The 72089-nt window shown below is 37.6% G+C and overlaps 4 protein-coding genes and 2 long non-coding RNA genes across 9 annotated transcripts; 2 read left to right on the forward strand and 4 right to left on the reverse strand.

The window, feature by feature from the left end:
- Positions 1 to 5605: 5605 nt before the first annotated feature.
- LOC103444734 (probable inorganic phosphate transporter 1-3) lies at positions 5606 to 11102 on the forward strand. The gene is made up of 2 exons (XM_008383685.4): positions 5606 to 5807; positions 9217 to 11102. The coding sequence occupies exon 2, from the start codon at positions 9301 to 9303 to the stop codon at positions 10912 to 10914; it is 1614 nt and encodes a 537-aa protein (XP_008381907.3). The 5' UTR covers positions 5606 to 5807; positions 9217 to 9300; the 3' UTR covers positions 10915 to 11102.
- A 5031-nt stretch (positions 11103 to 16133) lies between these two features.
- On the reverse strand, positions 16134 to 17091 carry LOC139190352 (uncharacterized). The gene is made up of 3 exons (XR_011574528.1): positions 16977 to 17091; positions 16640 to 16802; positions 16134 to 16332 (listed from the first exon to the last, which is right to left on the reverse strand). It is a non-coding gene; the product is annotated as an uncharacterized lncRNA (long non-coding RNA).
- Positions 17092 to 26733: 9642 nt separating this feature from the next.
- On the reverse strand, positions 26734 to 34046 carry LOC139190295 (uncharacterized). Its single transcript, XR_011574413.1, has 3 exons — positions 33931 to 34046; positions 28692 to 28851; positions 26734 to 26995 (listed from the first exon to the last, which is right to left on the reverse strand). It is a non-coding gene; the product is annotated as an uncharacterized lncRNA (long non-coding RNA).
- An 11174-nt stretch (positions 34047 to 45220) lies between these two features.
- On the reverse strand, positions 45221 to 46551 carry LOC139190852 (beta-1,4-xylosyltransferase IRX14-like). The gene is made up of 2 exons (XM_070811340.1): positions 46307 to 46551; positions 45221 to 46268 (listed from the first exon to the last, which is right to left on the reverse strand). The coding sequence occupies exons 1-2, from the start codon at positions 46549 to 46551 to the stop codon at positions 45221 to 45223; spliced, it is 1293 nt and encodes a 430-aa protein (XP_070667441.1).
- An 11729-nt stretch (positions 46552 to 58280) lies between these two features.
- LOC103453429 (probable inorganic phosphate transporter 1-7) lies at positions 58281 to 63370 on the forward strand. The gene is made up of 2 exons (XM_070810824.1): positions 58281 to 58575; positions 61539 to 63370. The coding sequence occupies exon 2, from the start codon at positions 61595 to 61597 to the stop codon at positions 63158 to 63160; it is 1566 nt and encodes a 521-aa protein (XP_070666925.1). The 5' UTR covers positions 58281 to 58575; positions 61539 to 61594; the 3' UTR covers positions 63161 to 63370.
- A 1255-nt stretch (positions 63371 to 64625) lies between these two features.
- Positions 64626 to 68784, reverse strand: LOC103453448 (cryptochrome-1-like). Of its 4 annotated transcripts, none has more exons than XM_070810826.1 (8): positions 68494 to 68784; positions 68253 to 68317; positions 67573 to 68150; positions 66738 to 66959; positions 65923 to 66629; positions 65170 to 65842; positions 65001 to 65024; positions 64626 to 64819 (listed from the first exon to the last, which is right to left on the reverse strand). In XM_070810826.1, exons 3-8 carry the CDS (start codon positions 67880 to 67882, stop codon positions 64794 to 64796), a joined length of 1962 nt encoding a protein of 653 aa, XP_070666927.1. In that variant the 5' UTR covers positions 67883 to 68150; positions 68253 to 68317; positions 68494 to 68784; the 3' UTR covers positions 64626 to 64793. The 4 variants fall into 4 exon arrangements, with proteins under 4 accessions (XP_070666927.1, XP_070666926.1, XP_008391195.3 ...); XM_070810825.1 differs by having other exon boundaries at positions 65923 to 66635; positions 68494 to 68743; XM_008392973.4 differs by lacking the exon at positions 65001 to 65024 and having other exon boundaries at positions 65923 to 66635; positions 68494 to 68743.
- Positions 68785 to 72089: the final 3305 nt, after the last annotated feature.

Consider the following 72089-nt stretch of genomic DNA (forward strand, 5'->3'; position numbering starts at 1 on the left):
GGAGACTGGATAATGTTGGAGAGTTTATATCGACAGTTTTCGATAAAATATTGCATGCCTTTTGGGTTTCTAATTGAATATCGAATTCTCATGTTCACCCCAAACCTCGCCTAGCGATCATAAAGCGCAATTTAAATGATCACTCGGATTTTGGTAAACGTACCAAGTTTTCAGTTTTTTCCTAGGGCTATGCAATATTGTACACATCTATATTGGTCCACCTTGAGGCCCATTGCCACCCAACCTATTTGACGTTACAATTGGTTACTGGGTACGAATTTGACGTTTTTCGTATTTACGCATTTGGGTGTGCATTCCATGTGCCAAGTTGCGCCGCTGCAATGTACCAATATGGGTCCTCAACGAAGGATGTGAATCTTTGTTTATTATGATTCTCCTTCACATTAGCTCTCTTAAAGCCCTTGCACGTGATCTCTTTACTGCTCATTTGCGGGTTGTCACTTTAATGAGACAGTTTTCCCATCGTTAGGGAGAGATAAGAATGTCAACACTCCTAGAAAATGACGCGAATTTGCTTGGACGTTACCCGCTATGTCTCATCTCGATCCCCAAACCGCATAAGTGTGATAAGCTAGTGCGATAAATTCTCACTTACAGAATGTTGCTCTAGACGCATTCCTCTGATCTAGCTAAAGTGACGAGATCATATACCAGCTGTAAACATGGCTGCAAGGATAGACGTACTTAGCGGACGTCGAGTCAACATCCCTGAAGGGTGTACCGCCCCTGTTGGATGGTTTGGACGCCCCTGTTGGACGGTCCAGTACACCAGTGGATAGCCAATCAATCTATCTTAGCTTAGAGCATGGCATATCACTCGGTGCGTATGATTCATTTCCCTAGAAGAGGAAGACATGGCACAATAATGAGTCCATACTTGATCGCTGTCTCAAATCATTTCCATCTCATAAGATTAATCTGGATTACTCCCGAGACTTGAAGTTTTTGGTCTAGTATACTAGTTTGGATGAGCTAAATGGAATTGAAATGAGATTACCATCGATGATGTTTTCACTTATATGGTAGCTACAAACATAAATGAAAAACGACAACATCGAATCGTGTTCCGTTGATTAAGTGACAACATAGAAACTGATTGGACAACTGAAATTACAATCCAGGTCAAATTCCTTACCAAAGTGTGTTTGGACCTGTCGTTCCTACACCGCCCAAGGTAACCCTATTGTTACAAGTGGGAAAGGAAGCGTTATGAGATGAATGAAATAATGCAATATGATGCACGCTTTACGATGTAAGATTTCTCTCAAACGTCCTATGATTGATAGCAGCATTATGAAATGTGATTAGTGTTTTCTCCATTGGGATATTGATACGGAGATTTACATGTAAGTTCCCAAAGAATTACATAAACTGGTTCAAATAGTTCCAAACCACGGAACACCCTCTTAAATTGTTTAAGGCATTCACTTACAATCCGACGGATGTGGTATACCTGTCTAAGTGATTATTTGATCAGTCATGGATGAATTATGCCCTTGCGTGTTAAACCATAAAGTCTTATTCGAATTGCTAGAGTTACAGTTTATGTCGTTAACACGATTCTCACAAAGACTTTGGAAGAGCTTGAGAAAACTGCTTCGCACCTAAAGATGGAATTTGAGATGAAGGATCTTGGGAAAACTCATCTATGCCTTGACCTAAAGATTGAAGCATTGTTCTGACATTATTTTGGTCTACTAGTCAAACTATACTCTGAAGGTGTTACCTTTGAATATACTTGTGATCGTCCATACGTTATATGCAAATGAGACCCTTGAAGAGGTTATGGAATCCGAAATTCCATATCTAAGTTCAACTTTGTGCTTCATTATACTTAACTCATTGTATTAAGACATGACATCTCATTCGCTATTGATCTTGGTAAAGATGCAGCCAACGCATCTCCAATAGATCCAACCCCCCTGATCCTCAAAATGATGCTTGCCTTCTTTGTTATGTTGACGCCGGTTACTTATCAAACCTGCACAAGGAAAATCTCCGAATGGTTTTGTCTTTACCATTAGGGATATCGCAATATCTTGAAAATCCATGATATGACCTTAGTTGCGAAATATTCAAATCATTCCAAGACTCACCTTGCTTCACTATGCCATAAGTGAGACATGGTTAGGAGTTATTGTTGAGCATATTTGAAGTACTTGATACGTTTTCATCCATCGTTGAGTACCAACGACGATCCATGAAGATTATGCAGTATGTATCCACCCGACCAAGACATGATACATTAACGAAGTCAATGCCAAGACATATTGCGTCTACATCTACATCAACAAAGCATCAGAGATTGAAGTCATGCAAGCTGATCCCAGACAACCTTACCGACCTCTACACGACATCACTACTAAAGTCAACCTTCCAGAAGCTTGTCCGAGGAATTGCTATGCCTAACTATCATATGCAATGCTTGTAGTTCTCATTTGAAAGTTATGTCAAACTCAGGGGGAGTATCCAGAAGTATACTCACTTGATCTTAATGTACTCTTTTTCCCTATGATTAGAAGCATTTTTCCCACTGGGTTTTTACTACCTAACTAAGTTTTAACGAGGCACTCATCCTAGGCTGATTATACCCTTGTGAGCTCTTTTACTTGCGTCCAAAAGACATATAGTTTTGAGTTAATGCAACTTCTCACTTTTCTCCTTAGACTATGGGTTTTTCCCCCACCTTAGGTTTTACCATAGCAAGGTTTTACCATAGCAAAGTTTTATGAGTTTTACCTTTTTATGCATTCTTCTATTGATCTGAGACTCACATTTGCTCATTGTGCTGACGACTTCATCAACTTTACTTCATCGCTGAAGACATGATGCGCCATTTACTTGAGTATTTACACACTCAAGGGGAAGTGTTGCGGTCCTATTATATTAGGAATGTGATTGTGTAAATCTTAGTAAATATAGGAATATCTTTTTATATTCCTATAAGGAGTTGATTACCTATTAAGAGTTGTAATCCTAAAAGGGTAAGGAATTAACCTTTCCTACTACTATAAATAAAGGCACAATGAGGTGGAATAGAACACACCTCACAATTACACATCTCTCTCTTCTCTCTACTAATGCCACACCCCTCTCTCTATGGCCTCCATAATTGTTCAGTAAATTATACCCACAACACTTTTTATTTTATTATTTCTTATTCTTCTTCCTACTCCAAAATCCATTTATAGATTATTTATTTAATTTTTATAATCAACCTATATTATATATTTATTGTATTGATTTACCCATATGACATATTCATTTTTATAATCAACCTGTATTACAAATTAATATGTCTTGCTTGTAAGTATATTATATTTGTATACCTTTTAGCTAGGTTTCTCTCTTATAGGTGAAGTATGCATTCATATATTTGTTACTTGACTTAGGGTCGTATGTTCTGCAGATGGATTTGTGTTCATATATTAATTTTTCTTTTTTTTTTGTTAGAAGATATGCATGAAATTAGAACATTTTAATTTATCTATAATATTTTTAAATATTAAATGCCTGTAATGGAAATAAAAGTGGATAAAAGATAATATACTGGACTTAACCTAATAACATGTTGATTTTATGAACACAAATCTAAACGCCCCCAAAAAAACTTGACAGTAAGACAGAGTTTTATAAAGTGAAAAAAAAAAAGTAACATTTTGTCAGAGATATAAACCTTACCGGTCGTAGTAAACAATAAATAGAAATTGAAATACAAAAGATACAAGAAGAAGAGGGTACTTCTCACTTTGCCAAACTCTTGCATTTATAGGAACAGATTACTTGATGTTCAAGTTGTAGAGTTTGATAGTATTCTCAAAATATAATCTTAGACATACTTGGAATTATCCTTAATATTCTTACAAATCATTCTCCCACCGAAACTCAATTACCACCGAGTCTCGCCTACTTCGACTCAAATTAGGAATTCCAACCTAGACTTATTATGTGATCAAGTCATACTATATCCATAAATTAATCTATTGATCGTCCCCAATCTTTCCAAAAAACCCAACTCTGATCCTCAAATAGTCTTACTTCGACTAGACTCAGCCACGCCAGAAACCAATCTTGATCTCTAAGCGATTCTACTTCACATAGGATTCGGCCATGCAATACATTACTGAGCCGAGACTCAGATCTTTCTTTCTGGTCTGTCAACCAACTAGTCCAAAACCAGGAACGCAGGCTGAAAATCATCTTGATCTTTTAATTTTACCGCTCCAAACATATGGGTTGATAGTGCAAAATTGGGTATAAATTGTAACAACCAACCGAGCTGGTCAGGTGATGTGTCTTACCATTGTATGTCGGCACGATTAAAATTCACAAACAGAAGTCACTTCATGTTGCACTCCTAAAGACAAACACAAAACTAAAAATGCAAGTGGAACTCTTGAAGTGTAAAAAGCAATTTAGACGAGAAAAATGATAAAAACTCTTTTTTGTTTTGTTTTTTGTTTTATTTTCCTTTAGACATCTATGTTTAATTATTTTGTTGTTTTGTAGATGACATTTTACCACAATAACGAAAAATAATTATATCTATGCACCATAATGTGGATTCGATCATCTCCCCCACCCCCACAACAACTAACAAATTAATGCACCGACGCTATAGTTTGTAAAAAAAAATATAATTTTTGTTGTTTTAATTTAATTTATTCTCTGATTGCAAAAATAAAAAATAGTGTACGAAAGGCAAAAAACGATTGATGAACATTTTGCTTGCATCACTGCTACTTTAGTGGCACACAACGTCCTTCTCGTGTTATCCATTTTCTTTCACATGATTGATGAATATTAGACCATGACTTCCAACTTCCAAAATAGCATTAAAAAAATATATAACATCAAATCCGCAATAGAAAATTAAACTAACAGAACATAATAATTAAGATGTTGATGATGATGGAATTTATTAATATTATGAATTGGAATAAAAAAAATTCTTTCACTCTTCATTGTTTACACGCAATATGATAAGCGCAAGAAACCCAATTTAAAATAGAAAAACTAATAAAAATGGTTTAAAAACTTTAAGTTTTAACGATAAGGATAAAATAAAGGATAAAGTGAATAATATCATAATTAACTTTTTAATGTAAAAATGTGATTTTTCGTTAAAATAAACAATACCGAAAACTTTCTGTTAAAGTTCCTATTTAAAATATATAACGGAATGGCATGACACTACCTTCATGGTTGCTACGTATCGTCTTATCTGGTTCTGTATTTATTTTTCTGCATCTCTTTAATAAAATTACAACGTGACTGGTGCTCCAATGATTGATTTACACTCTGGAATTTCCAACAGATACTTTTTTGCCTTTACCACAACCATGTTTACTCTATTTTTGTTTCTTCAATGTATACTATTAACAATTTAAAATGGACTTGTATCTTAAATAGTGGTTAAGATCATTCATCTCTGTAAGTTCATACAAAAGTGGTGTTATTTAACAAGCTTTGGAAGCTAGTAAATCAGAATAAAATAACCGATCGAGGAAATGCCAAGAAGAAACTGTGAGTTAATCGGAGAGAGAATTTAATCGTTAATAAATTGAAGGAAATTGGAGCGAGGGAGACTTTGTCCAAGAGTTGACTTTCAAGCAGGCAAGGTTGAAGTTCAAGGCAGGAATATTCTAATAGATGCTAGAATTGATTCTTGCCGTTGAAGGCTCAGTAACCCTTTAAATAGCTACTTTCTTCATTGACATCCACGCCATCAACCAACTACACATCCTCATCTCCCTCCTCAAAATGTTAAGTTCAACAAGCAGCAGGTAATTAGTCCCTGCAAACTCAGTTTTTCTTTGAACCTGCGAAATATGTGTGTGTATATATATATATATATATATATATTCAGACTTTTATGCATGAAAAAACTTTCACTTTTTTGGAGCTGGTTTTCTTAATTTGGGAACTTGATAGGGCTACTTAAAGTAGAGATAGACTTTACCTTTTTAAAAGGTAACGGTTGTTACCAGGCAAATAGGGTAGCACTTGATCTTCCTTGGAAGTTGAGGGGTCTACTAACTTTGTGCTGCTGAATTTTATTTCTTTTCTTATCTTACGAACTTTTATACTTGTTCATGAGTCAAAGCTTTTTTATGCGCGCAATTGGGCTCTTCGTTGAAAGTTTGAAACTTTCCCAGTTCTTATATTTCAATTTGTTTTGCGTATTCAAATAAATAATCTAAATTTCAGTTTATGAAATAGATACATAATTTTCTATTTCATCATAAACAGTAAGAGTTTCACGCAGAGTATAGGGTCCCACTAACTTCAAAAACTTATAGCTAAGATTCATATGTGGAATAGAAAATACGTAGTGTTTGTTGATTCGACTTGTTTAGGTATGTTAGTTTTTTTTAGGTCAATGTTTAAGTATCTTAGCATTCACATATGAGATAATTTGATATTTTTTCTTTTCTTCAATCAAAGCAACTTGCAAGTCATCCCCATGCAGGCCTTTTGTTCCACCTTTCTGTCTTTAATTCCTTCAATAGAAAATATTTTAGCCCAAATTTTCTGGAGTATTTTAGAAAAACCCAGAAAACTTTCGTTTTTGATTTAAACTACTATATCGCTTAGCATAACTTTCCGTTTTCGTGTGATAGATAAGAGAAAACTTGATATAAGTCATTTTTTTTAGTGAATATTAGAATAGTCAACTTTATTAAAATTAGTCAGATGCTTCATTCTCAATCTGTCCCTAAATTTAAAAATGGATAGAAACAAAAATTTATTGCTTATTGTCAATTCCATGCTAAGTTCTTCAACTTTTTTTCTTTTTGTCCGTATTATTCTACCTTATATGGAGGAATAATTTATATTGGAGTTTGTCATGGTGATAACAATAACTAAAGATAATATATATTTCTTTTGCTTCTACATGTCTTAAAATTTGCTAAATGCTTATAAATCTTTGACTTAAGTATATAATTGTCTTGGTATCTTTGGTATGAAGTAATATTTTCATTTGTATAATTGTTTTGTATCCCTTTTATAGGTAAATGAAAATGTTAATTACATATTTTTCATAGATATAAAATTGTATTATATATTATTTCAACAACAAAAAAAAAGTGTTTTGAGTAGAAAAAAAAAAGTATTTTAGATATTTAATTATCATAGCTAAATAAATAAATATAATTATGAATTTTTTAATTTAATTCTATATTTACTATCAAGGTCAAAATAAATGCACAAATTTGGTGTATTTTGAAACCACTTAAATGTTGGGTTAAACCAAAAAGTTACTATATCGGTTGGGCAATGGAAGAGATGATTTTTTTCTTTGGCCAATGGAAGAGATGATTCAAATGACAAATTCAGGATAGCTGCGTGAATAGAGTTTTTTGAGTTTTCGGTGTCCAATTTGGACTTCTGATATCTTTCCAGAACTCATAGCTTTGCCAAGATATGAGATGAATTTTGATATTTTAATTACGGTTTGAACTGAAGGGTTAACAAGGGTGCTTAAGTTTTTAAACGATGTTTTTGGTATTTTTGTTTTTTTCCTGTTTTGTTTACTTTTGCTTCTAGTTTTTTCCCAAGACTGTAGAAACATCTTTAGGGTTGTATTTTATTTGTCTATTATTCAATTGAAATTTGAGAGTTTCTCTCAAATCCCTGGAGCTCCAAAGCTACAAAGATGCCCGTTCGTGATCTCGTTATCATATAACTTCTGCTATGTCAAAACCAAAAGACTCATTTCCTACAAACAAAAAGTTACTATGGGTTAATTGTATTATATATATACAGTGATGCCATCTTGGAACGAGGGATTTTTTTACTACATAATTGAGAAGTTAGGGGGAGAGATACTTAAATATAGTTTGCTGTATCTTTGGTAATTTGCAGCCATCTATAGGAGACGAGACTTGAGACTTTGATTTTAAAAGAGAGATGCCACTATTGACAGCTCTGACAAGAGGGATTCTCATTTTTTTTTTAAATAGAGACACCATCTTGATCGTTGGATTATCTTTAATGAAATTGTGTGGTTGAGATTAAATCACAGACCATACAATCTCAACTACACAATTTCTTTAAAGCCAAATCCAACAGTCAAGAGAGTGTCCCCATTTTTTTTTTAAAAATGAAGATTCCTCTTGTTAAAGAATTCCCTAAGTGACGTTTTAAAACAATATTTGAAAAACAAAAATATCCCTATTGAGTGACGTTTTAGAACAAATTTACTGTTAGTGTGTGAAAGTCAGTTATTAACCACAGTTAATTTCCCAAAATTATTGCTTTAAACACAAGTATGTACATGCGTTAGGCTTTAGCCAAGTAGTTGATCCATCAATTTCATCGATGCAGGCCTGCAGTGAATAAAATTCCCATTAATTTAATTTATGCGGGCCTGTAGTGAGTAAAAGACAAGAATTTGAAAATTCAATATCGTACGCTCCCTTTTGTCTCCACTCCACGGACTATATGATTCAATACTAGAAAAACAAAGGGGCTTTTGAACATTAAATATAAAAAAGATCGAAATTAAAAAAAAAAGTGTTAGATTACATATTGATTTTAATTCTTTGAAGTTTCTTTTTACTAAAATTATATTCTATTTTTGTTATTTAATGTGTTTTATTTCATGCCACCACATAAGTGTAGAGAAATGTTTGCATAAGTGTCCTGAAATTATAGTAGTGAATATATTAAATTGATTTTTTTATATTGAAATGTCTGTACTTAAATATTATCGAATTATATTATAATAAATTAGTGTATCTAGATGTTTGTATTGAAATATAATTATAATAAATTACTTTACTAAATATCTGTACCGAAATATATTTTAATGAATTAGTGCAAACTTAGGAAAAGAAAAATCCGGAAATTACAAATAAATAAATAAATAACATGACATGGTATATAAATGTTGGCATTTAAATAAAATCAAAGGACTCAACTCAATTTTAAATCTTGTACCAGGTATTAATCTAGACTTCATCTTATTAAAGGATTAAAAAGAAGTTTCTTCTCCATTAGTTCAAATAGTCATGAGCGAATTTTTCTTTTAACTGATATGCTTCTACAAAGGTTGTGGATTTTAATTTGTGACAATAAAGATGGGATTTTTTTTATTTATTTATCATATGCTCAATTAAGTTGCACATGTAGTTTATTTTCTTTCTATTTTCTTGCTTCAGTTGATCATTACTCCTTTTTCTTATGCAGATGAACTTAATTTACAGTGAACTAGTGGAGAGGAAGATTAACATTGTTATAAGTTGTGACAATTACTAAGCCTTGTAGCAAGCAATGGCTAGAGAGCAATTGGGAGTGCTTAATGCACTAGATGTGGCCAAGACTCAATTGTACCACTTCACAGCAATTGTGATTGCTGGAATGGGATTTTTCACTGATGCTTACGATCTCTTCTGCATTTCCTTGGTGTCCAAGTTACTCGGTCGTATTTACTACACCGACCTAACTCACCCAAAACCCGGCACATTGCCTCCCAATGTGGCTGCTGCTGTTAACGGTGTGGCTCTATGTGGCACCTTAGCCGGCCAGCTCTTCTTTGGTTGGCTCGGAGACAAAATGGGTCGAAAAAAGGTCTATGGTATGACCCTTATTCTCATGGTTTTATGCTCCGTTGCGTCAGGCCTTTCGTTTTCGGATCACCCAAAAAGTGTGATCTCCACACTTTGTTTCTTCCGGTTCTGGCTTGGGTTTGGCATTGGTGGTGACTATCCCCTCTCAGCCACAATCATGTCCGAGTATGCCAATAAAAAGACTCGTGGGGCATTTATTGCCGCGGTGTTTGCCATGCAAGGATTTGGGATTTTGACTGGTGGGATTGTGGCTTTGATTGTGTCATCCGCGTTTGATCACGCTTTCAAGGCTCCTGCATACTCTGTGGACAGAGGTGCTTCTCTTGCACCTCAAGCCGACTTTGTCTGGCGTATCATTCTAATGGTTGGCGCCCTTCCTGCTCTTTTAACTTACTACTGGCGTATGAAAATGCCTGAGACAGCTCGTTACACAGCCCTCGTAGCGAAAAATGCTAAGCAGGCTGCCAAAGACATGTCTAAGGTTCTCCAAGTTCAGCTTGAAGCTGAAGATGAGAAACTAGAGAAGATTACTGAAGAGAAGTCCAATAGCTTTGGCTTGTTCACCAAGCAATTCGCTGCTCGCCACGGTCTTCACTTGCTTGGCACCACTTCTACTTGGTTCTTGCTAGACATTGCCTTCTACAGCCAAAATCTGTTCCAAAAAGACATCTTTAGCGCAATTGGGTGGATCCCGAAAGCAGAGAGCATGAATGCAATCCATGAGGTGTACAGAATTGCAAGAGCACAAACCCTAATAGCTATGTGCAGCACTGTCCCTGGATACTGGTTCACTGTTGCATTCATTGATTACATGGGCAGATTTGCAATCCAACTGATGGGATTCTTCTTCATGACTGTGTTCATGTTTGCTTTGGCAATTCCTTACCACCACTGGACCCTAAAGGCCAACAATATTGGGTTCGTTGTGATTTACTCATTCACCTTTTTCTTTGCCAATTTCGGACCCAATGCCACCACATTTGTTGTACCCGCTGAGATTTTCCCTGCGCGTTTGAGGTCTACATGTCATGGAATATCAGCTGCAGCCGGAAAGGCTGGAGCAATCGTTGGGGCATTTGGGTTTTTGTATGCAGCACAAGACAAGAATCCTACAAAGACTGATGCAGGCTACCCACCTGGCATTGGTGTGAAGAATTCTCTAATTATGCTTGGTGTGATCAACTTTTTCGGCATGGTTTTTACATTCTTGGTGCCGGAATCCAAGGGAAAATCACTTGAGGAGTTGACAGGTGAGAATGAAGAAGAAGAAGAGGCCCCACAGCAGCAGGCAGCTTCTGCTAGAACCGTTCCAGTTTGATGTAATTTTACAATGGGCTTTATTTCATTTGCGAAGCAATAATAAAAATGAAGTTGATATATGTTTGCTTTTGGTTTGTGTAATTGAAGTAGAAGCAATTACAACTTGTTTTGAAATCCTTTTGGTTGTGCATGTAATATACCATTTTTCTTCGTCTTTGTTTTGAAATATATTTCCACCCTTCTTAATTTTAATGGCTATATATGGCTTGAAAGTCATTGTAATTGTTACTTATGTTTATTGTAGAGGCATTTTCTAAAATTTTGTTAACTTTTGTTATATGATGGACATGTAATAAGAGATATCACGCTTGACTTCTTACTCCTAAGGATGAAAGAGATGCCAAAATGAAGGATTTTTCTCTAAAACCTTTGGTGTTATTATCGACAAATATATATAAAAATGTATGGTACTCCTCCTTATACAAGTTCTTTCTGGTAATATAAAAATTATTAAGGGTACAAGTCAGCAATACAATTAGGAATATAGTTAGCGAATTTGTTAGTATTTGATTAGAGTTGTTAGGCTTACTAGTATAAAAACAAAGTGCGTAATATTCATTCTTTCAATCAATGCAAATCATATTTCTCTCTCTAAACTCTCTCTCCCTAGATCTATGTGTTCATCCTTCTGTTCATAATTTCTTCTTGATTTTCTCTTCAATTCCCAAACATTTTAATGTAGTTAACATAGTATCATAGCCACCAGCCTCACGCAATGGATTTTGGTGGTTCCGTTTTTTCCTTTTTATTAGATTTCATCTTCTAGTTTTATTTTCTCTTCAGATTTTCTTCAGAAATTCCGTCAAGTTCTTTGGTGCTTCCGCGATCATCCTGTCACTTCTAGGTTGATTTTCAGTCCTTGAATTCAGGAATTTTTCAGTTTTTCATCAAGTTTTTCATATTTCAGTCGATCGAGTTTTGAGAAAGAAAATATTATGGGAAAATGTCGGATTCCGAGAAAGGAAAAGCATCAGCTTCTGGGCAAGTGTCCGATTCCGTTGAAGGAAAGTATGATGGTTATGTTCCTGAGTTGATTGATAACACTCAAGTTCAACAGGCAAAGCTTAAAGATATGGCAATTGGGGATCCTTCTTTGCTCACTTCCTCTAACAAGAACGTTGTTCTTCCTCCTGTCGCCGCCTTGATAGAACTCGATTTGCAGCCGAGTGAAAGAGCCACTAAGAATGTGGAGCTGGGGAAAAGAAAGATAGATAAGAAGGGTTCGGTTAAGAAACAAAATCAACTGCTTACTTGGGACTCAATTTCCTTCCTTCTTCTCTCCTATCCCTGAATCGAATTCCGCAACCGTGAAACCACAACTGAATGTGTGTTGGTTGGCACCACGTGGAAAAAAGAAAAGAAAAGAAGAGATCGAGGCAGGGGTTGTCGGTGGAGAGGTAGGTGGCAAGTTGTTCTCTGTCAGGCCTATCGGGGGGCTTCTTTTTATCGATATGTTGAAACTCGAGACCATCAGGTCAATGAAGAGTTCGCCCGTTGCGGGTTCGCTGGACTCTGGAGGGCCGAGAAGAGTTGGAGGAGCCATGGCTGCGAGCTCTGTGAAAAATCGCCGATCAACCGAGTCACTGAGACTTTTGTGTAGTCCAAGTGTTTGCCGAAATGCCCAACTCAAAATTTTCATGTGAAGGTTAAGTTTCAGTATTATGTGAATCAATTAGTTTGTTGTTATGGGCATGAAGTCATTCAGTTGATATGTTGAGTATTAAATAGCTCAAAGTCTTCTTTCTTGTGAATCTTTTCTGGGTTCTTCTAGTTGTTTGTGACATTTGTGTCAAGATTAGTGTTTGTGATGGCCTCTATTTGATTTGCTAAGTTTTTCATAATCATGTATTGTGCAATATGTATGATGTCCAATTTTTGTCTTTCTGCTTCACTGGTATTCTGCAACTCTTGATATATTTGGAGAAGTGAGTGTGAATTCTTGCATTCTGGCATGTACAAGTTTATGGTTGTTTAGATTATGGTTTATGCCAAAATGAGAAGTGTAATGTCTAAGAAGCTTGTTCAAGTGCTTATTGAGGAGTTTGTGTTGTATATTTCCTTATCATAGCCTATAATGTCGAGTCTAACCAGCTTGATTTTTAGCATGTATCTACTTTAAGTCCGATTATACGATGAAGTGTTTGAAGAAGTTGTTAACGGTAAATCCCACGAAGGGTAATTCCATGATGTGAATAGGTAAAACCCAAGAAAGGTAAAAGAAGTTTTTAACGGTAAATCCCACGAAGGGTAATTCCGTGATGTGAGTAGGTAAATCCCACGAAGGGTAATCCTACATAGATGTTGATTTTCTGTTGTTGAAATTGTGAAGGCCAATGTCATTGTTCAAAGAAGTTTTTTAATAAAATCCACAAAGGGTGATCCCGTGGTGCTATAGTTAAGGTCGATGCCACACCATAGTTTGTTAATTTTCTGTTTTTGTAAATATTAAAGGTCGAAGCCAAGTTGAATGAGATTGTTGACGATAAATCCCACAAAGGGTAATCCTGCAAGAAATTGTGATAACCGGCCTGAGGGTGTGTTACAACTTTATAAGAGGTTGTTCTTTGATTGAAGCTCCTGCAAGAGGCAGAGGAATATTGGATTTTTTGGATGGGAAGATTGTATATGCAACGGGTGTAATTTGGTTTGCAGTAGCTACAGAGGTGTAGACATCAGTGTCTTTTGCAATCAACTACAATGTTTGGTCCCAAACAGGATTCATATTGTTATCTATAACCTTGAACAGTGGACGAGTGTAGACAACAACTTCACTTGTATCAACAGGCACACCACCATTTGGAACAACAATCCTGTGTGGCCACTGGAGCATGTCTATGACAATGGATTCCACGGTATCATCAATCATATCTGAAATTCCAGGGAGGGCTGTTAAGCTTCCACCAACAGCCGTCAGAGTGTAATCAATTCTTGGCTTTGGCTTCAACTGAATGGGAATAGAAGCAACTAGTGTTATTAGTGAGCAGAACTTCCAGTCATGATTCTCAGCTTTGTTTCCCATATTCAAGATAGCAATTTAGCTCTGCAATTATTTCAGCAACTTTCAGTCACTAGTCTTTATGTGCATCATAATCAAGTTGGAAGGTGTTTACAACAGTAAGATCACTTGCTCAATAACTGGGATGAAAATGGTTTTGATATGAAACAAGGTGATATAGATGAAGATATTATGACATGGAATGATTTTGAGGTGGATGAATAGGGATTGCAAGATTGCAGATGGTTCAATTATGTGTTATGTTTTCTGGTTTCATAGCAGTGATTGCAGATATGTTCTTCCAATCTCAAACTGGGTTTCCCCAGTTGAGATTGAGGGGGAGTATTAAGGGTACAAGTCAGCAATACAATTAGAAAGATATTTAGCAAATTTGTTAGTATTGGTTAGAGTTGTTAGGTTTACTAGTATAAAAACAAAGTGTGTAATCTTCATTCTTTCAGTCAATACAAATCATATTTCTCTCTCTAAGACCTCTGTGTTCATCCTTCTGTTCATTGTTTCTTCTTGATTTTCTCCTCAATTCCCAAACATTTCAATGTAGTTAACAAAAATGTATTGTACTCCTTGTACAAATTTTTTCTGGTAATATTTTGGGTGCTATTATTGGCACTCTAAAATTGTCATTCTACACTATGACAAAAAAAATTTAATGTCTAAATAAATTAGAAGTCCAAGATGATCTTCATGGAGTGTTCATAACAACTCACAAACAAATGTCTACTTAAAAACGATGTTAGGCAAGTGGTCGATTGTCATGGTGAGGTTAGGGTTTTTCTCTTCAACCCACTATGTCCCAAGTTTGACCATCCCCCTCCCCCTTCACCTTGGTCAGCTTAGAGTAGAAATATCGTTTATATTAAAAAATGATGTTATTAGTTGGAACATGGTTATATTTATTATTATAGTATCAAAGAAATGCTAAAGAAATATCATTTATATTAAAAAATGATGTTATTAGTTGGAACATGGTTATATTTATTATTATTGTATCAAAGAAATGCTAAGGGACTCTCTCAAAAGTCATACTCTTTGCCACCTCATGTTTTTGGCACAATGTTTTATTATGTTTGCATGAAAAGTACCGTTAAATTGTAAGGTTGCAGAGAGTCTATGGAGAGTTTCACTTTTAAAAGAGCCCCCTTAGCATTTCTCTTATTATTATAGTTAAGCTTAGGTCCAATCCTTATATAGCTTAAGGTTCATCCAATCCAATTTGTTAAGTTTTGGTTGATTCAGTATATTGACAAAATGAATGCTACATAATTATCTAACACTTCTTAAGACGTACTAATTGGGGTGACATGACTTAATAGTTGTTTAATTGTTAGAGATAAATAACATTTAGATTGAGTTCACTAAAATCAAAATAGAAAATACTGCTACCCTGGTTTAGATTTAAAAGTTCGGATTATGATTCAAAAGTTCGGAATATGAGTTGGTGCTCCAAAAAGATTATTGATTTTGAAGTTCATAACTAACATGTTTGCTTGATTGGGTTTGTTTTTGCCATAAATAAAAGAAAAGTCTGATTGATGTCAATACGTGATTTGCATGGAGTGTTTATTTCCGTATTAGGAAGCTTGAGATAAAGTATGAGTACAGGTGTCCCATTATTGGAGGTTGCTGACATACAATGTTTGTCACTAAATTTGATTTTTTAACTAAACGATTGAATACAGAATGAAATGCTAGTTCGGTTAGATTTCTTTTTATGCCTCGAAGAGCGAGGACTTTGGATACTCTGTGTTGTGCTTGCCTAAAACTGAAGTAAAGAGAAAGAACTGAAAAAAAAAAAAAAAAAAAAGAAGCTGATTTTCATCATTTCATAACTGAATACCATTACGATACTTAGGAAGAAATACGAAAGCTATAGGCCAAATTACATAACTAAATGAATTTAAAGGAAATACACATGAAAATACGAAGACATTGGGCCTCTAAGAGCAGAAATTTAGTGGGAATTAGCTAGTAATGCCCGCATGTTGCTGCGGGATTACAAATTGCATGAATAATTATTTATCATTCTCTTCAAACAGTTTCTCTAATTATGAGTTTTATTAAACAGAAAATAAGATTATTTTCTTGTCACATAATTAGCATTTTCTACGCATCAAAGCAAGTGGTAATTATTAAAATAAATATGTTAACATATAGTAAATAAAATCTAATAACCTGAATAATTGTATTTTAATTGACATCAACAATTAGAAACACAGTTGTCAATATAAAGTTGGGTGACTTAATGGTTGCAAACCTTGTAAATCACCTAGACATAGAGAAATAAAAAGTAGATGAAAATTAAGGATTGACTTGAGCTTGGAGTTCACAAAATGCTTTTAAGAGTAGTAAATGTTCTGTTGGATTGAGTTCCTTGTAATGAGATACTCTTCTCTGCACAAACTGCATGAATAAAATTCCAACTTTCAACCACCCCTAATTTAAAATAATTAAGCTAAAGCAAATACACAGTAAGAAATGCACAATCACAGTAATAAAAATTTTCTAATAGCATTACGTTTACCAATTATTGTGCACAATAATTTCAAAAATGGATAATTAAGCTGTAATTTAAGATCTTTGAAATTGCAATTTTATAAGTCACTAAGCCCAAATTACAAATTATGCAGTCAATCTCACAACCCTCCTTATTACACATAGAAAGTTAAAAAAATAATATAGTTTCTTTGAGATTTGTAAGTGGAAGTACCTCATTGAAAGCCTTTAGGAAGCACTGCAACACCTTTTGGAACCTTTGCCTCATTCTAGTCCGAGTGCAAAATGAGCAAGCAGTTTAAGCATTTCCCAGCATCACAGAGCATCATATTTCCTATTATTAATCCACAATGCCTCCTCCAGCTTGGAAATAGCAGCTGGGCAAACAAACACAAATCTACATTTATAAATTCAAACTCCCAAATAACTAAATGGAAGAAGTCCAAAATTTATATTTTCAACTACTAGATAAAACATGGAGATTTCCTACGTCTAAAATAATTAATAAAAAAAAAGAGAGGAGATATTTCAGGAAAATTCAAAGTTAGCACCTTGAGTTAGCTTCTTTGATTCCAGTACATTCCAAAACTGAGACAGATTGCTCTCTGCTTCCTCTCATAATACACACATGCAGTTTCTGTTTTTTGATCAGGTAAAGCATAGTCTATTTTTTAATCACAATTAACATTAATTAATAGAATTTTTAAATCATATATCCAATCTCACAGAGAGATCAATCAAACAGTTGGTATTTGGCGGTGAAACTTGAAAACCAAAACTGCACTTTAATGTCCTAGAGAGAACAAAATTGCAAGCAAAAGTAGAATATTGAAACAATATCGTGATAGTCACGAAATAAGTTTATGGTTTGCTAATATTGATTATTAGGTTCCAAGTTTGTCTCAATTTATCATTTTCTATTAAGCTAAAAGTGTAAACATTTTGGTACTTACCAAGAAAAAAGCAATTAATTATTTGATGCTAATGCTACTTACAAAACCTATTGGCATATATAGGCTTTGATTAAAAGGTTAAGTATTTACCAAAAGATTCCAACTGCAAAATGCATGGAAGATCTACAAAGTGTTTGATAAATCCAGAATTTGATTCTTTCTATTCCTCCGTTTCCTTGCACCCCAAGAAAAGAAAAGCAATTTAGTGCCAAACTTTAAAAAGAACCTATAAATCCAGAGCAAGCTTTAAAGAAAGTTAATAGTGTAGGACATAACACTACAAAAAAGGGCCTTTTGCGACGGTCAAAACGTGTCGCAAAAGTAGCTAAAAGCGTCGCAATAGCCCTTTTACAACGAGCATGCAACGGAAAATAACGCGTAGCAACAACTAGGCGTCGTAAATGTTGGTCATTTATATGCGACGCTTTGAGCACGTCGCAAATATTATTTACTACAGACTTGCGACGGCAAACTAAACATCGCAAATAATTGGCAACAGGTTTAAAAAAAATTATTTGGGGTCAAATGAGACGCCACAATGACATTATTTTTAGTAGCTTCACCAAAATTGTTAAATGTGAAATTTACTACAGGTTTCCAAACTAAAATAAAATCCAATATCATTGATACAATTCATAATTCACAAAATGAAACACACTTATTTGGAATCTTTGATATCAAATAATGTATTAAACTTAGAGTAATTAGACATAAATACATGATCTAAACATTTATATAGTCTATAATCCTATGTCAGACCTGTGCTTCTATGTCGAACCTAGCAAGAGATCCCCTTGAGTGTTTTTCCTTCTAAACTTTATGCCTCTCCCCTTCATATTAGAATACTACAAACCTCATCAACATTTAGTTCAGATTGAAATCGAAGCTTGGGTCGTGAATGAAAGTAGAAGGCGCCAAAGGCTAGGTAAGAGTACGAGACGCCGTTTATTTGGTTAGCAAGATGGAAGAATCTAATGAATTTGTTTCTTCACTTTGTTCCTCCCGTTGATCCAACTAGGCAAGATGTACCAACCAGGCCACACCAGGCCCTTTGAATTGTAAACATCAAGTTCAATAGGGGAATCTCCTGCTGGGACTGAACATCACAAACAGATAAATGTCAAGCAGAAAACAGCCATTGTTTCCGGATTTCATCTCACGCATGTAAACCACTAATGACAACACAAGACCCTGGTCATGAAATACATTTTGACCTACTTGGCTCTTGTTGTACTCAAACTCAATAATATGCAGACAATCTTCGATTCCGACTTCCATCTACAAAGGCAATAAAATTATAGGAAGATCCATTGAGGGAGGACTAACAATGGGGTGGCTGTTAGATAATAAAAAGTGTGCATGATGCTCAAAAGATCCTGGTATTCCAAGAGAGAGAGATTACCACAAAATCCTGGTATTCCACTATGCTACTACCATAACCACAACTACACTAGTGTAGCAAAATCTAAAAGCTGCCTATAGATATTCACTTCAAGTCGTCGATAAACAATTCAACAACAACAACAACAAAAACTTTTCCCACTAAGTGGGGTCGGCTATATGAATCCTAGAACGCCATTGCTCTCGGTTTTGTGTCATGTCCTCCGTTAGATCCAAGTACTCTAAGTCTTTTCTTAGGGTCTCTTCCAAAGTTTTCCTAGGTCTTCCTCTACCCCTTCGGCCCCGAACCTCTGTCCCGTGGTCACATCTTCGAACCGGAGCGTCAGTAGGCCTTCTTTGCACATGTCCAAACCACCGTAACCGATTTTCTCTCCAATTTCCTTCAATTTCGGCTACTCCTACTTTACCTCGGATTACCTCATTCCTAATCTTATCCTTTCTCGTGTGCCCACACATTCAACGAAGCATCCTCATCTCCACTACACCTACGTGTTGATGCTTCACCGCCCAACATTCTATGCCATACAGCATTGCCGGCCTTATTGTCGTCCTATAAAATTTTCCCTTGAGCTTCAGTGGCCTACGACGTTCACACAACACGCCGGATGCACTCTTCCACTTCATCCATCCAGCTTGTACTCTATGGGTGAGATCTCCATCAAATTCTCCGTTCTTTTGCAAGATAGATCCTAGGTAGCGAAAACGGTCGCTCTTTGGTATTTCCTGATCTCCGATCCTCACCCCTAACTCATTTTGGCCTCCGTTTGCACTGAACTTGCACTCCATATATTCTGTCTTTGATCGGCATAGGCGAAGACCTTTAGATTCCAACACTTCTCTCCAAAGGTTAAGCTTCGCGTTTACACCTTCCTGCGTTTCATCTATCAACACTATATCGTTTGCGAAAAGCATACACCAAAGAATATCATCTTAAATATTAAGTTTGTGATCTTCGCTAGATTGCTCCGGTCATTAGTGTGGATAAGTATGTAAATGGATAGAGACAGGAAGCAAACACAAGATGTACGTGGTTCACCCAGATTGGCTACGTCCATGGAGTAAAGGAGTTCTCATTAATTGTGAAGGGTTTACACAGTATATAGGTTCAAGCTCTCCTTTAGTGAGTACAAGTGAATGATTTAGTACAAATGACATTAGGAAATATTGGGGAAGAATGATCTCGTAATCACGAAACTTTTAAGTACCGAAGTGTGGTATCGTCTTCACTTGCGTTATCTGTCTCATAGGTAGATGTGACATCTTCTTTGGAAGTACTCTTCCTCCCTCCAGGGGTGGTATCTTTAACTAGTGGAGATGCACAAGGTAATGTATCAATTTCACTTGACGCTTACTTGTAGTTTCAGGCTTGGTCAAGCGCGATACAAACCATGTAGTAGGAGTCCCCCAAGTCGCCGAGCTAGGGGATCTGCTGAAAGAGGTGACAGACAAGGTAAGCAATCAGAGCTCCAAGCAATCAGTCCCAGATCAGAAGTTTGATTTCGAGTTCCGACTGATTGTTATCCTTCTCCTTATCTTGCAGGTAGCATGAAGGATAAAGAGAAGAAAATGAGAAAAGGTGATATGAGATACTTTTGTTTTTGAAGAAGTAACTTTCCACAGGCTTATTCTTGAACTGGGCTGGAGGGTTTTCTTGTTTCCGCCAGAGTATAAGGCCGACTGAAGAATTTGAGGGTCAAAACAAGTCCATCAAATCTAGAGTACGTTCGACCCTGCTGATATGGGATACTTTTGCTGTTGACAAAGTAGTGGATGTATCGGCACGTGTTCTGTTGCGCTTGTCTGCACATGCTTCCTTGTATCCTTCTCACTTGCCCTATTTGTTCCTCAGGCATATGTGGTATCTTCTCGGGAAGCATAAGATGTTGAAGATGAGTACTCGAGAGCAATGGGGTTCCAGGCAGTCAGTTCCGGACTGGAAGCTTGATTCCAAGTGCTGACTGATTGCTCTCTTTCTCCTTGTCTTGCAGGTAAGAACAAGGCCAAAGGAAAAGACAGGGAAAAAGCATGATATGGGATACTCTTGCTTTTAACCCTGATGATATGAGATATTCTTGCTCTGGTGTAGCTTGTTTGCAGAGGTATTCTCGGGGGGAAAGAAAGCTGAGTATTTCGTGAGGCTTCGTTAGGAGTGCCCTATCAGATATGAGGAAGGGTTGAGCATTTTTTTAGCTCTGCCTGTCCGTTGAGGATGGAGGTCGACATATATAGGAGTCTCCCTAACAAGAATGAGTAATACTATTCTTTTACCCTGCTTGGTCATAGCACGGTAGTGGGAGCTGCCAGCTTCACGTGTTTTAACTCTGTCAGAGCACTTTGAAAAAGTGGTCTGTGGTATCTGGAAAGCTGATATTACGTGTGAAGATTACAGACAAGCTTTATCCAAGGAGATCTGGCTCTCGAAGTTGAGAAAGCGGTGTGAGGATTACAGACAAGCTTTATCTAAGTGGCTCTCGAAGTTGAGAAAGCGGTGCCTCTTCGGTTTTCGAACAAGTAATCATGTCGGGGATCTGTCTCTCGAGATTCGGAGAACGGTGCCTCTTCGATTTTTGAGAAAGCAATCCTGCTAAGAGTCTGGCTCTCGAGATTCGGAGAGCGGTGTTTCGTCGCTTTTTGAGAAAGTAATCATGTTGGGAGTCTGGCTCTCGAGATTCGGAGGACGGTGCCTCTTCGATCTGGAAGCAAGCAATCTTGTTGGGAGTGTTTTCTCGAATGTGAGTAAAGGTTAGGCCTGTTTGATAGTCTACCTTGCCACGGAGCATAGAGGTTGACACACATGGACTTTCCAATTATCCAGCAGTGGTCCTGTTCCTTTACCCTTGTGGGTAATAATATGGTAGTTAGACCTTCAAAATTTATGTGTCTAAACTTTGTTAGTGTTGTTTCTTTGCTATTCTTTTACCCTTCTTGGTCATAGCGATATAATGGGAGCTGCAAGCTTCACGTATCTAAACTTTGTCAGAGATTTTTGGCAAAGTTATCTGTGGTACCCGTGAGCTGATGTTGCGTGTGGAAAGTGGATGATTGAACAGTAACATTCATGTGCTTTCTACTTCACCAGAAATCTTCGACAGAATGCCCGTAATTTCCGCAAAGTTGAGTGTGCATGTGACAGGTGCTGACAAGGCTGAAAAAGCAGGTGCCTCTTCGATTTCTGAGATCGACCCTCGTGGTCTCTGAGCAGCCCAGCTTTTGAGAAAGCAAGCGCCTCTTCGATTTCTGCGATCGACCTTCGTGGTCTTTGAGCAGCCCAGCTTTTGAGAAAGCAAACGCCTCTTCAATTCCTAAGATCAACCCTCGTGGTCTCTGAGCAGCCCAACTTTTGAGAAAGCAAACGCCTTTTCGATTTCTGAGCAGGCGCCTCTTCGATTTCTGAAGCTCCATCGAGTGCAGATTTTTATAGAGGCTGGTATTAAGTTCCAAAGCACACTTGAATCTCCACCAGTAGAAGCTCCCTTCTTGTATTTCTAAGATTTTGATTTGTCCGACGTCTTTTCTCTTCAACACCTTTGAAAATGTTTGGCCCTTCCGATCGTCGTTTTGACTTGAACCTTGTTGAAGAGGCAGCCACGCCTTCTCCAGACAACATATGGCGCCCATCCTTCTTATCCCCTACTGGTCCTCTTACTGTTGGGGATTCCGTGATGAAGAATGATATGACCGCTGCGGTGGTGGCCAGGAACCTTCTCACACCCAAAGATAACAGACTACTTTCCAAACGGTCTGATGAGTTGGCTGTTAAGGATTCTCTGGCTCTCAGTGTTCAGTGTGTAGGTTATGTGTCTAATATGGCCCAACGCCTATTTGCTCGAACCCGCCAAGTTGAATCATTGGTGGCTGAAGTGATGTGTCTCAAACAGGAGATTAGAGGGCTCAAGCATGAGAATAAACAGTTGCACCGGCTCGCACATGACTATGCTACAAACATGAAGAGGAAGCTTGACCAGATGAAGGAATCTGATGGTCAGATTTTACATAATCATCAGAGGTTTGTGGGTTTGTTCCAAAGGCATTTATTGCCTTCGTCTTCTGGGGCTGTACCGCGTAATGAAGCTCCAAATAATCAACCTCCGATGCCTCCTCTTTTTAGGGTGCTGTCCAGTACGGAAGCTCCGAATGATCCCCCTCCGGTGCCTTCTCTTTCTGGGGCTCTGCCGACTGCTGAGACTTCTCCTAAGCAACCTTTGTGAAGGCTCCCTCTTGTTTGTTTATTTTGACTCGTGTATATGTACATATTTGTAATTTCTTAGAGATATCAATAACTAAGCTTTGTTTCATTTCAACGTATTGTGTTAAATACACCAAAGCCTTCTTCACTAAGTTCTTTGAATTTTTCTTTTGTTGAAGCTTGTATGTTGAAGCTTGTATGTTGAAGCTTTGTGAGTGGAGCATGTAGGTTAAGGTAGTGTTCCCTTAATTTCCCAAGTGGGGAAAACTTCTCGATTAGAGACTTGAAAAATCCAAGTCACTGAGTCGGGTCGGCTATATGAATCTTAGAACGCCATTGTGCTCGATCTTGTGTCATGTCCTCCGTTAGATCCAAGTACTCTAAGTCTTTTCTTAGAGTCTCTTCCAAAGTTTTCCTAGGTCTTCCTCTACCCCTTCGGCCCTGAACCTCTGTCCCGTAGTCGCATCTTCTAACCGAAGCGTCAGTAGGCTTTCTTTGCACATGTCCAAACCACCGTAACCGATTTTCTCTCAGTTTTCCTTCAATTTCGGCTACTCCTACTTTACCTCGGATATCCTCATTCCTAATCTTATCCTTTCTCGTGTGCCCACACATCCAACGAAGCATCCTCATCTCCGCTACACCCATTTTGTGTACGTGTTGATGCTTTACCACCTAACATTCTGTGCCATACAGCATCGCCGGCCTTATTGCCGTCCTATAAAATTTTCCCTTAAGCTTCAGTGGCATACGACGATCACACAACGCGCCGGATGCACTCTTCCACTTCATCCATCCAGCTTGTATTCTATGGTTGAGATCTCCATCTAATTCTCTGTTTTTTTGCAAGATAGATCATAGGTAGCGAAAACAGTGTCTCTTTGGTATTTCCTGATCTCCGATCCTCACCCCTAACTCATTTTGGCCTCCATTTGCACTGAACTTGCACTTCATATATTCTGTCTTTGATCGGCTTAGGCGAAGACCTTTAGATTCCAACACTTCTCTCCAAAGGTTAAGCTTCGCATTTACCCATTCCTGAGTTTCATCTATCAACACTATATCGTCTGCGAAAAGCATACACCAAGGAATATCATCTTGAATATGTCCTGTTAACTCATCCATTACCAACGCAAAAAGGTAAGGACTTAAGGATGAGCCTTGATGTAATCCTACAGTTATGGGGAAGCTTTCGGTTTGTCCTTCATGAGTTCTTACGGCAGTCTTTGCTCCTTCATACATATCCTTTATAGCTTGGATATATGCTACTCGTACTCCTTTCTTCTCTAAAATCCTCCAAAGAATGTCTCTTGGGACCCTATCATACACTTTTTCCAAATCTATAAAGACCATGTGTAAATCCTTTTTCCCATCTCTATATCTTTCCATCAATCTTCGTAAGAGATAGATTGCCTCCATGGTTGAGCGTCCTGGCATGAACCCGAATTGGTTGTCCGAAACCCGTGTCTTTTGCCTCAATCTATGCTCAATGACTCTCTCCCAGAGCTTCATTGTATGACTCATTAGCTTAATACCCCTATAGTTCATGCAATTTTGTACGTCGCCCTTATTCTTGTAAATAGGCACCAAGGTGCTTTTTCGCCACTCGTTTGGCATCTTCTTCGTTTTCAAAATCCTATTGAAAAGGTCAGTGAGCCATGCTATACCTGTCTCTCCCAAGGCTTTCCATACTTCAATCGGTATATCGTCTGGGCCCACTGCTTTTCTATGCTTCATCTTCTTCAAAGCTACAACCACTTCTTCCTTCCTGATTCGACGATAAAATGAGTAGTTTCTACACTCTTCTGAGTTACTCAACTCCCCTAAAGGAGTACTCCTTTCATGTCCTTCATTGAAAAGATTATGAAAATAACCTCTCTATCTGTCTTTGACCGCGTTCTCTGTAGCAAGAACCTTTCCATCCTCATCCTTGATGCACCTCACTTGGTTTAGGTCTCTTGTCTTCTTTTCCCTTGCTCTAGCTAGTTTATAGATATCCAACTCTCCTTCTTTGGTATCTAGTCGCTTATACATATCGTCATAAGCCGCTAACTTAGCTTCTCTCACAGCTTTCTTCGCCTCTTGCTTCGTTCTTCTATACCTTTCACCATTTTCATCGATCCTATCCTTGTATAAGGCTTTACAACATTCCTTCTTAGCCTTCACCTTTGTTTGTACCTCCTAATTCCACCACCAAGATTCCTTTTGGTGTGGAGCAAAACCCTTGGACTCTCCTAATACCTCTTTTGCTACTTTTCGGATATAGCTAGCCATGGAATCCCACCTTTGGCTAGCTTCCTCCTCTCTATCCCATACACACTGGGTGATTACTTGCTCTTTGAAAATGACTTGTTTTTCTCCTTTTAGATTCCACCATCTAGTCCTTGGGCACTTCCAAGTCTTGTTCTTTTTTCTCACTCTTTTGATATGTACATCCATCACCAACAAGCGATGTTGATTAGCCAAGCTCTCCCCCGGTATAACTTTGCAATCCTTACAAGTTATACGATCCCCTTTCCTCATTAGAAGAAAATCTATTTGTGTTTTTGACGACCCACTCTTGTAGGTGATCACATGTTTTTCTCTCTTCTTAAAGAAGGTGTTGGCTAAGAAGAGATCATATGCCATTGCAAAATCCAAGATAGCTTCCCCATCCTCATTTCTCTCCCCAAAACCATGGCCACCATGAAAACCTCCATAGTTGCATGTCTCCCTGCCCACGTGTCCATTTAAATCTCCTCTTATAAATAACTTCTCCGTCTGAGCAATTCCTTGCACCAAGTCTCCAAGGTCTTCCCAAAATTTCTCCTTCGAACTCATATCCAACCCTACTTGAGGTGCGTACGCACTAATCACATTGATGAGTTCTTGTCCTATTACAATCTTGATTGCCATGATTCTATCTCCTACCCTCTTGACATCTACAACATCTTGTGTCAAGGTCTTGTCCACAATGATGCCAACACCGTTTCTCGTTCTATTTGTGCCCGAATACCAAAGCTTAAACCCTGAGTTTTCTAGATCCTTTGCCTTAAGACCAACCCACTTAGTTTCTTGTAGGCACATAATATTTATCCTTCTCCTCACCATAACTTCCACTACTTCCATAGATTTTCCCGTTAATGTTCCTATATTCCACGTTCCTAAACACATTCTACTCTCTTGAACTCTACCCTTCTGTCCTAGCTTCTTCACCATCCCCCGTCTAATAGGATCAAATTACTTCTTTTGTGTGTCCTGTGTAAAGTTGATAGGAGCATATGCTCCCAAACAACTTTGAGTGGAGTCGTTCGAAAAGAAGTTTCTATGGCCCCCTTGCTCATTTAACACTGCATCTGGGTGCTGATGGAGATACAGCGACACTTGCTCACTTATCACTGTGCTCGGGCCACACAGCGCGTCACTTACGGGTGACGTCCTAGCTTTAGCACGATTTCGTTCTGGATTCATTGTCATAAGGATTCGACGTAACTGTGGAGTGCCGGCTGTCGACTACCTGACGCCCTCCCCCTCCTCCTTTATCCGGGCTTGGGACCGGCAATGTAAGATAAACTTACACAGGCGGAGTTTTGTCGATAAACAATTAAGAATGAAAATATAAGTAACTATCAATGTCATAAAAGTTGCCTCTGTCAAAGTACATCTCTGCAACATAAAGTCTATTAGAATGCTAGGGTAAGAATAAAAATCTTAAGAAATGCTATTGACCAAGAAGCAAGGAAAAATAATTACAGGCAGGAGTTGGTTGATTAGCATGTAACGAACCAAAAAACAAATCTTATGCTATTATTTTCACACTAAACAAAAAGCAAATACTTAAGAGTGGCTTCAACACTCTCTACTGTAACTCTGTCATCAGTTGAATCCAAGTCCAGATAGGGAAAACTAAGTTGCAACAGCATACGAACGAAAGACTCAGATTAAATAAAATCAAATTCTACAACAAAAGTATCAATAAACTTAAAATCACTCTGAAATGAATCTTCACACATCGTTAGCTGTTTCCATATGATCCTCGTCATTTCATCACCTAATTGACAAAATAATACCATAATTAATAGAGTACAAAATCACAACATCATCAATTACAAAAACTGGCTCCAATTACAAAAAATCCTCCAACAATATTAACAATTAGTGATGAAGTAAAACGCAGCAAAAAACTGAAAAACCCTAAACAACCAGAGAACTTATGGAGAATAGATAGGATTGAAATTTGCAGAAAAATGATGAAACAATACCCAGAAAAAAAAAATTGGAAGATAATTCCTCGAATAATCTTAGCCGAATGGGAAGAGATGACGTTGAATTCGACTTTCTAGTAGCAAAAAGAAAGAACGGATAGATGAGAAAAAAATTAGGGATAGCGAAAGGGGTATTTGAGAGAGGGAACAAGAACCATGAATTCCTACCTGGTTCAATTGCGTCTCAGCATCAGGATTATGGCGAGAGTGGCAGAGAAGGATTTAAGCTTTGAAGAGAGGCAGAGAGGCAGAGATGCAAAGAGCGAGAGGGAGACTCGAGCGTACTGAGTCTCATTTTTTAACTTTTTTCCTCTTCTCTTTTACTTATTCACGCATGCGACGGAACTCAATGGGGTCGTAAATAACAAAGCGCCAAAGTTAACCGCGCAGAAAATTAGTGAAATTCGTATTTATTACGACGGCCGCGTCATGCGTCGCAAAAGCAGTGTCGCAAATACCGTGTTTTCTTGTAGTGTAAATGTTTGCCCAAATAAAAAAGGAAAGATGTTTCCTAGCTATACTTCAGATTATTCCAAAAAAAGGAAAGATGTTTCCTTGCTATATTTTAAGCAAGCTCACATACATAGAACATATCAATTCTACCATACACGTAAGTCAAACAAAAGCATTAGAGCAAAAAATAACACGGAATTGAAAACCCATTAATCAATTTATTAACATACTACCTTTGTATTCTTAATTTATCAAATTGATTAAAATTACTAATTCTCTTATATATGACAATACCCCTCCCACTCCAAAATGATAAAAAATTAAAAATAAAAATTCTCAATTTCTTACAGCTCACAAAAAAAAAAAAAAAAAAAAAAAAAAAGCAAATGCATGTCCATTTTAGCTCTAAGACCTCTCGAATAATTCGTTATGCATATTGATGTCATTTTAATATCAAACCTTTTAGGAATCTAAGCTCATCAAAGCGTATTTCTGACAAAATATATATACCAAAGCAACACTTAATTTCACATGATACAACCAAAAAGGGTAAAAGTACAACAATGAAACGACTTGTCATTCCCAATGGCCAATTTTATAGGTTCAAGCCAAACATGGGAATCAAGAGTATTGAAGCTGTCGGCCATAAAACATAGTTACTGATTGATGGAAATGGCCAAAATATAAGATAGATAAGAAGAAAGTATACTCACTTTCTGAAAGTGACTTTCTGCGGTAAAACTTAATGAGCTTAAGGAACAATATTTCATAAGCAGGAAAGTCATTAACTTTGGAAAGATTGTTCCCTCTTGAAGATATTTCATGAGTTTTTCTTTGAATCGACACCAGATTCACTATTTTCAGCGATAGGACGTTATGGTTTGTAGTTTCAGAGTGAAAGTATTGAAGAAACAATCGTTTGCAAAAAGTGAAAAAAAGAAGTCGAGGTTTGAGAGCAAGAGAAGGGTGAGAGAGAGAGAGAGAGAGAGAGAGAGAGAGAGAGAGAGAGAGAGAGAGAGAAAGGCGAACCTCTTGCATGCTTGAGAGAAAGCTCCGCTTTTCCATCCGTCTTTCCTTCCTGATGAACAACACGTGTATCACAGTATGGAACTAAATGCAATAGCCTGACTTTTCCATAGTATTGAAGCAGACTGACGGGTGGATCTCTGGGGGCAAGTTTGCCATTTAGCTGTACAATGAGGGAAAAGAACGGGAAAAAGAGAGCTAACTGAGGGCATTTATGTAAATCTCAAAACAATTAAGCTAAGATCATCGAACTTCATGATTTTCACATACAAATAAAATGCGGAAATACATTAAACAACCAAGTTACCTTCATTCATGACAACGAACGCTATGAGATCCCAAATGGATTCTGTCAGCAGCGGAGGAAATAGGTGTTCTCTCTCTTACCTCTATTTGCACATGAAAACCCTAATCGTGTTTTTTTTCTATCAAGTGCATATTAGATGGGTATATGCAATATTTATAAGTGACGCAGAGAGAGGACCCGTTTCCATTTAAAGCCCATAATCAATTACCACCCATCACAGTAATTCGATAGGAAACATTTATCATAATTTGACCAATAGGATTATTTACAAATAATAATATCCATTAAACCCTATATATCATATAGAATGTGTTATATGGACCACTTTAGAATATTAAAATATTCTCACATTCTCCCACTTGGTCCATAGTGACACATGTTCCTTTTCAGGTTTAACAAATAAACATTAAGCGCGCAGTAAAGTTCGAAATAATCCTTACTATCAATTGGTCAACATAAATACTGATCTTAAGCAATTCACTAGTGCGAGTCATGGCGGTTGTACATCAACAAGCGACATAGTCCCTTCCATGTACCACAACATTGGCAATTACCTAAAACAGTCTGTTAGTGAGAAACACATATATAGGTCCAATAATGTCTTTGTCAGAGACATTCCTGTTATCATTCATCCAATCTCATAAATGTATACATATAATGGAAAACAGGAAACACCAGAAACATGTTCAATTATCGAGCTCAGAGTGTCAAGCACGATATTATCATTAAACAAATTCTTATAAATAAATAAAAAAGTTGACAATCATCATGGAGTGATAGACCAAGATCACTACTAGCAAGCAAAATGTCATCAACATACAGAATTAGAAAAATAAACTTGCTCTCACTAACCTTTAGATATGTACATCGATCAGCAATGTTTGCTTTAAAACCGAATGACACAATGATATTATCAAACTTAAGATACCATTGTCGTGAAGCTTGTTTAAGTCCGTATATTGACTTATTTAGTTTACAGACCATGTGTTCCTTTCCCTTTAATGCGAAGCCTTCAAGTTGATCCATGTAGACTTCTTCTTACAAACTCCCATTTAAGAATGCTGTTTTCACATCCATTTGATGTAACTCTAAATCATAATGAGCTACTAATGCCATAATGATTCTAAAAGAGTCTTTCTTAGAAACTAGTGAGAAAGTCTCTTTGTAATCAATGCCTTCTTTCTGAGTAAAACCTTTGGCCACCAATCTAGCTTTATATCGTTCTATATTGCCATTAGAGTCGCATTTGGTCTTAAAACCCCACTTACACCCATTTCTCTTACAACCTTTAGTCAATTCAACGAGATCCCAGACTTCATTTTTTTTCCATTGATTTTAACTCATCATTCATGGCATCAATCCATTTACTAGAACCAATACAGTTAACGGCTTGTGAAAACGAAACCAGATCTTTATTTATTCTTATATCAACAACAGACTCTTGTAGATATACCACATAATCATCCGAAATAGCATGTTTCCGTTCTCCTTGAGATCTCCTTAATGCTATTTCTTGTGGTTCTTCCACTACTTTTTCATTTGTGATAATCTCATTCTGGAGCGGATGATCATTAATTTGTTGTTCAACATTGTCTAACGGTTCAACATGTGTAGGAACAACAACTTGCTTAGTAATTATAGGTGTAAGGATCTGCACCCTAACTTCATTAATGACCAATTCTTTAGGTTTTTCGCTCCCACTGATTTCACCACTTTCAATGAATTTGGCATTGCCGGTTTCAACAATTCTCGTACTATGATTAGGACAGTAAAACCTATATCCTTTGGATTTTTCTGGGTAACCAATAAAGTAACCACTAATCATTCTAAAATCCAACTTATTTTCATGCGGATTATAAATTCTTATTTTTGCTGGGTAACCCCAAACATGCAGGTGCTTTAAACTAGGTTTCCTTCCTGTCCACAGTTCAAATGGTGTTTTGGAAACTGCCTTACTAGGAACCCAGTTTAACAAATATACAGTAGTCCTAAGAGCATACATCCACAATGATATAGGCAAAGATGCATTAATTAACATACTTCTAATCATGTCCATAAGAGTACGATTACGCCTTTCAGCAACACCATTCTGCTATGGCATACCTGGCATAGTGTATTGGGCACATATGCCATGCTTTTCAATGAGTTTTGCAAATAAACCAGGACATTGTACTAATTCATCATATTTTCCATAAAATTCACCACCTCTATCCGACCTGACAATCTTCACATTTTTATCTAACTGTCTCTCAACTTCAGTAATGAACACCTGAAGGGCATTCACGACTTCAGATTTTTCTTTCAATAGATAAATATAGCCGTAACGTGAAAAATCATCTATAAAGGTGATAAAATATTTTTCTCCACCAAAAGATGGAGCATCAAAAGGTCCACATATGTCTGTATGAATTATTTCAAGAAACTCTGAACTTCTTGTGGCTCCTTTCTTGGTGTATTTGGTTTGTTTGCCCTTAATACAATCCACACACATACCGAGATCAGTAAAATCTAGGTTCAGAAGAATCTCATTCTTTACTAATCTTTCTAACCTTTTTCTGGATATATAACCCAGTCGTTTATGCCACAAGAATGAAGAATTTTCATTGTTTAGGCTACGCTTAGTTCCAACATTTTGATGCAAGGTCAAAAATGTTTCAGCAAAACGATTATTGAGCTTTAAATTATACAGCTCACCTATTAGAATACCAGAACCAACAAAAGAGGTATTCTTATATAAACTGAAACATTCATTACCAAACTTTATAAAAAATCCATTACGGTCAAGTTTCGAAATGGAAACCAAATTTTTAGAACAACTAGGAACATAAAGTGTCTGAAATAAATCCAAGCAATATCCAGTATCCAAAATTAAACAAAAGGTTCCAACAGCTTCAACTAGAGCTTTGACTCGATTCCCCATGAAAATGAAATTTTCATTTGGATTTAAAGTGTGGATCGTAAGGAATCCCTGCATCGAATTAGAAATTTGATTCATAGCACCAGAGTCAACCCACCAAGTATTATAAGGAACTTCAGTTAAATATGATTCGAAACTTACATAAGCCAAAAGCTCATCTTTCTTTTTGAACCATTCTTTGAATTTTTGGCAATTCTTTTTATAATGCCCAGGCTTCTTACAGAAGCGACATAAATCACTTTTCTGTTCCTTATCATGAGCATGAGTAGCATTAGCAGGTCCATTCACCTTAGGTGGTCCTCTTTTCTTGCTCTTTCCAGGCTTTCTTCCAAATTTTCTTTCAGCTCCTTGACTTACTAAATGAATAGAATGTTCTCCTTGCTGCTTAAGCCTTCCCTCATCTTGAACGAGTTTAGTGGCCAATTCATCAACATTGCATTTGTCCTTAATAGCATTATAGTTGATTTGAAATGGCCCATACTCAGGAGGCAAGGAGTTCAAAATAAATTGAACAAGAAAGAAGTCATCCACATTCATTCCAAGAGTCTTTAGCTTTGCTGCTATATTAGTCATTTCATGCATGCTTCGCATACCATCAAATTTCTTGGTGGTAAGCTCAGCCATTAATGTCCCAGCAAGAGACTTGTCAGCAGTCTTGAAACGAGTCTCAATATTTTTCAAGTATTCCTTAGCAGTTTCAGCTTGAGGAAGGCTAGTCTTTATGTTGCTCACTATAGTCATTCGTATAAACATCGTGCTCAATCTATTCAATCTCTCACAGGCATTATAGAGAGATTTTCCTCAGTGCTGCTTATATTCATAAGAGCAGCAAGTTTGTCAGTTCGGAGTGCTAAATCAAGATCCAGGACACCAAGGTGAAACTGAACTTGCTCACTCCAATATGAGAAATTTGTTCCATTAAGTGAGGGAATAGATAGAGCAAGTGAATGAAGAGAAACAAGCACTGACACTACAATTCAAAAGTGCTCACAATATTAATGCTTTGAGTAATAAAAACACGCGTAATAACAATAGGTGTATTATCATATTCTCCTTTGGGTAGATACTACAACAATACAAACAATCATCAATGCATAATACCTTATTGATAATTGTACATCTCTAATAAGACAGGTTTCGTTATCTTTGGATATCCGAACAAATAAAAATGAAATATACAATTCTCACCACATTCATATCATCAATCATATGAGCAATTAGTCTACCTTTGGGTGACCCTTAAGAACTATGACAAATGAAAAACATATTACTCATGTACAAACCTTTAAAACATAATAAGGTTTTGTTCGTTCATATGCATCATCCTACCATGAGTAATTGATTAATCATCATTTAATTTGAATCCATGTGATCTTTCTAGTTTGGCCATTTTGGTGACTATCAAATAATTTCGTAAGACGAATTACAAATTAAATGAATGACGTTTATAATCATAATGATCAGTCATAGGTATTCAAATTACTTTAACTAATTCCAACTAAAGAATCGCCCAAATTGCATCATAATTTCCATACCCAAATATGCAATTCAGCAAAAATTGTAATAAAACTAAGATTACAATTTCTTAATCCCAACATGTATAATCGATACATGCAAATAAAATATAATCATGTCTGCCTCAAAACAGCAGACATTGCACCCTAATTAACCACCGATTCTGTTATTGCAGATTTAAAAATTATGCTGACAGTAAGCAGCAGCATCATAATTAAAATATTCTTTCCGAGTGCAATTTACAATATATAAAGAACATTCACAATTCAAAATAGTGATTAGGTTATTTCAAAATAGCACAATGGATCATAATTTATTTCGAAACAAAACCCTAATCAAGTCGATTCAGTTAAAGTTCATAATCGTAAATGGAAAATCATGAGAGGTCTCAACTAGGCTCTAATACCACATGTAAATCTTAAAACAATTAAGCCAAGATCATCGAACTTCATGATTTTCACATACAAATAAAATGCGGAAATACATTAAACAACCAAGCGTACCTTCATCCATGACAACGAACGCTATGAGATCCCAAACGGATTCTGTCAGAGGCGGAGGAAATAGGTGTTCTCTCTCTTGCCTCTATTTGCACGTGAAAACCCTAATCCTATTTTTTTCTACCAAGTGCATATTAGATGGGTATATGCAATATATATAAGTGAGGCAGAGAGAGGACTCGTTTCCATTTAAAGCCCATAATCAATTACCACCAATCACAGTAATTCGATAGGAAACATTTCTCATAATTTGGCCAATAGGATTATTTACAAATAATAATATCCATTAAACCCTACATATCATATAGACTGTGTCATATGGACCACTTTAGAATATTAAAATATTCTTACAATTTCCCCCCTTTTACTATTGTTGAACAGTGCCATCATCAACTGAGTTTTAGTATGTATAATGTTCATCAACTAAAATCGTACTACAGGATTGTATGATGATTGATTTGAAGAAAGCTTTGGATTGAGCTGACGAGCTTTGGTTCTGTGTTGAAAAGCATTTGAGGGTTGATTGAAGAATCACTTGAAGTTTGATAATCATAGGGAATGAATTTAGGAAACTTTCATGAAAATGGTTTGGATTAAGTTTATTTTTATAAAAAAACCATGTTATAACTTTATTTAATTTAACAAACTTAAATTTTAATGAAAAACCCTTAAATTTTAATAAAAAGGACAAAAGAATTTAAATTTTAATAGAAAGACATAATTTTGATATTAAAAAAAAATCTGACATGCGGAACCACGCGTCCTCACACAAACTGTTTATGAAACTTTATCCACTGTTTATTAAACTTAATGGTACTACACTGTTTATGAAACTTACTACACTATTTATGAAACTTACTACACTGTTTATGAAAACTTACGACATTGTTTATGAAACTTACTATATTGTTTATGAAACTTACTACATTATTTATGAAACTTAACGGTATTACACTGTTTATGAAACTTAACGATACTACATTCTTCTCTCTCCTCTTTTTGAATTTTCTTGGCACATCCTCACCTTCGAAACACATTTTCTTCTTCTAATTTGCTTCGATACTCATCAAATGTTTTTTGTATCTCTTCAATTTCTTAACTTTCTACACCAATTACTTAATTTTCTTCTATTGTCCGCCCATATGCAGTTTCCTCTTCTTCTCCACCTACATTCTTAACTTTCTACACCACGTGTTATTATGTAAGTGGTGGGAAAATTTATTTTTTACCACAAGAATCTCACCACTTGTTGTTGGGGAGGAAACAAAGTGGAAATGTGGGGGGGGGGGGGGGCGAGGCGGGGTGTATGCGTGCCAGCTCATGTGGTGTTTTTATGTTTTTTTATTTATTTTATCCCTTATCATTAAATAAAGTTAGTGGATGATTTTTTATTAAAATGCAAAGATTTGAAACCATTATTATTAGTTTTCCTATGAATTTAACCAAGGTCCTAAGTATAGATGTAGAGGCATAGAGGCCTCTGCCTCTATTTATAAAGCTTTGTGGAGTGCATCCTTGCTCTTATCGTTGAGTTAGCTTGAGGGAAGAATCAGTCATCTGCCTATGGCATTAACTGCATTTCCTACGTGGTAGATTGTTTCTGCGCATTATAGCGTTCGTATGCAATTAAGATGTCCATCATCTGGCCAAATGACGCTTTCCTTTCATTTTTTTTTTTGAATAATGATCCTTGTGACATTAAGAGGGTGCAAGATTCTCAAAGTTTTTTTTTTTGGTAGCAAGGTTCACAACTTCATTAAACTAACAAAACAAATCTACATGAAAGAGGTCCAAAAACAACAAACACAAAAAAGATATGGACCCCAATATACAACCCAACACAAAGTTGTGAGCCCAAAGAAAAACAAAAAAACCGAGGAAAATAAACAACTTGCATTTGTCGCCGCCTTCATCAGAAAGATCCCATCCAATGCCCCATAAATGTAGAGAAAGAAAACGCCATAATCCTCCAAGGAGCACCCTACAGATCTGCACCACAAACCGAATGAAGCTTGCAAGAAAAAATCCACAAGCAATAGTGCTAACGAGGGAAAACTAAGGAACGGTGGTGGTATGAACATCCGGGCCACGAGAAAAGCTGAAGCTCTACTCAACTTCCCTGTGAATTGCAAAAAATCGCAGTGTTGATTAGTGTATGCAGAAATAGATGGCATGTTCGGCGATGAGATGAGACAATTGAAATGGATAGGGAAAGGATTGGTGGAAATCATGGAAGTGGATGGTAGGATAAAGTGAAATCGGGGCATCAGAACAACAAAATCAAAGGGTGATACAGGATCACCCTAACAAGAAAGCAAAGACAAAACAGCAATTGAAAAGAGAAAGAAAAGAGAGAAAAAGCAAGGAAAAAAACGCAAAGAGCAGTCACCTACCCTAGCCAAAGCTAGGATCAGCAACAGCAAAAAGAAAACAGAAAGATTGCACAAAAAACCTCACACAGTAGTGAGAAAACTCTAAAAAAAAGAGAGCAACTCTCACTAGAAACAGAAATGAGAGAAGTCTAGAAGGCTTTCACAGATTCTCGAAGTTTGGTTGTCTACGTGGAATGTGCTCAACCTAGGAGATGGTGCTTTGGGCTCGAAGATGAAGTCTTAAGCTCGGAGATGGAGCTTCGGGCTCGACCTTGCCATTAGCGGGCCTGGAAAACCATCTCAAATGTCAAACATTGTGGATTGCTAGAGCCATTGATGTTGAACCATCTAAAATTGGATTTGTTGTTGCTCCAAGTCTTTCATGAAAATAGAAGATTAATTTCCGAGTGTGGGATGAGGCAGAAGATTAATGGATAATGGAACACGAATATCACCAGACAAAGCTAAATATATATTAAATCCTTTAAATTTGAGAAGATTTTTATGGGTCATAAGGTTTTAATTTTCTAACATTGTACCACGAGATAATTGTATCAATTTATGTCATTAGTCAGATTGATTGTGAGAATATTAGAATCTCATTACCTCTTTGAAAATCACCTCAAAGCTAAAGGGTGTAAGATGTAAATAACCCTAAAAATTTAGAAAAAAGAAGGAATTTATGAGAGGATGCAAGGGAGAGAAGCTTTACTAGGCTACTTAATTAGGATAACTCTCACTTCTGTATGAGATTAATTGAGACTAAAATAGGAGTGTTAAACTTTTGTTAAAGTTGCCCTTAAAAAATGTGGTCAAACAACTCTATCCAATTTTCTTTGGAACTGGGGAAGGTAGACTTTTTAGCTCTTCTTTGAGTTAGAGTCTACCTAAATAAAATTGGGATAAAAGATATGCATCTTGCTTTACTTTTTCTCATCACCATCATGCATGTAATTGGAATCTCTAGTACTGTTTGGGTTAATATTTGAATATTGGATTTGAATGAAGGAAAGACCAAGGATGCCAACTAAAAGAGGACTTGCCCGAAGCCCAACACTGAGCACAAAGGCAAATTGAAGCCTTCTCAGCCAAATACAAGTGATGGAGACTAACCTACTACCAGCCAAAGAATACTTTCTAGTGGCATTCCAAGTAAAAAGCTGATGATTCACTATCCTCCAAGTGCTTTTAGGCAAGAACAAGTTGCAGTAGTCTGGCTAAATTGTCTATAAGACCAACTCCAACCGTGGCTTATAACCTAAAATTCCCCTTCCCCCCCCCCCCAAAAAAAACCCACTCCAACCCATGACCTAAAACTAACCTAAAACCTAAAACTTATTTTGAGGCCAAATACCAGCCCCATTTTAGGTCACAAAGCAAACTGGGCTCCACCAAATGAGACTGAAACAGGGGCTGTGAAGCCCACACCCCAAAACCCAACTTATGCCACACGCCTCACGCGCCTTTTGTTTTCTGCTGAAGGCCCACCCACGTGGGTTGGGAAAGTTGGCTGTCACCATTACCGTAGCCTAATGGCTACTTGTGTTCATCCAAAGGCCAATTTAATTGGACCGTTGGTTAATCCAACGGTCCATGTTCAAATTTTTTTTTATATTTATATATTGAATCTAACAGCTTAGATCGAATATAATCAAATCTAACGGTCCAAATTTAAATCCATTGGCTAAAATTATTTTAAAAAATTATTTAACTTAAAATTCAACCAAAAAATCTATAAATACCTATGTATTTGTTCAAACATCCACACAAAACTCACTTTTCTCCTACAATTCTTCCAATTTTTCTTTCTACAATTTATTCTCATTTCCAAAATTTTCAAGATGGCAAAAGAGCATGTTAGAGGTCGTAATTGGACCATTGAAGAAGATATTGCTTTATGTTTGGCATGGATTTCTGTTAGTGAAGATGGTGCCGTCGACACCAATCAAAATAAAAAGGATTTGGGGGGTAAAATCATTGATAAGTTCCATGAAAACTCCAACGCCGGTTGAAGGGAAGTTGGTGGTGTTTATGATCGGTGGAAGATTATCAACAAAGCGTGCACTTTGTGGAAGGAAAGCTTGGAGAGAGCCATGGTTGACATGCCTAGTGGAAGGGGCGCCTCAGAAATTGTGAATTTCTTTGTTGATATTTTACTTGTCATGTACATAATAGTATTTTGCAACTAATTATTTTTATGTATTTGTTGCATAGGGTGACAAAGCAATGGCAATTTACAAGACAAGAACTACACCAAAAAATCAAGCTTTTAAGTTGCATCATGCTTGGAACATCCTCAAGGATTTTCCGAGGTGGGGAACCGATGCGAATCAACAATGTGGAAGATTATTTCATAATGAAGCCCCACCCACAAATGATGTCAATGAAGGTGTGAATTTTGTCGACAATGAAGGTATCGACCAAATGAGCCCAACTTCTTATTTGCCAAGGCCCTCGGGTAGAGATAAGCAAAAGGAAGCAAAGAGAAAAAGGAAGTCCCAAGATTCGATATGTGCACAATTTGCTAGCGAAATGGCAAGAATGAACGAAAACCAGTGTCGTCGGCAAGAAGAATCAGCCCAAATGTTTTTGGCCATGAAGCAAGAAGGGGATAGGGAGCAAGAAAGGTACGAAACTAATTTGATAATGGAGGACCTCGACAAATACACTCCAGAGAGGAAGAGATACTTACGTGGTAAGCAAAAACAAATTTTACGAAGGAATGCCACAAGGAGTATATTTCAAGATGATGATTCATCTCAAGACTATCACCCAAGTCCACCACCAAGTCAAGATGATGGATATCATTATTAGGTTTATGTAGTCTATGAGTTTTCGATTGTATTAAGTTTATGTGGTTTATTAATTGTCTTTTTTTTTTTTAAGTTTATGTGGTTTATCATGATTTTCATGTATTGATTTAGTGATTTTTCAAAATTTATCAGAATTTAAATATTTTTAGGTTAAAATGTTCATAAAATTAATTTAGGATAGTCTACATAATTTTTTTTTTTCAAAAAAGTTAATTTAAAAAAAATTAGCCTTAATTCATTTTTTGATAATCTGGGGCTAAAATTTTAGGCCAAAAGGGTTGGAGTAGAAAAACTGTTTCTGGGCTAAAACCTAAATTTTCTGGGCTAAATATTTTTAGGTTTTAGGTCAGGATTGGAGATGGTCTAAAATGAGGAAGAGGCATCAGAGACAAAGACACTCAACCAATCAACAAACAAACATACAAACTCTGCTCTCAAGCCAAATTTGCATCCAAAAGTTGAAATCAACCCAGATTTAGTATTTTTTAGCGATAAACTATCTCTTGTCCAGTTTAAAGCTCTGCTATCTCCCTCAATGGTGTAGTATCGATTCCATTGTGTAAACTTGTTTACCATCCATCCATTTTTAGCACATAAATACTTATTAATTAAAAAAGAAGCGATTGCAAGAGGTTCAACCTTGCCAAACAAGGTGAAATCTTGCCCGAGGCTCTTTGTTTGTTTTCTAAATTTGTAGATCTATCACTGAATGCATTCGCCAGTATGTATTCAAGTTATTTCCATCAGTTTTCCTATCTTAAGAGTTTCATATGCATCTGGATCTGGTTAGTTTAATGGATATGTTATCATTAAAATCAATCAAGAACCATGTGAATGCCTTAAAGGGGCCTGGACTCCTTTCATTTGAACATACAAGACTATGAACTAAAAGTCCTTGTTTACAAGGCAAGAAAAAGAACTTAATGTGGACTTAAACCATCCATGACAATCCCTTGATAACAAGAAGTCTGAGTAACTTGGGGCACAAGTAATCGACTAAAAACACACTTGTTCTATATCTGCTATACTGAGATAGCAGTGGTACTCCTAGCACTTAGTTAGTTTTGATTGCGAGCCTCAATGCCTACACCTAAGGCCCCACAAAGGCACCTTTCAGAACTAACACTGTCCTCATCTTGTAGCACATCAACAAGTAAGAGCCCGACTATACATCCAAAGTGTCAATCCTTTGGTGAGCTGTGATGAGGTCCGAGGATCTTTCTCCCGAGAAATCTTTGCCTGAATATAATTTTGGCACGCCCAGTGGGATATTCAAAGTCTTGTATGCCAAGAAAAAGAAGGAAGGAGAAAACCTTTAGGTGGAACACAGAATATGAGCCACCCCAGTGTCTACGAAGATAGAGCATGACAAATCATCAAGAAGATTTTCCTTCCCTGTAAAGACCAGCTATTCTAGAAAGTCAGACTTCATCCGAGAAGTTAAGAGGGAAGGTAACCAATGAAGATTTACAAGCCACCATGGTACAATAGCTGAAAAGTATGGAGAATATCACTCTGGAAACCAGATAAGAAGTAAGCAAACTCTGTTCCTTAACAAGAAGTTTCCAAAAAAGATTAGATGTGGAGTATTATATTCCAAAGAATGGTTATGCCAGGGAAATAATAAGGGAAAAGTCCTGAGAAAGAACCAGTTATCCCCCTATTTCCTTTGCTTGAGGAAAAGAGGGATAAAGGAAAAAACAAGGAATAATCTGAAGCTAGTCAACCAATGTTGGAGGAGAACGTAGAAGCGGAGTTGCCCGACCCTCTATTATTTTCACTAGGTAGTAGAGGCAGAGCGGGTAAGAAAGAAAGAAATATGGGATGCCCTAGTTAATCAAATAATCCAATGGAAAAGGCAAGCCTACCAAGGCAGACAAGTCTCTTCCATATAGGCCCCCACCATTGGCCAATAAGGGAGGGGATGCTAAGTGGAGACAGCTCGACCTAAAGAATGAAACCTTCTCGAGCAATGATCGCAGCCCAAAATGGGGAGCCCCATATACCCCATACAATAATACAGCTAACCAGCAACTCAGAGATGAGTTAGCTGAGTTAAGAAGGATTATGGCTCAGAATGCTTAACCTTAGGCTTGCCCACTGTTCAGGATCATTTACCAGAAGCCATACCCGGAGTATATTGATGAGCAGAATCATTTTCCACTCAACTTCAAGATGCCCGTGTTTCCCACTTTTAGTGGGGAAGATGACAGTGTATCATCTAGAGATCACATCTTCAAGTTCTCCAATCATTGCGTGGCATCCGAAGATAATCCTAATTATCAGTTAAGATTGTTTGGGAACTCGTTGGTTGGCCTAGTATCTCAATGGTATTCTATGTTGCCCCCCAATTTTATTGCTAACTAGGAGCAAATGGAGATGGCTTTCCATGAGCTATTCTATAGGATGGAGCCCGAGATGTCTATCAATGATTTAGTAGAGGTGAAGCAATACGAATATGAGTCTACAGAAGACTTCATGATGAGGTTCAGGAGAACAAGAATGAGGTGCTAATTCCCTATCAATCATGCCCAACTCATATCCATTGCTCAAAAGGCATTGAGGCTGCCTTTGAGGAAGAAGTTTTATGATGTACAGTTTAATGAGTTACAAGAGTTGGTGATTGCTACCACAAAGTATGAGAAGTTGTTGCTTAAAGAACAACAAGTGAAACACTCATCTAAGGTGCCTCATTTCTACAAAAGAAAAGCTGCAATTCACCAAGTAGAGTTTAAAGGAACATAACCAAAACAAAATGATGGCCATGGAAGAAAAGGCATGGACATGTGTGCGGTAGAGATGACTACCCCCTTTAAACCTTTAATAGTGAATGGGTTAATCCAACTAGTCAAGGATTAGAAAGTGGTGATAAATGATGGTGGATTTGTCCCTATGAAGCCCTCTAAATACTAGAGTTATTCTTTTGATTTAACCAAGGCCTCAGAGATCTATGAAGAGTTGGTGTGGGCAAGAGTGGTTGTGCCCAACAGCATCAAAAAGATGCCTAAACCATAAAAGCTAAGAGGAAAAAAGTATTACAAGCTGCACTATACCTTCAATCACTCCATAACCAACTGTGTCCAGTTCAGAGATTGGATACAATACCTAATAGTGAAGGGAAAGTTGATGTTAAAAAAACCACAGGCCATATGATGATTGACACGAATCCCTTCCTGGAAGCCCCAATAAACATATCAACCTAACTTAGGCTGAAAAATGGAAAGGAAAAGCCACCTGGGAAGTGAAAACAGAAAAAAGGCAAGTTGACAGACCAACAGAAGGAACTATCAAGCTGCCCGAGAAACCTAAAGTAACCATAGCTAAAGGTTTAGTGTTGTGTAGCAAGTGCCAATGTGAATATGAGTTAGAAGTGCCAGCATCAAGAGCTATTATTGATCAAGAATTGATCAGAATAAGAAAGAAAGAGGAACAAGAAGTCTGTAGAAGTATCATATGGGCAGTTGAGAAAGAAACTTCCTTAAATGTTTTCCAAAGGTTAGGGGGATTCTCAACCAAAAGGCTTATCAGAGGTATTCAGAAATTATGAAGCCTCCGAAGAGGTGGAGGACAGAAAAGCCAAAATACCAAAACGGGTGGATGTAAGGCCTCCCCAACCAAGTTACAATGATGTCAGAATGAAAGGAAGAACAAAGAGCTTTATATCCTCATTCACCAAGAAAGGTTCTGCCTAACTCGGGCGAAAATGGTACGTAGTAGGAAAAGATGGGAGGCATGTCAAAGGAATGAGAGCCTCTATGATTAAGAGAGTTCAAAGGCAGCACAAAGCTCACATAAACTCATTAAAAGTCTCCACTGCCTCAGAAACCTCTGAAAATGTGAAGTTTGAGAAAGTACCTTGTTGATGCACAAAACCGGAGGTCTTGGAACAACGTAAATCCAACCATGAATCTGCAAGAAAGTAAATAACACAAGATGTATCATGGTTCACCCCAAGGTTTGGGCTACATCCACACTGATTGTATTTCTCTGAGAGTATTTGTGAGGGAGAGACTGTGAGAGCTTTGCTCTAGATAGGAAAGGCTTTGAGAGAGGGTGAGAGGGCCTAGGCATTGGCCTCTCCTAATTGTAAGGGTGAGGAGTCGTTTTATAGAATAAGAGCTCATCACTTATTACATATTTGCCCCTTCCTTTATTACATAATTACATTTTAGTCACCCGAGTATTTATACGATGTCTAAATACGGAGGCCCTAAGTATGGTATAAACAGTAGTCCCCCAAGTCTTCAGTCAAGAGAGTCTTTTGGCTGGAGACTTGAAATTCAGTCCATGTGTGGGCCGAAGTAACTAGATGCTGTCTTGAACTGATGCTCGATATGAGGTAGTGTTTAATCTGAAATGATGCTCATCTAGAAGTTGCACATGTTGCGAGGCTGCTTGGCTTGTGGCTTATGTTGCCTTGGTTGGCTCGGCTTGTGGCGTTGAAGGTAAGTGAGTCCCTTTTATAGAATAAATGCTTGCTCTTCAATACATGAATGATGGGCTAGAGTTGATGTTCGCGGCGATGCGGTTGCTCAGTAGGCGGCGTTGCTCTCTAATGATGGTGAAGGAGTCCCTTTTATAGAATAAGGGCTCGCTCCTCAATACATGAATAATGGGCTAGAGTTGATGTTCGCGGTGAGGCGGTTGCTCAGTAGGTGGCGATGCTCTCTAATGATGGTGAGGGAGTCCCTTTTATAGAATAAGGGCTCGCTCCTCAATACATGAATAATGGGCTAGAGTTGATGCTGCTCTAATGATGGTGAGGGAGTCCCTTTTATAAAATAAGGGCCCACTCCTCAATACATAAATAATGGGCTAGAGTTGATGCTCTCTAATGATGGTGAGGGAGTCCCTTTTATAAAATAAGGGCTCGCTCCTCAATACATAAATAATGAGCTAGAGTCCCCCAAGTATTTTTCATGAAGCCCAGTTGAGGCCCAATATATGGTGTATAATGTAGTCCCCCAAGTCTTCGGTCAATAGAGTCTGTTGGCTGGAGACTTCAAATTGAATCCATGTATGGGCCGAAGTGGCGGTTGTTCGGATGCGGTATTTGTATACCCTGCACTGAAGCTTTGTAGGTGAAGCTTTGGAAATGAAGCTTTGAAGCTAAAGCTCTGTAAATGAAGCTTTTGAAGCTAGAGCTATTGTAAATGAAGCTTTTAAAGCTGAAGCTCTGTAAATGAAGTTTTTGAAGCTAGAGCTTTTGGAAATGAAGTTTTTGAAGCTAGAGCTCTGTAGATGAAGCTTTTGAAGCTAGAGCTTTTGTAAATGAAGCTTTTGAAGCTAGAGCTTTGTAAATAAAGCTTTTGAAGCTGATTGACATGAGTGATGCTTATGAATATTGACATGAGTGATGCTCATGAATGTTTATGTATGATTGACATGAGTAATGCTCATGTATAATTTGAAGTACTGGGCGTACTTTTGATCACCTGGTTGGTGGTAATAGTGGCAGGTTGCCGAATAATTGTGGAGTACTGGGCGTTCTTTTGATCACCTAGTTGGTGGTAATAGCGGCAGGTTGTCGAATAATTGTGGAGTACTGGGCGTACTTTTGATCACCTAGTTGGTGGTAATAGCGGCAGGTTGTCGAATAATTGTGGAGTACTGGGCGTATTTTTGATCGCCTGGTTAGAGCTATTTTGGGCTTATGGGCCTTCGCCCTCTACACAACATTCCAGCCCATTTATTTTGGGCTTTGCCGGTTTTTTTTTTTTAATTTTTTATTATTACCCTCTGATGGGGTTTATACAGATGTCTCCAAAAGCTAAGAAAAATAAATCACATCATTCTGGTGGGGTGTTTATTCCTTGCTTTTGCTTTCTCTTTTGCTTTCTTAGTGACATGATGGCTGGATTATTTGACTGGTGTGCAATTGGCACATGTTATCTCCACAAATTTCTTCAGACACTTTCCTCATTTTCCTTTTTCTTTTCTACTTTTGTTTTCTTTTTCTTGTCGACTCGGCCGAGTGAACTGGATCTCTCTCCAACTTCAAGATTTGAATGGCGCATTCCGTGAATGATAATAGCATTACTTCTATCAGTGTTTTTGCTTTTCTTCTTTGTGAGCACATGACCCCTTCATGACTGCACCACTTTTTCTTTACACAGTTTTCAAAAGCAGCTGGACGATTAAAATGCTAGGAGGAAATTTACTATCGAAACGAGCTTCAACACGAAGCCACCAGAGCAAAACTTGGCGCCCATAATTTCCAAGTAGCTCAACCAAAGACAAGTCCTTCAACAAGAATAGAGGGCTCACTATCAGCTCATCAGCCCCACCAATACTATCTAGATTATTAACCCACTTTGGTTTATCTTCAGCTTCACTCCAAAGCAACCGTGAATTCAATACAAACCCAGCCCACTCCAACTTATTGGGTAGTACAGGTGCTCGATCATGAATGTAATTTGCATTCTTTCCCACATAGGGCAAGGTGTTAAAGGTGTGCCAACCAATCAACTTATTGGAAGAGTTACAAGCAGGACCTTGAATTGGCATTGACATGTTATCCCCTTCTTCCTTTTTCTGAATTGTAGACTCAGACGATTCATCTGTATTCTCTGAATGAGCAAGTATTCCCACCGAAACAGCACCAAACCATTTCACATTCTGCAACTCATCAAAAAGCTCCATACTGTGCATATTACTATCGTCCGCAAACATCACTATCCCGTCCAGCTTCTGCTCTCTCACAATTCTCAAAGCACGAAGCCGCATCCGAGCCTCCAGCAGGTGGCAGCCATCCCAAGTATTAGACATCCGTTGATCAAACCCCTCATGGATGATCCAGAGCCCCGACTTAGACACAATCGAGGCCATCTCCTTGGTGACGATCCAGATGACGTCGTACGACACCAGCATCAGCGAGTGCAAAACGCCAATCAAATGCAGCACCTGGAAGGTCCGAGCGTAGGTAGGCATGACGACGATGACCGTTTTAGGGTTGCTGACTCTGAACTGCCTCATCTGCTCCCTCTTAATGGTCTCAATTATGCGGTGCGCCTTCATGGTCTCGGTCAGGTTCGGGTGTGGCCATGGCTGAATTCGGATCCCATGCCGCCCGAAAATGACCCGGCTGCTGGAGCTGGCGGTGGTGGCGTTCCTGTTGAGATTAAACTCGAGATTCTGGACCGATTTGTGGGGAGCTCTAGATTTATGATGGTGAGATCAGTAACTAATCGAAACTGCGCCAGATAGAGATTGGAAGTGGAGGTGGAGAAGAGGAAGAAGAAGACGAGGCGAGAGAAGCGGAAGCCGAGGACGAGGCTGACGAGGCAGCAGATGCTATGGAGTAGGAGCCAGGACAGCATCACCGGTAACTTGCCGTCAGATGAGGAGTCCAAAAAGGTCGATCCCCTGAAGATGTTGCTCCGCCGAGTGAGGTAGCTCTGGTGCAAAGTAGAGAGCTTTGTAATCTTTCTCTCACACATAAATCCTAGAGAGAGAAAGCATAGGTCAAGAGTTGGAGAGGTGGGTTCGTTTGTTGTGTTGGTCTTTGGAGCATTGTATCCTTGAGTTCCTTTGACGTTAGTTGAGCTTTTGTAGAGAGAGAAAGAAATGAGAGAGAGAATGAACCGTTGTGTTTTTTGCGAAAGCTTTGGGTTTTTGCAGATTCACGGTGGTGAGATTTGATGAAAAAATGAAAGAGAACCGACATCGTTCTTTCCTCCGTGTACTTATACGAGGTCTAATACCGAGGCCCTAAGTATGGTATAAACATACCTCATGAGGGAAGAAATCAACTTCATTAGAGAAGTAAAATTGAGGTAGAAAAAGCAAATAGCAAGACCGAGAGGGAAGGAGATCATGTGCCACAGAGCCCTTATCCTGGGAAGTAAAGAATCCTAAGGAAAGCTCAAGAGGATATGGTAATGATACCAACACCAAGATGGAGCCCATAGCTAATATGTTTTAGAACTATCTCGCCTGAGAGAGGAATGCCTCCATCGTTGCTGGTTGATACTTTATGTGAAAACCTAGTGCAGGCATAGAACTTTGGCATAACTCGGGAAGAAAGGTTGCCAAAAGAAGCACAGGCCTAGTTAGATGAATTCATGGACCACATTGGGGGCAAGAAAAATGATCTACCTTGACCTAGCAACTTCCATGTAAACATGACAGTTGTTCTATCTGCCATGCTTTATCCCAAACATGATCAACCTACCTCAATGGAAAGTGATTACTTAGTAACAGAACCTATGATGGCACATGTTAGTGTTGAAGAAGCAGGAAAATAGGAGTCCGGTAGAACAGGTTTGCCCGAGCTCACAAAAAAAGAGCCTAAAAGAGTGTACTCAGACAGAATGGTCTTCAGTCACCCGAATTTGACCCTAGCCAACCATCTCAAGCCTATTTAAGTAACTGCTCAGCTTGAGGGAGTACCCTTCAAGAGGGTTTTGATTGATGGAGCAGCTGCGGTCAATGTGTTACCATATAAGCAAATGAAAAGAATGTGTACAAGTAAGAAGGATCTTATCCCCATAGATCTAACAGTTTCCAATTTCTCTGGAGCTATCACTAGAACTCATGGGATATTACCCCTGGAAGTTGACTTGGGCTCCAAGCAAATCATGCTAGCCTTCTTTGTTGTGGATAGTACTTCCACCTATAGAGCTTTACTAGGCTGAGATTGGATTCATCAGAGTCTTTTTATGCCTTCCACCCTGTATCAACAAGTAGTAGTTTACCACGAGGAATGAGCCATGGGACCAAGATTTTGGGAGATGGTTGAGGCCGAGTCACGACCATCCCTCCTCACTGCTAATGTGGCAAAAGCCAGCTTTTATAATCCTAGTATTGGGATTCTTCAGTGCTTAGGAGTTGATGAGAACGGCCGCCCGACTAAGGTGACGGCCTAAAAGCTTTTGGTGCAAGGATTGTTCCTCACAAAGGAAGAATGGGATAAACCCCATATTGTCCCAACTCCCCAACATCAATAATGTCATAACAAAGAAGAAAATACCAAGTAGTTGCAGTCAGATCCTTAATCAAAAGACTGTTAGTGTATAGAAGAGAGGTGAAGCAGGAAAGGGAAAGTTGTTGCTCGAGCATACAACAAGAAGGTAAAGTTAAAGACCTTCAAGGAATGAGAGTTAGTATGGAAAGCAATTCTGCCTGTAGGGAGCTCAAGTTAGAGGCTTTGGGAAATAGAGTCCTACTTGGGAAGAACCTTTTGTTATTAACCAAGCACTGGATAAGGGAGGATATTACTTGACAGATTTGGAGGAAAACTTGCAGATACATCCAGTTAATCTTTGGAATGTTAGAGATTGTTATATTGAAGAGAGTTAGTGATTTTAAAGAGAAGTAAAGTTATATGGTGCAGTAAGAACTTCAATATAATGCAAGAAGTGAATCAAGTAAAGGCAAAGAATAATTTTATTTCATAATAAGAAAGTTACAATGGCCTTAGCCTAACAGATTTATATACCCAGAGTGATTATTCTGGAGTAGTAAGTCGGCATAGTTGTAAAAATTCTGTAGGCTCGCCCAAAACAGTGCTACTATTAACAAGTTGAGACTCAGCATGTTCCAGTTCCAGATTTGCCTTTTTCACTTCTTCGATCTGTTGTTTGAGTGTGCCAAGGAGAGTCTCCTACTCAACCTTTATCACAGTAAGATGTTCTTCTAACTTCTGGATTTCAGAAGTCACCACATTGATCATCTTCTCTATCACTGAACCTTCATCCACTAGCTGTTGAATATGAGTGGAAGTACTGGATTGTTTCTCCTTAAAACACCTCACTCAATTAGCTTGCCTCTCAACCCTCTGATGTTGATCCTTAAAAGCCCTCAAGTTCTCAAAATATGAAATGAATTACTCATGCTGAACTCTTGATAATTGATCAACCTTGAACAGATCTGTTATGGCCTTCTTTACATCGTGAAAAGTATTGAGGCTGAAAGAAGCTGAGAAGTCCTTCTTCACTCACTCTTGAAAGACTTGGTGTTACTCTTGAAGGCCAGAAGATTAAGAGGGATGCCTTGAGGATTTTAGATTTGTCTTGAGTTGCCCGAACTCTTTAAAAAGCTCGGGCAAAACTGCAATGGTAGAAATAGGTGAAGGAAAATAGGGCAGTGCTTCAGCTTCTTCAAAGGGTACATCAATAGAGGAAGCCTCAACAGAGGGGGGAGCCCGAGAAGTAGGAACAATGATGATGGTAGGAGCATTGGTGGTCTTAATCTTTTTCTTAGGCCTAGGGATAGGAATCCATGTGACCTTAGAAGCTAAAGAAGGTCGAGGAAGTTTTGTCTTGCACACAAGACGTGGAGGAAAATTGCCCGAGTCATCTCCGCCCTATTGCAAAACTAAGAAAAACAAAGTTAGGAGAAAGATTACAATTAAGAATTAAGGTAGGTAAGATGAGAGAGGTCAATATACCTGAATGGAGCCCAAGACCTTGGAAGAAGGGGTAGTGACTCCTGGTTGCTAGGGAGGGATCACTCCCACTAACTAGAAAATAAGGAATTGTGCCTGAACCCTCACCAAATGCCTATAAATTTCAAGAATGAAGAGCAAATTTCAGTAACTAAGTTATGGAAAAGAAGGTAGAAGTGAAGGTACTTCTATACCTGAGCAGGGTCTTGAGTAGTATGAGGAAGCTCATCTGTAATGGTTGGTGGATAAGGAAAAGCATGTGGGCTAATTACCTCTGAGACCACGAGGATCTCAATGACTATAGGCTTCCCAAATGCTGTTGTTGTTGGTTGCTATGACTCATGTGCTAGAGATGGCTGGGGAAAATAAGAATAGAAAATAAGTATAAATAAAAAGATATTATGACAGAAAGATTCAAGATAGAAGTACTCACCGGATTGTTGTCCTCTTCCACAAAGTGCAACATCTCCCCAATTGACGGGTCAAACTGGGAAGTAGGAGCCACCACCGATGGAGGAGAAGTTGAAGGAATAGAGGTAGAGCTTTGCCCGACTGAAGATACAGCTACTCTGACCTTAGCCTACAAAAAGAAAAGTTAGGTATTAAAACTCTATGGTGATGGGAATACAAGTATAAAGTGTGGAAAAGAGATATACCTTTGAAGGCTTAGCCCGAGAGGGGGAAGCATCCGTTGGTCGGCCAAGCAGAAATGAAGCCTCGGGTTGAATAGACCTTTCACCTCTAATGTCCTATTTAAAAAAATACAAGTAAGGAGTCAATGCAAATATTGAAACAATAAAGGAGAACAAGGTACTTAAAAGAATTGAACCTTTACCACCAATTCCTTAAAGGTAGCATTAAGAACATACTTGTCTTTCTTATACAACTTTGCTCCTAATGGCTCCTCCCTAGAAATGACAATAGGCTTCTTGGTTGCTTGGGGCCCTAAACCCAAAAGAAATGAAGTTGTTAGCTCTTAAACACAAAATGCAAGTAAGAAAGGAAGGTTGAAACAAAATTCACTTACTGGAAGCTTTCTGTTTCTTCCTACCCATGCCCGCCTCAGCCACAGAAATATAAGACTTGGAAGATTTAGCGACCTATGCCCTTGTTCTCTTCTTTGTAAGGGTTGCCCGCAGACCATGAATGGAAAGCTGAGCCTGAGGTCGCTCTTCTGGCTCGAACTCTGAAGATTCCATTACTGTTGCCCGAGTTCGTCGTGTGGCCCGAGTTTCCACAACAGGCTCAACCTCGCCTTCTGAGTCTCCAAGTAGCTCAAAGACATCCTCACCTGCTCCAATGCCTTGTCTCTTTGCCTCAGCTGCGGCTTCTTGAAGGACAAAGGCATCCCCAGCTTCTCTATCCTACTTAACGTCCATTTCTGTGGAGTTGCCTTAGGCTACAAGTGTAAGGAAACCAAGAAAAGTGTTAGAAAAAGGCAGATTCATGAAATTTCATGAAATTACAAGTAAAAAGAGGTAAAAGGTACCTATAAGAAGGTGTTGATTCTTCTTGATGAATCATTTCCTTCCAATCTGCAAGCTCATTTAGCTTTAGATAACATTTGATTGAGGGTTGCTTGAAGAGGCGGTCATAGGCTTTGCATAGGTCTCATCCATACTTCTTAGTCCATTTTGCTTCCCACCAAGAAGAAAAGCATGAAGTGCATTCAAAGTTCAGGGTCATGGGCTTTCAAGAAACCTTGCTCAGTACCTCGAGACTTCATCGGGCAACTTGAAATGTGACTTCTTGTGGAAGTGAAGACGATATAAGGTATGGCAATGAATGGAGTCGAATAAGGGCACCGGGATAGCTTGTCTAAACCCCAACTGTCTAGCACAGAAGTTGGGGTGGTAAACCTTCAGCCAGTGCTTATAGCGGTCACTTCTCACTCCCGAAGCTAGGTCCCTTGGTTGTATGCAGCTGATAAATTTCTCTCTATAGAAAGGGCTAGCGTCTTCTCCAAAAACATCTTGGAAAGCATGGTCATAGAACCAAGGATATCTCCTCAGCACGGACGCTCCCTATTCCAAGTTTGCCTGAGTCCTGCAGACTCTGAAGAAGTAAAGGCAACAGAAGGTGGAATGATTGGTAAGAGAGGCCTCAGTAAGGATTCGGGCAAGGGCCACTCCTTATGGAAATTCAAGTTGGGAGCCCGAAGCTCGGGGAAATACCATTAAAGCCAAGGCTGGATCATCTAAGTTGGACCATAAAGGTTGGTTTCGAATGGTTCACCCTTGGTAATCTCATACAAGAGATGATGGAGGTGAGCAATGAGGAAGAGGCCCGTGGCTACATCGTTAAAGTTGTGAAGAGCTTCTACAAAAGGAATCCATTCCACTTTCACTCCTTTAGATTTATTAAGGAATACTTATTTGTTCAGCCAGTAGAGGAGAAAATACATATGCTCATGATCTCTGTTGGCGTTGGAAGAAGAGAGGCCAAATTCCTTCTTGGCAAACGAGATGAAGCCTGTAAATGAGGTCTCATAGCTCTTGAAGGTTGAGAAGTTATACTCCATTTGAGGAAATAGAGCAGAGCTGCCCGAGCTTTCAGCAGTATGGTGAGAAGGAAAAGCCTAATCATGGGTAATATCTACGACCCTGCCCAAGGGCCTTAGCCCGAAGACCTGCGCCATATCGAGGATGGTTGGAGACATGGGCCCCATCCTAAAGTTGAAGGTATTGGTGCCTGAGTTCCAAAAGAGAAGAACCATAATGAGCAGCTCGGGCTTAGCAATCACAGTTGACTTGGACAACATTATTAGCTCATAAATTTTGTTGTTCATCTATTTCCTTTTGAAAATGGGCTCGAGCTCATTTATCCATTGTGTCCATGCATCATCCTTCATAAATGGGAAACCGCGACAGTGGTTTGACCATTTAGAAGACGAAATGCCCGACTTAGCCTGAAATTGGTTTGGGGTATACCAATTCTCCTTGGGCATATTGTTTTCTACAACTACAGAGACCTGACAACTCCATGCAGGCCCCAAGAAATGTACTCCTCCCTCATCCAAGAATAGTTCAATATGCAGGCCTGTCCAAGGGCGATAAAGGTCGTTGAGCAAGGGGCGCATGGTGGAAATCCCCTCACTAACCTCACAGTGAGATTAAGTTCGAGCAACTTTGGGTGCCATTGGATGATTTTGAGGAGAAGATGGAAAAAAATCAGAATCAGGGGGCAAGAACTGAAGAACGAGAAAAGTTTTTGAAAAGTCTGAAGGCTCTGAGAATTCTAGGAAGTTATGGGAATTTGAAGGTTTGAAGTTGCTAAGGTATTTAGCCAAAGGGTTTAAGTGAGAATTATATAGTAAGTGGTTACTTCACAATAGAATTCGTGGGTTAATGCAAAAGTTTAGTTAACAACGGCTGTTTTAAATGGTGCAAGTCCCGAGTGGATGTGTGCAACGGCTATTTAATCATTATTAGCATCTTTGGTTGCAGACTTAACAATGATTAAAGGGGGCATTGTTTGGGTTAATATTTGAACACTAGATTTGAATGAAGGAAAGTCCAAGGATGCCAACTAAAAGAGGACTTGCCCGAAGCCCAACACAGAGCCCAAAGGCAAATTAAAGCCTTCTTAGCCACATACAAGCCATGTACTTACCATTGAAGAGACAAGTGATGGAGATTAACCTACTACCAGCCAAAGAATACTTTCTAGTGTCATTCCAAGTAAAAAGCTGATAACTCACTACCCTCCAAGTGTTTTCGGGCAAGAACAAAGTTATAGTAGTCAGGCTAAATTGCCTATAAAAGGAGGAAGAGGCCCCAGAGACAAGGACACTCAACCAATCAAACAAACATACAAACTCTGCTCTCTAGCCAGATTTGCATCCAAAAGCTGAAATCAACCCATATGTATTTTAGCCACAAGCTATCTCTTGTCCAGTTTAAAGCTCTGCTATCTCCCTTAGTGGCTTAGTATCGATTCCTTTGTGTAAACTTGTTTACCATCCATCCTTTTTTAGCACATAAACCCCTGTTAATTCAAAGAGAAGCGATTGCAAGAGGTTCAACCTTGCCAGACAAGGTGAAATCTTGCCCAAGGCTCTTTGTTTGTTTTCTAAATTTGTAGATCTATTACTTAATGCATTCTCCAGTATGTATTCAAGTTATTTCCATCAGTTTTCCTATCTTAAGAGTTCCATTTACATTTGGATCTAGTTAGTTTAATAGATATGTGATCATTAAAATCAATCAAGAACCACATAAATGGCTTAAAGGGGCCTGGACTCCCTTCATTTGAACATACAAGACTATGAACTAAAAGTCCTTGTTTACAAAGCAAGAAAAAGAACTTAATATGGACTTAACCCATCCACGACAATCCTTTAATAACAAGATGTCCGAGTAACTTAGGGCGCAATTAATCGACTAAAAACATACTTGTTCTACATCTACTATACTAAGATAGCAGTGGCACGTCTAGCACTTAGTTAGTTTTGATTGTGACCCTCAAGGCCTACACTTAAGGCCCCACAAAGGCACACTAACTCTGTCCTCTTCTTGTAGTACATCAACAAGTAAGAGCCCGACTACACATCCAAAGTGCCAATCCCTTGGGGAGCTGTGCTGAGGTTCGAGGATCCTTTTGCAGAGAAATCTTTGCCCAAACAAGTACTACTTGCATATTATTCAGAATTTGCTATCTTACCTTTTAGCAAGCACATGTGCGCACCTGTACCTTGGTCCACATACAAAAATATTGAAACGTAATTTCAAAACCTTTTTTCTTTTTCATGTGTTTGTGAACTAGGTCAACAAAAACAACTTTGAAACGAAACGTGTATATGTTAGCTAAGCTAAGAATGTTTCTCTCTTTCTGGTGAGGTTGATGAAATGAGCTCACTTTTTTAGTGATGAGAACCTCAGAAACTTAGGTGGTCCAATTTTACTGGTATTCATGAGTTGTTTTAATCTACATATAACTTTGCTTTCATCTTGGAACCATAGCTGACTTTTGAACGTGCATATTACTCTGTGCTAAGCATCAAACCACAATGCATGCATGCATCCTATGAATGACAAGACGAATACTTTTCTTCGGAGATTAGATGCTTTATTTTCTATACCAAATGCTTAATTTGTGATTCAATTCAAGACATTACTAATCAATTCTATGTACTATATTAATGTAATATCCAAATTTAGATTTTATTATCAGTTAGGGATGTACAATAAATTTAGGATGTTATTATTGACACTAAAAAAAATATACTAAAAAGTGTGCAAATGATTTTTTTAGAGTATCAATAATAGTACCTCAATTTAAAAATTGCTAATATGAAGTTAACTTTGGAGGGTAAATTAGACGTTAGATTCGCAACCTATAAAAAATGTTAAGGGATTATAGGTGAAAAAATGATGGTATTACACTCTAAAGTGTGTCAAGTGACTTAAGTTGACGAAAAGTTGGTTAGAATAGCTTTAAATATAATAGTAGGGATGAAATTAACAATTTTTAATGAATTTAGGGACTTAATTTACCGAAAAAATAATTTAGAGACCTAATTTTCACTGAGGTGATAGTTCATGGATTAAATCGGCACTTCAACCTATTTATTATTATGAGTTAGTAAGGGTTCAATTGATAATTGTTTATGTTATCCGTGAATTTCTATCATATTTTAATATTGTACATGATGATGTCGATATATTTAATAAGTATTGAATGAGATAAAATCATTAATTAACATAACTATACACCGCCTAAGGTTTTTTTATATTTTCACAAAACTCCTTAGGTTTTCAACATACACAAACATCCCATGACATTTTAAAATTATTTAAACTTCCCGCCGTGACAAAAAAACGTAACAGTTTCATCTCTACAATTTCATCTGTTATCATGATATAATCTCAATTTCATCTATTATAATAATATAGTTATTATTTTTACTCAATAAAAAAGCTTTTTGCCATTTTTAAATTATTTTATGCTGATGTCAGCATAAAACTAACAAAATCCTAATGGTAGGGGTTTTGTGAGATGATTTTAAAACGTGCAAGTGTTTGTGATATGTAAAAAATTTCAGGAGGTTTTGTTAAAACACAAAAAATCTCAAGAGATATGTATATAATTAACCCATAAAATTGCACACCTTGACTTAGTCAAATTGGTTAGAGTAGTATTTTTCACTTATGTGAAGAAAAAAAAAATGTGATAGGATGATCATTAGACAGCTTTTTATTTAGACAAAGTCAATAAAATGAAATCGGTATATTATTTTTGTCCATAAACTTTTTGATTTAGGCCTAAATTTTATTTCATATTTTCTATGCCCATTTCGCTGATAAAATTAAATGACGAAATAAATTTAATATCCCTAATTATATGGATCATTTACTTCTTAATTTGATATTTGAAATTTATAAAACTTCATTTTAATCCTTGATAAAGATGACTTTATGATTAAAATCATGAGTAAGATCAAAATCTAATTTTAGTCTCTTGATACATTAATAACCTCATTTATTAATTATATTTTGATTTTTTTTAATTATTTCTCTTTTTTTTTTCCTAATTTTTAATGTATTAATTTTATTTCATTATAATTTTCATTTTCATTTCATTTATCCTAATATATCTTATTGTAAACATTTAGATAAACTAAGTTTTGTTATACAATATATTTCGATGTAGTTTGTCTGATTCATTTAGGTACATTAAATTCATTATAATAAATTTCGGTGCATACATTTAGATACATACATTTCGATACAAACATTTAGATACATTAATTCAATATAATACATTTTGGTACTAACATTTCGATACACACATTTAGGTACATTAATTTAATATAATACATTTTGGTACTAACATTTAAATACATTAGTTCAATATAATACATTTCGGTACATTAATTGAGTCTTTCAAGTTTGAAGAAAGTTAAATAAAATTAATACATTAAAAACTCTTTTGGACTAAGGTTGCATGGATGATGATGCTTGAGGCTTGAAGTATGCTTCTGGAATAAGTGGAACTTTCTAGGCTTCTTCTTGAGTGGTTCTTTCTTACTACGTTCTCTCTATTTCTCCCTATGTGTTACTCTAACCCCCCCCTGTTGTGTTACCTTCTGCGTTGCCCCTTCTCTAATGGTTTCTCTCTCCTTATGTAAGTGAAGGGCTCTTCTCTAAGTTTCAAGGGAATTTCTCTTTGTGGTTTGGTCTTCCCCTTCTTTCTCCCTAGGCCTCCTATAATTCCCTTTTTGGTGTAAGATAGATGCACTGTTGAGACCTGTAGTTTGCTTCTTCCCTATACACGTCTTTCCCAGGGCGGCCTTTTGCAGGCACTAATTCTGGTAGCGCGCCTCACGACTTTCTCTCGTTGATTATCTGTGCAGGCTAGGAAGGGAAAATCAGCATTAAATGCCTAACTTGTTGGGCTTAACATGCATTTAATGCAAGAATCTAGTTTAGACCTAACTAAGGGAGTTAGCTTGCTAGGGAAATGGGTAAACTAGGCTAATTCTCTCTTAATGATGCCTGCATGAAATGCAAAGGGTATGGGCTTGGATCTTTGGGCCCCCAAGCAACCCAAAGTCTTCCACAGGCCGACTAACCTTTCGTAACCATCCACACCACAATCCACTTCACAACCCCCGAATATGTGACATGGGCTTAGCATGGTAGTGATTAGCATGAGAAAGCATGGCATGATGAATAGGTATGAGCATAGCATGAGTATCCAGCTTAATCACCGTAGCATGGCATGTTTGTAAATATATTCCTCGTCGATCCCGTGCCTTGGCATGTATTTGGGCTTAAATGTAGGCTTTGCATGGCAATTGGACCTTGAGACTTGATTGACTTGGTGTGTGACATTTTTAGACCCCAACACACCTCATATTTTTTTCTGCACACAAAATAATATTTTCATTTTAAATTTTCACAGTATCACCGTGTAATATGATATATCCTAGTATGGTTTGAGAGATTTTGTTCTCACATAATTTTCCTGCAACATGAGATTTAACAGTTTTATTGATCTATATAATTTTGCAGTTTTCAATGAGCTTGACTTTCATAATTTTGTGTATTGATCGTGCTTTATTGTAATTTTATAAATGTAGATTGCAAGGACCCCTTTGGGGATGAACTTTTTCGTGAATATTTTTTCATCAAGATTTCTTTTTCATGGAATATATATATATATATAATGACTTTTCTTCGATGAATAGAATATCATACTTTAAAAAATATATATATATTAGTTATATTATACAAAATGATTATTTACTCTTTAAGTATTTATTTTAAACAGAAATAAAAATTTTAAATTCTATTTTATTTCTTTTCAAACTTTCAGACTACTTTCACCCTCAAATTTTAAATAAAAATTGTAACCAGTAAAAGCACAAACACATATTAGAGCATAATATGAGCTTCTATTACTCATATGGCCACACCACGACAAAAGTTCAATTATTGCCTTTCTCATCCTGTAAGTAAAAAATTAATAACAAATACTATTTCAAGTGTCCAGATATGAAATTTATTTACACTTACGCACAGAATAATTAGAATTATTACCATTTTATTTTTTTTAATACTAATAATTAGAATCCAAAAAATAAAATTTGGATATTAAGAAATTGACTAATTAAGAGCAGGAAAGATAGGATAAAAAAAAGAGGTGAAGTGAGGTGAGAGAACGAAAGATGGGGGGAATATGCCAGGTAGAAGAAAGATTCCTACATGAGAAAAATTTAGAGGGTCGTTTGCAGTTAAATACGGACACAACCCCCCTTCCCTTCCCTCCATTCCCATACTTCACTCCTCTCTTTCCTCATATCTCTCTCTTTCTGTTGTCTAAAACTAATTACATTTGGTAAAAAGCCATTTCTACCCTTTGGCCTTGTAAACTTGGTCTTTGTGTTTCCTTCCCAAAACTATTTCTTCATCACTACAAAGACACTCCCTCTAACTCGATCTGGTTTTTCATCACTACTAGTTGCATGAACACACTCTACAGGTTCTCCTCGTACTGTGATTTCTGCATGATTTCGCGCCTCGGTCTCGGTTTTTAAGATTTCTTCACCTCTATGTACGGCTTCAGATACAAGGTTTGTCTTTTCACTCTTGTGCTATTGTTTGGTTTTGTTCATTTTCTAGTTTGTGTTCTTTAATCTTCATTTGCCTACTTATGTAATGTAATTGATTGGATCCGAAATCACATTCTTTCCATATTTGGATGGTAAGGAAATGATGACCAAATCTCTAGTTATTCGTTTTTCAAGATGATATTTTGTCATATTTTAAACCATTCGTTTTATAGGTGTTTGACTAATTGACCTAACTCACATCTGCAATTCACTAACATTGATCAACATGATCATTGTTACTAAAATTCTCAAATTTAACCCCATATTCCCCTCATCTTTCACAAAGCTTTCACAAGCTTTCATCTTCTTTTTTTTTTTTCTTTCTTTCTTTCCTAAAAGTGAATAAATCATAACATATTGGAGAGATTGTTCTGATGAACAGACATTTATTCTTTGTTTTGCTAAACCTTGGGCACGTAATGCCAAGGAAATTTCATTACAAGAATATTCCTGAATGTTCTTTTCTGTTTCACCTATTCCTCACGTTTGTTCTAAAAAGAAAGAAGATCAAATCAAAAGGGAAATTGCATGAGTTTTTTTCAAGCTGTTTTTTATTCATGGAAATGAAAAAATGTAACTGAAAGCCGTGGCTGCTTTGGAGGGTGCCAAAGGAGCAACTGCGCAAAGTACCATCTCCGGGAGCCTCCATTTTTAATTATATATATATATAACTTAATTAGTACATACCCAGATTATTTTTTAGGGTAAATAATAGAAAAGGTCCCTGAACTATATTATAAGTTTAGTTTTCATCCCTCAACTCTTATATTAGTTTCTCTCATCCTCCAACTTAAGTTTGTGTTGCACGAATAGTCCTTTCCGTCAAGTTTGTTACATTTTCCGTTAAATATGATCACATGCCTTGCACATGACCTTTTTGTGGTGGGCAAATATGACATTTTGCTAGCCCAAAGGAATCTTATTTGTGGTTGTAGAATTGGTACATATTTTGTGTAGTAAACTTTGTATTTTGGTAAGGCTGGTATTTTTATTTTGGTAATGTTGGTACTTTTGATGAAGTTATTATGTTATCGATACTTTTGGTGATCTTTAGCACAATTTGTTGTTTTAGTATTAATCTATTATTATTATTAAACTTAGATAACTCTTGAGTTATGCCGAAAAATTGCATAAGATAAACAATTAGTTTATACATCAATAAAAGACGAGTCCTTAAGGCAACACCCCCACTAAGTTGTTAACTCATATGATAAACAATTGGATTAAATAGGAAAACTGCATATCACAATTAGACTTTTTTTTCTTTTTTTTTTTTGGGCAAAGGCATATCACAATAAGCCTTTTTTTGGCGGGAAAATTAATCTAAAAAGGGATATCATTCACATATTGGGAATCTTATAATTCATAACTTAAAAAGACCATTATACCCTTAAATTTAACGGAAAAGATAACATATTTGACAGAAGGACTAATTGTGCAACACGGAGTTAAGTTGGAGGATGCAAGAAACTAATATAAGAGTTTAGGGATGAAAACTAAACATGGGACAAAGTTCAGGGACCTTTACTACCACGCACCCTATTTTTTATTTTGAAAATTGTTGTATCTTTTTATCTACGTCTTTTTTTCTTGATTAAAAATTTCATTTATGTTACATAAACCATAGACGATATTATGTTACAAACTTGACTTTCATACTAAGTTTCGTACTTGTAAATATATCATAGAAAAAATTTATTTTAAACACAAAAAAAATTGTACGTTGAAGGTTCCCAATTTAAATTTGCACTGGGCCTTGGAAATCCCAAAGCCACCCCTAGGTGAACCGTGAAAGCATGCAATATATGATATTGTGCTCAAAAAGCACAATTCTTTCATGAGGTATTTTGATATAGGTTAAAGTAACTAAAAATTAGATCTATTTCAAAAGTAAAAAATCACTAAAAATTATACATATTTCAAAAGTAGGCCTATAAAATTGGATCTATTTCAATTTTTCCCTTCTTTTTTCATATGTTATCTGCTTCAATGTCTTAAACCTAAAGGGTGTGTTTCCGGTGGGTTTAACAAAAACTTGAATCTTTTGCACAAGGGCCTGAGGTTAAATTTCTGAATCTGGCACTCACTTTCTCTTTTTTTTTTTTTTTTTTTTTGGCTTAATGTAGATTGGGTTGTGTGAAAAATATATTTAAATATGTATTTGTCCGTTTATTTTTTGTCAGTTTAGAGCTTTGGAAACAAACAGCTAGTTAATGCAGCAGTGTAATTTGACCTCAGCTCTGCTTTCAAGAATTTTAACTTCACTTGAATTTTTTCATAGGAATATTTGACCAAAAATTACTAAAATAATAGCAAAAAATTATTTAAAATTCAAATTTCAATCCATCTCTCTGCTAATTCAGCTGCATCTATTTACTGTACCAATTTAATTTGCTGTCGTTGTGAATGTATAATTCAGTTTGTGAGTTTGACACAGACAAGATTTTGCGTCTTTTAATTATATATCTACAAAAAGATCAAATCCATTTTTCTAATTGGAAAAAATTAATAAATTCTTATTTATTGACTCATGACTTCCCGTGTTGTGGGTCATTTTCTCATGCGTCATTTAGTGTGAAACTGTCATCATCAAGGTCGTATGGTTCTCTTGACGAACTCATCTGTTTACGAAAGTTCATTGATTGCAGTGGAATCAAATAAACCCCTATTTTGTCTTCTTTTTCCTCTGCTGTCTTCTTTTGGTTCATGAGAGAATTTCAGTAGAATTGTCTTATTTAGGATACTTTGGTTACCAGATAAAACCAAAATACATGGTATCTTGTTTTTGTGAGAGGTGTCCTACATACGACACTGTCCAAACCCCTCCCCAAATTTTTATGTGCTCACCATGTTTTGATCATCTTTGTGTCACGTAATTGATAAAATCACATTGTTTTTCTTTTTCCTTGAATCAAAAATTTCAGGTTTTGAGCAGTTGAAGGGAATACAATAACTTGAGAGGAGGGCTAACTAATTAGCGATGGCCAATGATCAATTGGAGGTGCTGAATGCACTTGATGTGGCCAAAACACAATGGTACCATTTCACAGCAATTGTGATTGCAGGCATGGGATTTTTCACTGATGCATATGATCTCTTCTGCATTTCCCTTGTCACGAAATTGCTCGGCCGCATTTATTACCAGAAACACGGAGCTGCAGAGCCAGGCAGTTTGCCTCATAATGTTTCGGCCGCTGTCAATGGTGTTGCCTTCTGTGGCACCCTAACTGGCCAGCTTTTCTTCGGCTGGCTTGGTGACAAATTGGGCAGAAAACGCGTCTACGGCATGGTCCTTATGGTCATGGTCATTTGCTCTATTGCCTCCGGCCTCTCGTTTGGTAGAGAACCCAAGGCAGTGATTTCAACACTCTGTTTTTTCAGGTTCTGGTTAGGCTTTGGCATTGGCGGCGACTACCCTCTTTCAGCCACTATCATGTCTGAGTACGCAAATAAAAAGACTCGCGGAGCCTTCATTGCTGCCGTGTTTGCTATGCAGGGTTTTGGGATTTTGGCTGGTGGAACGGTTGCAATTATTGTGTCTGCAACTTTTAAGGCAAGATTTCCTGCACCATCTTACGAAGCTGATCCAGCCACCTCTATTTTCCCTGAAGCAGATTATGTTTGGCGCATTATTTTGATGTTTGGTGCTATCCCAGCTCTGATGACTTATTACTGGCGTGCGAAAATGCCTGAAACTGCTCGGTACACTGCCTTGGTGGCCAAGAATGCCAAGCAGGCTGCTGCTGATATGTCAAAAGTTTTGCAGGTTGAAGTTGAAGCAGAACAAGGGAGAACTGAGCAAGGAGGGAATGATTTTGGCCTTTTTTCAAAGGAATTTCTTCGGCGTCATGGTCTTCACTTGCTCGGAACTACCAGCACATGGTTCTTGCTTGATATTGCCTTCTACAGCCAGAATCTATTTCAAAAGGACATCTTCAGTGCCATTGGTTGGATTCCAAAGGCAAAGACCATGAGTGCTCTTGAAGAAGTCTTCAAAATTGCCAGAGCGCAAACCCTCATCGCCCTATGCAGCACTGTCCCAGGGTACTGGTTCACTGTGGCATTCATCGATAGGATTGGAAGGTTCTCAATTCAAATAATGGGCTTTTTCTTCATGACTGTTTTCATGTTTGCATTAGCCATTCCTTACCAGCACTGGACTCTAAAAGAAAACCGAGTAGGGTTTGTTGTGATGTACTCATTGACCTTCTTCTTCGCCAATTTCGGTCCAAATGCCACGACATTTGTGGTGCCTGCAGAGATTTTCCCAGCAAGGTTAAGGTCAACATGTCACGGAATTTCAGCTGCGTGGGGGAAGGCCGGGGCAATGATTGGCGCATTCGGATTTCAGTACGCAGAAAAGGGAATTGGGGTGAGGAACTCCCTTATAATTTTGGGTGTGGTCAACTTGCTAGGGCTGCTATTTACATTCTTGGTCCCTGAATCAAAGGGAAGGTCATTGGAGGATTTGTCTGGTGAAGGAGAGCAAGAAAATGCAGCTCCATCAGGATCAAGGCAGCAAGAAAATGGAACTGCTCCGGTTTGATTAGGCTTCTTCTTATCGTATTTCTATGGCGTTATCAGGTCGAACTTTTTGAATTCTCCTGGTGAAGTTCTTTGATCATGTTGCTTAATCTTCATGCTTTAGTGCCTGTTTAGTCTTTGTTGTAGGGCAATTTTGGTTTTTTATTCTCATTTGCAATTAAAAGTTAAAAGAAAAGAACTTTTATAGGCTAAATGCTCCTAGTTTTCTTCACTTTTGTTATGGTTTGTTGATGCTGTTTTATCGTCTTATGCCCCCTCATTTAGCATAATCCACTTTCTAATCAAATAATAATCACATCACTGCACTTTTCTCTGATCAAATTTATGCAATATCATTACTTTATTAAAGACATTTGTATGTAATTTCATCAGAGAAACTATCAAAATTTATGCATATTATTAGTAATTTACTACAGATGATGATTATCAAAATTAACAGAGTTGTGCACATCCAAGGCATTGAAGATTTGGAACTTATTGTGTCACTAGTTTCTGGTAATTCTATGATATTATTTAGTAAAAAGTAAAATGAACTACTTTCATTTGATAAATAAATAGATACAATCTAGAGAGAAACCTTGGTGCACCGTTTTCATACATTAGCTGTGTTTTTCTCCTATATCACATGAGATAATATTTAGTATCACGTATGCATTATTGTGAAATAATATGAAAAAACTTAATTTTTTGCACTCCTCTCACATCTTCATGTAGTGTCACAAATCCACCCGTATTACAATATGTAGTTTTGAAGTTAAATTTTAATTCTCTCAAAATCTCAAACAACTCAAAATATTTAACACACAGACGATCGACAAACAACAATTGCCTAGACCCAGTACATCACAACCCAAAAAGCTTCCTTAATTTTGATATTTTGATTGAGAACGGGTGATCGACTGAAATTCTTTGAATGTATTAATATGTACTTAACTGGACCTAACCATTACCAAGGGGGAATATTCATGACGTTACAATATACTGTTTAATTACTCAATTACATTTTGGCCATTTCCATATTATCATTCTAACCTTTTTTTTTATTTTTTTTTAACAAACAATATTATCTATATTAAGAGGAAGAGGGTGAGCTTAATTAGCCTCACAATGAGCTAGCAATAATGTAGTTCAAGTTCGCCTTTGGTGAAAATCGAGCTTAAGATCCCTTACTTACAAGTGAAAATGAATATTACTAAACCGTAATACTAAGTGTGTTTTCTAACGGGACAATCAAACGTACGTTTGTTTGTTTGTTTATTATTATTTTTTCAACGAATAATGTTAAACATACAAAACTGATGCATTATTAACCATCTCTCTTAATACGGATCAATATACCGCATGCAATCAACATCATCAAGCATAAGAAACCGCATCTGAATTGACGTCGTGATTAACGACCATACAACATAGTATCGAGATTGTTTAACAAGAGATTAGTCGGTGATGATTGAGTTTCATTTCCATTGTGGAGGCAGAATGGACATCTGATATTAGCCAGTATTCGTTTCGTTTACATACTAGGGATTACATTGAGCTAGTCATACCAAAAGGACAGATTTTACAATGCTTACTACATTATCCAGAACGGTCCTCTTTCTTGATGAACTCAGCAGCCGCCGGTGAATTCTGTATCAGAGGTGTTCATCTTCCACGGCTCCTACCCCCACACAAGTTTGAAACAATGTGATTAAACAGCGCTATACAAGCAATGAAACTCAATATAAATAGAACCGACTATTATAACTATTGATTAGGCGAACAAAATATAGAGACAAATTCCCAGATTGAGTCATCTGTCATCCCTTCCCAACCCCCGAACAACCCGGCCAAATACATACCTAAATTTGCATCTCTAATTGTTCCTGGAGAGAACACAATAACATGTCAACCGCACTTTCATATTGATACATGTCTAATAGCATTTAATTAATCATTTAGTAGAGTGAATTTGAAACAGTACGCCAAATAAAATCATCATACGGTTAAACAATTTTTTTGATTAGTTACCATTTTTGCTTGAACTCTGCTCCATATCACTTTGTTCTTGCCATGACTGCTTCATCTCAGAAGATTCACACCCCATTAAGGGGTTGCCTTCTGATGATGAACATGACTGTGGAACCGAAAATGAATTTCTGCTAGTTGTCTGCTTCTTAGAGATTGAAGATTCAGCAGTAGAGCTCGTGTCTTCATTTGTTCTCGAGGGCCCAGCTTCGTTAGGATTGTGCGGATTATCTGGGAGTGGGCTTTCGTCTTGCATAAATTTTGATCTCTTCCTAATAAACTGATTATTCTTGGAATTTTGACATGTCGGTACCTTCTGATCATTAGAGGAGTATGTAGGGCAAGGAGAGGTTTTCTTTAATATCACCTTTGGGATGGGCAAATCTTCACTGATGGAGTTGTCAACAACAACTTCATCTGTGCCGTTTGAGCTTGCAGCCTTTGCTGCTGCTTCCATTTCCCACATCTTGAATATGGCGCTCGTCAAGCGTTCTCTAGCCAAATCTATCTCAATGATAGGTTTTGGATAGTTAAACCCAAACTCTACACCTGAAACTTTAAGCACAGAATCAGGTGCATCCCAAGGATGGTGGATCCACTCGGTTGGCAAACGTGATAACTCAGGCAGCCAATGCCTTACATATTCACCCTCTGGGTCAAATTTTGAGCCCTGAACCTAAATCCGAAAATTCAGTTAATTAGAAAGAACAGAGTGAAATAAGATTCTATGTGAACATTACTAAAGCAAAAACTTACCTCTGGACTGTCCAAACGCTCAAGCTCATGGCCATCTGGTAAACTCCCAGAGATATACTGCCAACCAAGGATATCGCTTTCCAAATCGGCATCTATAAGCGTATCCCAGAAATACTTCATTCCCCATCTCCAAGGAAGAAGCAACACTTTCACAGCAAAACTTGAAACGATCACTCTTATCCTGTTGTGTATCCACCCAGTTGCCCATAGCTCTCTCATTCCTGCATCAACCAAAGGGTAACCGGTCCGACCTTGTCTCCAAGCCTTAAAATTGGCTTGGTCAGCTTGCCATGGAAAAAACTTCAAGTTGCTCAGCAGTGGTCTCTCATGAGTGAACGGGAAGTTAAAACATAGATACCGTGAGTATTCTCTAAGCCCAATGGCCCTCAGAAAAAGTGTCACACTCTCTTCCCCAGTAGAGTTCCCTTCTTTTGCCCACAGTATCTGCTTCATTCGAGCTGATTGGAAAACTTTCCTAATGCTCAGTTCTCCGAAGTGAAGATATGGGGACAAAAGTGATGTGGAGTTTTGTCCAACCTTCATCCTGTTGTTTGAGTAGTCAAGCAGGTGCAACTCGAAAAATTCACTTAGTGCCTTGTCAGCATTGCTCCAACCAGGAGACCATGCTCTTCTTAGGAGGGCATTGCTAGACTTTTCCGTTTCATTTTCGAGACCCAGTTCCTCGAGTGAACATTTTGCTACAGTACCTATCACTAACAACAATAAATGTAATAAACTCCTGTTCTTTATTTGTTTTCCTGAAAACACAAACAAGCAGACGTGCCACACGCAGATCTTTGGAAGTTGAAAAGTACCTGTTGCCGAAATCAATTTCCATGGAGGAAGACGTGTCACAAGTTCCCGTTGTATGTGTAAGCACTTATCCCAGTACACCTTGAAAGTTGTATAAGCTTGTCCTTTTCCAGCATATACTTCCCATGGCTCATACAACAGATCTGCATTGAAGCTTTGCACAGAAATGCCTAGCTCCACCAGCTTTCCTTTGATGTTGTGATCACCAACAAGTGAAACGGGATCTGGGATGAAAAAAACAGGTAATATGTACAAAGTGGAAAAGAAAAGTAAATGCCTCGAATTAACTACGCAAGCAGCATCGACTTACTTAGCAGCACGACAGAGAAGGGCTGCCCTCCTACTCTTAACCTAATAGTCGATTTAATAAATTGGTTTTCGGTAAGATTTGTGACATGCCCTAGTTATAAAAGAAAACAAATTTTGACCATTTCTTGAGTGGGATTTTGTGAAATATCTCGAAGAAGCAAAACCTTCAAGTTAATGATAGATAATTCATTAGTTATGTTGTGTATACAGACTCAGTTTTGTATTACCTTAGCTTTTCGGATCAATGGTAGCTTAACAGTTACGACTGTGCACAGGCAAAATTTTAAGGATGAATAGAATCATCTTCCACTAGTCTAAAACACAATACAAATACAGAGATCCGATGAAGGATTGAGATTTCCATTTCTCGATATATGATAAATCAGGACAGAGACACAAAAACTTATTGAGAGAATTAATTAGATAAGGCATAAAAAGAATTAAAACTAGATAAGCTTCACTAATCTTTTCGCGAATTAAAGTTATCAGTTGATTGAAATTACTTTCAAGAGAGGTTCCAGGATATACCATAAAGATGGTTGAAAACTACTTTGGTAGCTCCAATGGCTTGAATACACTCGATGAGAGCAGCAAGAGTACTCTGAGTTTTGATAAGCACAAGTTCTGCCCCAAGGGATTTCAGGGATTGGTCCAAATGAGCAAGAGACTGCTTCAGCCACCACCGTGATACTCGACCTGGGTAAAATTGCTCTTCCTCTTTGGGGCACCAAATATAAACAGGAAAAACACTACCATCCCTAGCAGCAGCAGCTAAGGCAGGATTGTCCTCAATCCTCAGGTCCCTCCTAAACCAAACTATAGTCTTATCGCCACTCATACTGCCTAATTCGGTTTCTTCATGATCAAAATTCAGTATCAAACTTCACAAAACTCTCAAAAATCACCCCCCATCCTTCCCCCCACTAATTATGAACATGAAGTACTAATCAATCACGAAATCAGATTCGAGGTGCTAAAACACAGAAAACCAACAAAGCAACTCAGAATTACAAACTGCAAGTTCTCCTAACGGTATGAAGTGCTGAAAAAAACCTCAAATTTCAGTATCTGTGGATCAATTGAACCTTCCCTACATGTTTTACCAACTGTAAAAGTGAAATCCACCATCAATCAAACAATTCAACTGCATAAAACTAAATAATCAAATACCAATTAAACAACTTTCAAAACCTGGACAAGGAACTTACTCAAGATTATTCAAAGAACAGTTCATGCATTTTGGTGCAGCTTTTCTCCTTGAACACAAATCCACCTGCAATGGAAGATCAGCTTTCAAGTCTATAAAAAAATATATGAATCTGAATCTGAGAGCAATCCAAATAATTAATTCATAACAATCCAATAAAAAATATTATCTTGGAAACAGATTATACACCTAAAACAATAAAAACAATCACACAAGGGGGATTTAACAAATTCCCAGCTCACCTTTTTCTGGATTATCCAGAAAGATCTCAAAAACCCAACTTTCCTAACACACCAAAATCAAATAATTAGTGTGCAATTATAGGGTTTTTGTTTCAAAGATGCGTAGTTTTTCTTTTTCCACCCATACTTTCCAGGACAAATGGGGAAAAGAATAGTGCAGAAGTGGAGAAAGAAACGGGTTTACGTGAGCATTTGGTTATCCCATTTAATGTAACACCACGTGGAGATAGCAACACTTATTGTCGTTTGTAGTCTCCACTGTCAAAAGAAGAGATAAGGTTAAATGGTTAGGACTTTGCCCTTAGAGCAAGTCCACTCTTAAAGATTTTGTGCCAGCATTTAGCCTATTTATCTACTCCAATGAACAGTAATAGGCTTCAATGAACAGTAATAGGCAAATGCATCTCCACCTCTAAAAAAATGCGTTGGCACAAACGATCTCCACCCCTACAAAATGCGCTGACACCCAGCCCATTTAAAATATTTTTAAATTTTTTCTAAAAGAAAAAAAAATAGTTTTAATTTCAAATAAGATTTTTAACCAATCTCGTCACGCCACGTGTCATTATCCAAAGCATAAGAGATGGCGTTTTTCCAACAAGGGATGGGTTGAGTTTTTTCTAACGACCTTGAAGACCTTGACTAGTTCTAGCGTTTTTTTCATGTACATCACAAAACGCTTTCGTAGTTTTACTCACATTTCTCGCTTATCCATCTCATTACTCGTAATCGGGTCATGAGTAGTGTGAACTCAACATTCACACAACATAACATCTTCAATGAGCTTCCACGAAGACATTTTTTTCTCTTAAAGTGTAGAAAATATTGAAATGTAGGTAATATAGAAAGTGTAGAAAATATTGAATGTGGTGTAAGGTAGAAGATGAGGGTTAGGTATTTATAGAAAAAAAATAACATTTTTAAAAATTTTATGTATTTTTTAATATTTTTTCTGTATTTTTTTATAATTTTTAATAAATTTTAATATAGTTAATTAATCTGAACCGTTGGATTTGAAAAATATTCAAATCCAAGAACCAAGGAGTTGCTGACACACCCCGATCCAAAGGATCCAGGTGTGCTGGCTGTCACGTGAGTGTGACGTAACCATAAGTGCGACACGGAAGCAAAACCATAACATACATAAGAAGGAATTCAACTCAACTCTAGCAGAACAACCTACTAGAATAACAGGACTCGATATAAAGCAAACACATAAAGTCAGAGCATAGGTTTAAGTGCAGTCAAGTAGGACTAAAATAAAAGTACATCACCCTCAGGTGAGTTCTACATGTCAAGAGTCTATCAGAAAGCCGGAATAAGACCTCGAGAGCCACCAACCGCTAACTAGAACTTGGAGGGGCGCAAAACAAAATGAGTGGGTCAGTAAAACTAAAGATTTTCCAAAACATTTCGTTAAAAACATTTCTAACCCCTATTTCTAACCCCTCACCGTAAAACCTGTATACTTTCCCAGAAAAATAGTATATAAACACATATATATATCATCAAGAGCTCAAATCACAATCCATCATAATAACATCTCGGAAATGATATGCCATGCCCAAAATATAATCAGAATGCATCAATGTCAATCAGGTGAAAATAATAAATCAACCGGAGACCCTACAATGGTCCTGTACGGCTGATTCTAAAGCTCAACATCCCACTCAGCCGGAGTCACCACAGTGACCTATACGGCCCTGCCGGAGTCACCAACTGTGACCTGTACGGCACTACACTGCACATCACTCGGAACTACGTATAGGAGTCTGTACGATGATAGGTGTATAAATACGCTCTAGTGCTTCTCTCAACAATCATCAGCGCGCATAACTAAGGTCACCCACTAGTCGGAATCACATCTAGTGATCTGTACGACTAGCATGTCGGAACCCTCACATGGTCTGTACGACATCCACCTACTTGGATCCAAGGCGAGCGTGCGGTGTGGTGAATAACAATATAAGCACTAACACCTAAGTGCAGGTTATGAGCTTTCAATGTAATTCATATAAAATAACTCATCTAAATGATAATAAAACTCACCTGTGCGTCCACCGCGTCAATTCACATATGTATGCATCAATTCTCAATTCAAATATCTCAACATTTGCATGCATGGCAATTTAAATCATAATTTTCATATAATTGCATTTTCTGGGAAAAACAGTTGTATATAGGTAATACGAAATCAAAACTGCCCACTCACTGATAAGTCGAGGGGTCGTAACCCCCGCGGCGTCCCTGGATGCGCTCGTCCTCGGGATACGTGTCACCTATATGTGAAACAACTATAAAAACGTTAATTTTAAACACATCACCAATATTTCGAAATAACTTCTCATACGATGCTCAATTTGGGTATATGAATATACCATATCGACCTACTCGACGTCACGGACGTCGCACAATTTTTAGAAAAATTTTTGGAGGTCCCACGCGCCCCCACGCACCGTGGGTGGCACGGGTCCACGCGCCCCCCACGCGCACCTTCTTCCTCAGCCAGTCGCCGAACTGGTTTTTCCGGCGGCCGGTTTTCGGCGAACTTTGAAACTCTTCGTTCTCCTTCGTTTTTCACCCATTTTCTTCGTATTTTATACCAAATTGAAGCCCCAAACATGAAGAATCACGATAGACTAGTTTAAGGCTCTAAAAATCAAGAAATCTCACCGGAAAAATTCCAAGAAATTCGGCCAAAGTTGAACCACGTGATCCCTACGTCCAAATTCTTCAAACGAAGTACTCCGAGCCTCCTTGGGACCTCACTAAGCTCACTACAAGCTTAGAATTCCCTGAAAATCAACATTTTACGTTCGCATGAACAGTGACCAAAAATGGAGGTTCGGGTTTCACGTGATTCCGAGGGTTTCACGTGATTCCGAGGGTTTCACTTCCTAAAACTAGTACCATTCAACTTAAAATGACTCAATGATGAAGATGCATACCTTGGTTGCCTCGATCCGTCGAGTTTTGGGAGGTTTTGGGTGTGTCCGTACTATCGAGGGTGAGAGAGAGAGTCGGGACGGGGAGAGAGAGAGAGAGTTAGTCGAGAGGGAGGAGAGAGAGAGACCACGGGATGGAGAGGGAGAGAGAGAGATGTCCAAAACAATCCCCACCGTCCATGTTTCTAATCCCTAACCAACATAACCAAAATCACATTAAAATCAACTTATCTTATAATATATATATATTTCTTTTAATCTTGTCTAATATTTGAACCAAAAACGTCTCACACACACGTACCTTAGTGCCCGTTAAGGGCAATTCAGTCATTTCACATTCCCGTCAAACGTATCTCCGGGACGGGCTGTGACAGTTGCCACGTGGCCAACGGTCATATTTCTGACCGTTGAGCCTTTTTTTAATTTTTTTTATTTTTTTGTGAAAAAAACGTGGACCGTTGATCTGTGATCGGACAGTTCATTTTAAAAGTCAAATTTAAATTTTTTTTACCATTGGAAATCCAACGGTCTACAAAACTAGCCGTTGGAAATCCTACGGCACTGAGGAGGGCCACGTAGCCCTAATTCGGGTGAACACAAGTGGACTGACAAGCGGGCCCCACCGCCTGCACCCTTAAAAAAATAGTGATA

Source organism: Malus domestica, chromosome 13, assembly GCF_042453785.1.
Source record: "Malus domestica chromosome 13, GDT2T_hap1".
Lineage (NCBI taxonomy): Eukaryota > Viridiplantae > Streptophyta > Magnoliopsida > Rosales > Rosaceae > Malus > Malus domestica.

Coding starts and splice junctions, on each gene's coding strand:
- LOC139190852 (XM_070811340.1), bottom strand. CDS start 46,551: ATGTGTGAGAGAAAGATTACAAAGCTCTCTACTTTGCACCAGAGCTAC. Junction 46,269..46,306: donor TCCAATCTCTATCTGGCGCA/GTTTCGATTAGT, acceptor TCATAAATCTAG/AGCTCCCCACAAATCGGTCC.
- LOC103453429 (XM_070810824.1), top strand. CDS start 61,595: ATGGCCAATGATCAATTGGAGGTGCTGAATGCACTTGATGTGGCCAAA.
- LOC103444734 (XM_008383685.4), top strand. CDS start 9,301: ATGGCTAGAGAGCAATTGGGAGTGCTTAATGCACTAGATGTGGCCAAG.
- LOC103453448 (XM_070810825.1), bottom strand. CDS start 67,882: ATGAGTGGCGATAAGACTATAGTTTGGTTTAGGAGGGACCTGAGGATT. Junction 66,960..67,572: donor AGTTTTCAACCATCTTTATG/GTATATCCTGGA, acceptor TTTTCATCCCAG/ATCCCGTTTCACTTGTTGGT. Junction 65,843..65,922: donor AGCGTTTGGACAGTCCAGAG/GTAAGTTTTTGC, acceptor TTTCGGATTTAG/GTTCAGGGCTCAAAATTTGA.